Source organism: Dama dama, chromosome X (assembly GCF_033118175.1).
Source record: "Dama dama isolate Ldn47 chromosome X, ASM3311817v1, whole genome shotgun sequence".
NCBI classification, from domain to species: Eukaryota; Metazoa; Chordata; class Mammalia; order Artiodactyla; family Cervidae; genus Dama; species Dama dama.
In genome coordinates, this window is record NC_083714.1 from 60,204,242 (window position 1) to 60,276,330 (window position 72,089).

General features: G+C 37.2%; 1 protein-coding gene across 2 annotated transcripts; it reads left to right on the forward strand.

Moving 5' to 3' along the window:
- The first annotated feature begins 19,987 nt into the window (after positions 1-19,987).
- Positions 19,988-50,821, forward strand: PWWP3B (PWWP domain containing 3B). 2 transcript variants are annotated; one of them, XM_061136407.1, is made up of 11 exons: positions 19,988-20,109; positions 23,041-23,226; positions 24,335-24,405; positions 25,876-25,913; positions 26,253-26,357; positions 27,579-27,755; positions 28,476-28,574; positions 29,960-30,152; positions 43,134-43,265; positions 45,970-46,048; positions 47,066-50,821. In XM_061136407.1, exon 11 carries the CDS (start codon positions 47,291-47,293, stop codon positions 49,373-49,375), a length of 2,085 nt encoding a protein of 694 aa, XP_060992390.1. In that variant the 5' UTR covers positions 19,988-20,109; positions 23,041-23,226; positions 24,335-24,405; positions 25,876-25,913; positions 26,253-26,357; positions 27,579-27,755; positions 28,476-28,574; positions 29,960-30,152; positions 43,134-43,265; positions 45,970-46,048; positions 47,066-47,290; the 3' UTR covers positions 49,376-50,821. The 2 variants fall into 2 exon arrangements, with proteins under 2 accessions (XP_060992390.1, XP_060992391.1); XM_061136408.1 differs by lacking the exon at positions 26,253-26,357 and having other exon boundaries at positions 19,995-20,049; positions 23,046-23,226; positions 27,650-27,755.
- The last annotated feature ends 21,268 nt before the right edge of the window (positions 50,822-72,089 follow it).

The window sequence follows — 72,089 nt, forward strand, 5'->3', positions numbered from 1 at the left end:
ATTTTCAGTCTTGTGAAGGAGAGAAATATAAACAGAATGAGGAGAGAAACAAAATTAACCCTGAAATATTAGTGATAATAGGAATGATAGACAAGCATATTAAAATAATTTTTATAACTGCACTCTACATATGCCAAAAACTGGAAGAATAATTGAATGCATTATGTAGAGCTGTGAATGATATGAAAAAAAGGCCAAAATCCATACTCCATAGATTAAAAACTACAGCTTCTGAGATGGAAAATACACTGGATGAGATTAACACCAGGTTAGATACTATAGGAGAAAGACTGGTGACATTGAAGACAGAGCAGTAGAACAATGAAAGAAATCTAGGGAAAAGGAGGGTTCATGAGACATGAAATAATTTTCAGTGGCCTAATTAATACAGGTTTAATTGTAGTCCTTTAAAAATAAGGCAGGGATGAAAATATTTGAAGTTGTAGTTGAAATAGTTGGCTCAAAATTTTCCAAATCTGATGAAAATAGTAAATCCACAAGTATACTAAATCCCAAGGATATGAACCATAAAAAAAATACATCAAGTCATATCATAACCAAATTGCTTAAAATGAATAATAGAGAACATTTTAAAGTTTGAAAGGAAAAAGGAATATTATATGCAGACTAGTAAGAAAGTAATGATGCCAAATTTCTCATTGGAGACAATATAAATTAGATGACAATAGAGCTACATGTTTAAATTAATAAAGGGAAAAATTTAGCTAGACATATAATTCAGTGAAGATATCTTTTAAAAGCAAATGTGAAATAAATATGCTTTCAGATATACAAAGCTGAAGGTGGTCACTACAAGCAGAATTCTGCTCCAAGATACATTACAGGAAGTCCTTCAGATGGTTCTGAATAGAAATCTGGATATAAACAAAGTAATAAAGTGTACCAGCAATAGTATCTACATTAGTAAATAACTTTCCTATTATTTAAGTATCCTTGAATTGTTTCAAAAATAAGATATTTTGAGTTTTACATAAAATATAGAAGTAAAATGTGTGATAAAAATAGCACAAGGACTGAGATTGGAGAAATAAAATCATACCATGTTAAGATTCTTAATCCATATATGAAGTTGAATAATATAACTTGGAAATACACTATGTGGGTGCTGTGTGCTTAGCCGTGACCAACTCTTTGCTACCCTATGGAATGTAACCCACCAGGCTCCTCTGTCCATGGGATTCTCCAGGCAAGAATACTGGAGTATGTTACCATTTTCTACTCCAGGGGATCTTCCCAACCCAGGGATGGAACCCACATCTCTTGCACTGGCAGGCAGATTCTTTACCACTAGTGCCACCTGGGCAAGTTAAACATGTCTATTTAAAACCCTAAGCAATCAATAAATACTATAACAAAGGGTAACAGATAATAGAGTTACAAAGAATATAAAATGGAGAGAGAGAACAAAATGGTGGAGGAGTAGGTGGACATGGAGTACATCCCTCTCCACGGATACATCAGGAATACACCTTGAGACACAGAAGTACATGCAGAACACCAGCTGATAGTGGACAGGAGTACCTGGCCAGCGGAAAAAAATATATAGAACCACACAAATCTTGGTAAGACAAAGGAACTAGAGGGGGAAACAGAAGTGTTACTAGGACTGGACCTGCCTTCGGCGGGTTGGGGAACTGAAGCAGGGGTTGATCCCCACATCAGGGCAATTGTATGAGTCAGAGGAGAAACATTTAAGCCTGAGAGTGAAACAGCTCATCTGTGGCAGCCTAAATGGAATGAGAATCAGACAGTCCTTTCCACAGCCATATGTACCCTGGACAAGGATGCAGGTCCCCTAGAAGTGGCAGGGAGCTGGAGCTTAGGGATTGTGGAGCGATCCCGGGGCAAGGGCTACTGATGACTGTGGAGAGACAGACCAAGGGGATGTGAGGAAGGAGACTGTGGTGGGAAATGCCTGTGGAGGAGAGCCAGGCAGCCATGAAAGCAAGGCACTACTGCTGGGTCACATGTAGGGGGTGGAGCCATCACCATAGCCTCTCTCTCCACACATGCCAGCAGCTGAACAATAGAGAGGCTGGCCCATCAAGTGCTTGACGCACCGAAGCCTTTAAGTGACTGATGGCCGAACTACAGTGTAGGACCCACACACAGGGTGCCCCTTTAAGTGCCCGATGCACTGATCTACTGAGTAAGGCCACAGCGAGGGTAGGCCCTCTATGTGCCTGACATGCCAAACAAAAGAGAAGGACCCCAGGCAAGGGAGCCCTCTAAATGCATGAACAAGTAGAGATACAAAGACCAGCCTAAGAGGCCTTCTGATCGCCAGCTACCAGAGGCTAAAAAAAGGCTCTGATAGGCCATAGCTCCCGAGGTGTGGCTGTCTGTGTCCCTGCCCAGTTGGCACTACCAGGGCCACTGCAACCCAAGCAGCTGTGCCACCTTTACAGTCAGCCCTCACTGAGGCAGAGCTACCACAGGCAAAAAAGAAGTCTTGTGCCTATGCCCACTGGGTTGCTTTGATCATGTCTGACTCTTGGTGACCCTGTGGCCTGTCAGTCTTCTCTTTCAGGGGGTTCTCTAGGCAAGAATACTGGAGTGTATTGATCAATAGTGGTTGCTATACCCTTCTGAAGAAGTGAAGTGAAGTTGCTCAGTCGTGTTCAACTCTTTGCGACCCCATGGACTGTAGCCTACCAGGCTCCTCTGCCCATGGGATTTTCCAGGCAAGAATACTGGAGTGTGTTGCCATTTCCTTCTCCAGGAGATCTTCCCGACCATGGGATTGAACCCGGGTCACCCGCATTGTAGGCAGACGCTTTACCATCTGAGCCACCAGGGAAGTCTCTAATACATACTGGATTGGGTAGCCATTCCTTTCTCCAGGGGATCTTCATGACCCAGGGGTCGAACCCGGGTCCCTTGCATTGCAGGCAGATTCTTTATCATCTGTGCTACTTGGGAAACCAAAAAGTTAAAGTCACTCAGTCGTCCAACTCTTTGCGACCCCATGGAATTCTCCAGGCCAGAATACTGGAGTGGATAGCTGTTCCCTTCCCTGGGGGATTTTCCCAACCCAGGGATCGAACCCAGGTCTCCCACACTTCAAGCATATTCTTTACCAGCTGAGCCACAAGGGAAGCCCAAGAGCACTGGAGTGGGTAGCCCATCCTGTCTCCAGAGGATCTTTCTGACCCAGGAATCGAACCAGGGTTTCCTGCATTGCAGGCGGATTCTTTACTGACTGAGCTATCAGAGAGCCTAGAGCACTGTATTTCCTGCTGCTCTAGCTGCCAACTCCCCTGAGTACCTGGTGCTGCCAGAACCTCTGTGACCCTGGCAGCTGCACCACCTCTGCACCTGCCCCTCACTGGGGCAGACCCAAGTCCTCCAGGGAAGCCTCAGGAGCAAACCCCAGTGGATGACCCACATGCAGAGGTGGAAATAAAACCACAGTTGAAACCCAGGGGCAGTGTGGCTAAGGAAGAAGACCCAAAACCTTCCCACCAGCTGTACAAGCTGCAGGTTAAATGCACATGATCAATTAGGCAGACTCTGTGCCTACAGAATATATAAAAGGACATTGAATGCTCCCACAAAAGAAAATGCACTAGTTCTGATAGCTGTGAACATTCGGGGCAAGAAAACACAGGAGTAGGACCATATTAGAGCTGCCCCCACAAAAGATCCAGAGACCAGCCCAGTGTTGGAAGGCATCCTAGGGAGGTGAGGTGGACTGTGACTCCCAGCAAGGGAAAGAACTCTGACAGCAGTAACTCAAGAAAAAAAAACATTTATTATTCTTATGTTTTGACTTGTTCTATAGTTTCTTTTGGATTTTTTTTTCTTTTTCTTCCCCCCACTCCATTATTGTAGATGTCAACATTATTGTCACTATGAAATCTAAGAAAGCTTTTGAATTCTTTTTTTCAATCGCACTTTTTATTGTTGTTATAAACCTCTCCCTATGTTGGGTTTTTGAAGTTCTGTGGACCTTTCTGTTTGTTTTTCTTTCATCTTCTTTTTGTTTTCCAGTTTTTTAATTTTAATTTTTTAAACCAGGGAGGCCTGACATGCTGCGGTTCATGGGGTCGCAAAGAGTTGGACACAACTGAGCGACTAAACAGAAAACCCATTATTATCCTTTCTACATTTATTGCTTTGTTTTCTTTTCCTGCTGTTCTTTTCCCCTTCCAGTTAATCTTTCATGTGTGTAAATCTTCTTTACCTACCTCTATTTAACTTTGCATATCTATTCTTCCTTTCTTTTCTTTCATTCCTTTCCTCTCAACATATTTGTTAGTTTTGTTTTCATTGCTTTATTCCCCATTTGGCACCTTGCTTTAGTTCTGTTTTCCAGTTTTGTGCTTCAGTTAGTTTTGTTCTTAACTGGTAGATATAATTTTTGGTTTACTTTGTTCACTAGGTCAGTCTATTGCACTTAATTTTTGTTGGACTGCTTTGATTTTGCTTATGGGTATATATGTATATGTGTATACTCAATTATTTTAATTATTATTTGTCTGATTTAGTAACTGCCATTTGTTTGGGGTTTATCTTTGGTTTCTCATTTTGGGGCATTTGCTTTAATCTCACTTAGCACCATAACAAACCATTGTGGAATCATCTTTCCTCACCAGAGATCAAGTCGTGAGCCTTAGGAGTGGTAGCAGTGACTCCAAGACCCTAGACTACGAGAGAACTAACCCTAGGGAGTATCAAATAGTGAGAACTACCACCAAGGAAACCACTTGAATACAAGATCCAGCATCAACTAATCACCAGTAGCACCCTGTGCAGGACGCCTCACCCAAACAACAAACAAAACAAAAACACAAACACAATCATCAGCAGGCAGGATTGCCTCCTCATTTAGCCTTGCCCATACGAAGATAAACAAAAAAAGCTCAGCACAAATATCACCCTATATGAAGCTTACACAAACTACTGCTCCAACCTTAGGAGGGCAGAAACCAAAAGAAAGAAAGAAATCAACCTTGAAGCCTGAGAAAAAGAGACCTCAAACACAGTAAGTTTTAAAAAAAATAATGAAAAGGCAGACAAATATTGCACAAATGAAGGAAGAAACTATCAACACAGAAGTCCAAAGAAATGAGAGGAAATAGGTAAACTACCTGAAAAAGAATTCAGAATAATGATAGTAAAGATGATTTTAAAAAAAAACCTTGAAAACAGAATGGAGAAAATGCAAAAATCAATTAACAAAGACCTAGAAGAATTAAAGAATAACAATACAAACAACACAATTATTGAAATTAAAAATACTCAAGAAAGAATCAATAGCAGAATATCTGAAGCAAAAGAACGAATCAGTGAGCTGGAAGATAAAATGGTGGAAATAACTTCTGAAGAGCAGAATAAAGTAAAAAGAATGAAAAGAACTGAGGATAGTCTTAGAGACCTCTGGGACCATATCAAATGCACCAGCATTTGAATTATAGGGGTCCCAGAAGAAAAAAAAGAGAGAGAAAGAGAAAAAGAAAAAAGAAAAAAAAAAGAGAGAAAGAAAGGGTATGAGAACATTTTTGAAGAGATTATAGTTGAAAATTTCCCCAACATGGAAAAGGAAGCAGTCAATCAACTTCAAGAGGCACAAAAAGTCCACACAGGATAAACCCAAGGAGAAACACACCAAGACACATACTAATCAAACTAACAAAGATTAAATACAAAGAAAGAATATTAAAAGCAGCAAAGAAAAAGCAACAAATAACTTACAAGGGAAACCCCATATGTTTAACAGCTGATCTTTCAGCAGAAACTCTGCAGGCCAGAAGGGAATGGCAGGATATATTTAAAGTACTGAAACGGAAAAATCTACAACCAGGATTACTGTACCTGGCAAGATTCTCATTCAAAATTGATGGAGAAATCAAAAGCTTTTCAGACAAGCAAAAGTTAAGAGAATTCAGTACCACCAAACCAGCTTTACAACAAACGTTAAAGGCACTTATAGAGTTAAGAAATAGTCAAGACACTATATAGTCAAGAGAAGAAAAAGATCTACATAATGAACCCCAAACAATTAAGAAAATGGCAATAGAAACATATATATCAATAATTACTTTAAGTGGAAATGGATTAAATGCACCAATCAGTAGAAACATACTGGCTGAATGAATACAAAAACAAGACCCATATATATACTGTCTACAAAAAACACACCACAGGCCTAAAGACACATATAGACTGAAAGTGAGAGGATGGGAAAATGTATTCCATGCAAATGGGAAACAAAAGAAAACGGAGTAGCAATCCTCATATCAGACAAAATAGACCTTAAAATAAAAAAGATTACAAGAGATAAGGTAGGACACTACATAATGATCAAGGGATCAATCCAAGAGGAAGACATAACAATTGTAAATATCTATGCACCCAACATAGGAGCACCTCAAAATATAAGACAAACACTAACAGACATAAAAGGAGAAATTGACAGTAACACAATAATAGTAGGAGACTTTAGCACTCCACTCACACCAATGGACAGATCATCAAAACAGAACATTAATAAGGAAACATAAGTCTTAATGATACATTAGATGAGGTGGCTCTCATTGATATCTTCAGGACATTCCATTCAAATGCAGAAGAATTCACATTCTTCTCAAGTGCACATGGAACATTCTCCAGGATAGAGCACATCTTGGGTCACAGATCAAACCTCAGTAAATTTAAGAAAATTGAAATCATATCAAGCATCTTCTCCGACCACAGTGCAATGAGACTAGATATCAATTACAAGACAAAAGACTGTAAAAAAAACAAACACGTGGAGAATAAACAATGCTCTTCTAAATAACCAACAGGTTACTGAAGAAATAAAAATATTTCTAGAAACAAATGACAATAAAAACATGACAGCTCAAAACCTATGGGATGAAGCAAAAGCAGTTCTAAGAGGGAAGTTTATAGCAATACAATCCTACCTCAAGAAACAAGAAAAACATTGAATAGACAACCTAACTTTACACCTAAAACAACTGGAAAATGAAGAACAACAGAACCCCAAAATTAGAAGAAGGAAAGCAATCATAAAGATCCAAGCAGAACTAATTGAAAAAGAAATGAGAGAAACAATAGTAAAGATTAATAAAACTAAAATCGGGTTCTTTGAGAAGATAAACAAATGACAAACATTTAGCCAGAGTCATTAAGAAAAAAAGGAGAAAAGTCAAATCAACAAAATTAGAAATGAATAAGGAGAGGTTAGAAGAGACAATGCAGAAATACAAAGGATTGTAAGAGACTATTATGAACAACTAAATGGCAACAAAATGGATAACCTGGAAGAAATGAACAGATTCTTAGAAAAGTTCAATCTTCCAAGACTGAACCAGGAAGAAATAGAAATTATGAACAACCCAATTACAAGCACTGAAATTGAAAAAAATCTCTCCCAAAACAAAAGCCCAGAACCAGATAGCTTCACAGGAGAATTCTATCAAACATTTAGAGATGAACTAATGCCTATCCTTCTAAAACTCAAAAAATTGCAGAGTAAGGAACACTTCCAAACTCCTTCTACAAGGCCACCATCACCCTGATATCAAAACCAGACAAAGACAATACAAAAAAGGAAAAATACAGGCCAATATCACCGATGCAAAAGTCCTCAACAAAATTTTAGCAAACAGAATTCAACAACACATCAAAAAGCTCATACACCATGATCAAGCTGGGTTTATTCCAAGGATGCAAGTTTTCTTCAATGTGATACACCATATTACCACATTGAAAGATAAAAACCGTATGATAATCTCAATAGATGCAGAAAAAGCTTTTGACAAAATTCAGCACCCATTTGTGATTAAAACTCTTCAAAATATGGGCATAGAAGGAACCTATTTCTACATAGTAAAAGCCATATATGATAAGCTTACAGGAAACATTATTCTCAATGGTGAGAAACTGAAAGCATTCCCCGTAAGATCAGGAACAAGAGAAGGGTGCCCACTTTCACCACTATTATTCAACATAGTTCTACAAGTCCTAGCTACAGCAATCAGAGAAGAAAAATAAATAAAAGGAGTCCAGATTGGAAAGAAGTAAAGCTCTCACTGTTTGCAGATGACATGATACTGCACATAGAAAACCCTAAAGATACTATCAGAAAATTCCTACAGCTAATCAGTGAGTTTAGCAATGACATAGGACACAAAATCAACACACAGAAATCACTTGCATTTCTATATATTAACAATGAAAAATCAAAAAGAGAAATTAAGGAATCAATATCATTCACCACTGCAACAAAAAGAATTAAATATCTAGGAATAAACTTACCTAAGGAGACAAAAGAACTGTACACAGAAAATTATAAGACACTGATGAAAGAAATCAAAGATGACATAAACAGATGGAGAGATATTCCATGTTCCTGGGTAGCAAGAATAAAGATTGTGAAAATGACTATACTACCAAACACAATCTACAGATTCAATGTGATCCCTCTCATATTACCAATGGCATTTTTCACAGAACAAGAACAAAAAATTTCACAGTTTGTATGGAAACACAAAAGACCCTGATAGCCAAGGCAGTCTTGAGAAAGAAGAATAGAGCTGGAGGAATCAACCTTCCTGACTTCAGATTATACTACAAAGCTACAGTCATCAAGACAGTATGGTACTGGCACAAAAAAACAGAAATATAGACCAATGGACCAAGATAGAAACCCCAGAAATAAACCCATGTCCTTATAGCTACCTTATTTTTTACAAAGGAGGCAAGAATATACAATGGGGCAAAGACAGCCTCTTCAATAAATGGTTCTGGGAAAACTGGACAGCTCCATGTAAAAGAATGAAATTAGAACACTTAGTTACACCAAACACAAAGATAAACTCAAAATGGATTAAAGACCTAAATGTAAGATCAGAAGCTATAAAACTCTTAGGGAAAAACGTAGGCATAACACTCGATGACATAAATCAAAGCAAGATCCTCTATGACCCACCTCCTAGAGTAATGGAAATGAAAACAAAAGTAAATAAATGGGATCTGAATAACTTAAAAGCTTTTACACAGCAAGGGAAACTACAAGCAAGGTGAAAAGACAACCCCCAGAATGGGAGAAAATAATAACAAATGAAACAACTGACAAAGGATTAATTTCCAAAATATATAAGCAGCTCGTACAACTCTATGCCAGAAAAATAAACAACCCAATCAAAAAGACCTAGACATACATTTATCTAAAGAAGATGTACAGATGGCTAACAAACACATGAAAAGATTCCCAACATTGTTCATTATTAGAGAAATGCAAATCAAAAGTACAATGTGGTATCACCTCACACCAGTCAGAATGGCCATCATCAAAAAGTCTACAAACAATAAATGCTAGAGAGGTTGTGGAGAAAAGGGAATGCTCTTGCACTGTTGGTGGAAATGTAAATTGATACAGCCACTATGGAAGACAGTATGGGGATTCCTTAGAAAACTAGGAATAAAAGCACCATATGACTCAGCAATTCCACTCCTAGGCATATACCCTTAGGAAACCAAAATTGAAAAAGACACATGTATCCCATTGTTCATTGCAGCACTATTTACAATAGCTAGAACATGGAAACAACCTAGATGTCCATCGGCAGATGAGTGGATAAAGAAGTTGTGGTACATATACACAATGAAACATTACTCAGTCATTAAAAGGAACACATTTGAGTCAGTTCTAATGAGGTGGATGAACCTAGAGCCTATTACACAGAGTGAAGTCAGTCAGAAAGAGAAAGATAAATATTGTATACTAATGCAAATATAAAGAATCTAGAAAAATGGTATTGAGGAATTTATCTGCAGGGCAGCAATGGAGAAACAGACATAGAGAATAGACTTATGGACATGGGGAGAGTGAAGGAGATGGTGAGATATATGGAGAGAGTAACATGGAAACTTACATTACCATATGTAAAATAGATAGCCAACAGGAATTTTCTATATGGCTCAGGAAACTCATACAGGAGCTCTGTATCAACCTAGAGGGGTGGGATGGGGTGGGGAGGTGGGAGGGAGTTTCAAAAGGGAAGGGATATATGTATACCTATGGCTGATTCCTGTTGAGGTTTGACAGAAAACAAAATTCTGTAAAGCAACTATCCTTCAATTAAAAAATAGTAAATTTTAAAAAATAACATAAAATGGAATCACAAAACATATCTGATTAATTCAAAAGAAGGCAGAAGAATAAAAGAGTAATAAAGAGCTGCTGCTGCTGCTGCTGCCAAGTCGCTTCAGTCGTGTCTGACTCTGTGCGACCCCATAGACTGCAGCCCACCAGGCTCCGCTGTCCCTGGGATTCTCCAGGCAAGAACACTGGAGTGGGTTGCCATTGCCTTCTCCAAGGCATGAAAGTGAAAAGTGAAAGTGAAGTCGCTCAGTCGTGTTCGACTTTTCGCGACCCCATGGACTGCAGCCTACCAGGTTCCTCTGTCCATAGGATTTTCCAGGCAAGAGTACTGGAGTGGGTTGCCATTGCCTTCTCCAAATAAAGAGCAGGAGGGTTAAATATTAATAGCAAGATGGTAGATTTAAACCAAATCACATTAATAACCACATCAAATATAAATGGTCTAAACACTCCTTAGCTAGAGACTGAAAGATTAAATAAAAAAGCAAGACTCAACCATATACTGTCTATAAGAAACCCACTGTAAAAATAAAGGTACACCAAAAAAGTGAAAGGAAAGAAACAATATGCCATGCTAACATTAATCAAGAGAAAGATGGAATGGCTGTATTGATATCAGACAGTACAGATTTGAAGTAGATAACTGGTGTCCATCAATTAGGACACTCAATATTGTTAAGGTCTCAATTCTCCCCAAATTGATTAACTACAATCCAAGTAAGCATCTTAACAGTCTTTTTTGTAGAAATTAAGGAGTACATTCTAAAATTTACAGGGGTATGGAGAGAAATTTGAATAGCCAAAACAATTTTGATAAATACAAAGTTGGAAGACGTACTTCTAAACTTGTTATAAAGATGTGTTAAACAAGATAGTGGTGTGTTACCGTAAAGATAAACAGAACAATGGAATAGAAGAGAGAATCCAGGAGCAGGTTACACTTACTTGGACAATTGATACTTTACAAAGGCGATTCTTTAGAGAAAGGTTACTCTTATGAACAAATGTTGCTGGAGCAATTGAATATCCATGTTAAAAAATTAAACTGGAATCTAGGACACACTATGTACAAAAATTGACTTAAGATAGATCATACAACTACATTTAAAACCTAAAACTACACAAAATTTAAAAGAAAACATAGAAGAAAACTTTTCTTACCTTCAGTTAGATGAAAATCACTTAGATATGACACCAAAGCAAACTCCATATGTTGTCAGACATATCAGAAAAACAGAGAAGAACCAGATATCAGTGGATGTTATTTTTTAGGTGAAGAATTTTGGAGCAAACCAGCCTTGATAAAATTTCCCACAGACTACTAAAAATCAGAAAATCTCAAATCCATGAGGAATAAATCCATTGTTTCTCCTTCATCCAAATCTTTCTATGCCTTTGAACTTTAGGAAGAAATAAAAGAACAATTGAACACAATTAAAATACGCCAGTGACTTTCTAAACCTAGTAATAGTCAATCCTAATATATTTGTTGTCTCAACAAGAGAAAAAACAACTTTCTTCTTGTAAACCAGACTCTTGGGTATCAGGCTGTTTGTCCATCATTTGATGCCTTTAATCATCTGATCTCACCAATCTCATCTTTCCCTTGCCAAACACCAAAAATGCTTGTAATTTTTTTTTTAGTGGGTCAGGGGAGGGGAGGAGGACACCATTCAAGAATATAAACATGTCTTTCCACTTTAAAAGATTGTGCTGTTTCTGTAAAACATAATCTCTTAATCTCCCAGGACCTCAGTGTTCATTTATGTAAAAGGGGAAAGGAAAAATGGCCTTGTTTTTAAAGTAAAATATATGTGTGTAGATAATATGTAAAAAACCTGGAAAATATCTAACAATAATTAACAGAGTACCTCAGGGTAGACAGTTAGGAGGTAGGAATCCATGAGACACAGGATCATATCAACCTCTATATTATACAATTCTGTACTGTCCACATTTTCTTTAAAAACATGCATTATATTGCTCTCAGAAAAAAATGAGATAGCATTTTAGAAACATAGGGACTATCTTGTTAAGACTATCTTTTAAATGATGAAAGAATATTTTAATGTGTGCGTGCTCAATCGTGTCAAGCTCTTTGTGACTCCATGGACTGTAGCCCATGAGGCTTTTCTGTCCATGGAATTTCCCAGGCAAGAATACTGGAGAGGGTTGCCATTTCCTCCTCCAGGGGATCTTCCTAACCCAGGGATTGAACACTCATCTCCTGCATTGCAGGCAGATTCTTTACCACTGAGCCACCTGGGAAGCCCAAATATTTTGATATGAATATTCAAGTAAATTGTTAGATAAAATAATTCCCATTTCAATTAGCATTCATATGTGTGAAAATTTAGGAAAGATAAAACTACAGCCAGTAACAGTGAGTATCTCTGGTGTGTTGTAGCAGGCAATATATACATATATGCATATATATATATATCTTCTTGTATTTCTACATTTTCTATAACATGTGTAATTATTCTACAGAAAAATATTGGCAATAAAGACAGTATACTCTTACTGTACCTGTTGTACCTTTCTCATCTTTCTGTATTATAGGTGATAAAAACCCATAGACTACTTTTCCCAGATGCCATTTCCAGCTTTGTGTCTATTAGGTTATATCAATGGGAGGTACTATCAGGAAACTAGAAAGTGAGAGAAAGAAAGAAGCCATTTTTCTGTTTTGTTTTTTCTTTTCTTTTCCTCTTTCTTTTCTTCTCTCTCTTTTCTTTCCCTCCTTTCTCATTCCTTCCCTTCCCTTTTCTTTTCTTGATTCCTGGTTAGGCAAAAAGGGCCTAGTTGTGCAGTTAAGTCATGGATGCTCTGGCAGCCTAGGCAGCAGTGTGCTCCAGACTCTAGCTCTAATTGTAGCCATGAGAATTCCAGAAGCTGACACAGCACTTGTCTGCTCTGATCCCCATAGTTTCAGGGCACTCATGTCCTTTGGCTCCAATTACAAAAATAGCAGGTGACTTCAAGCATGCGGATTTCTACAACATCAGTGTTGCTTTCTCTCACACACATGAATACAGGCAGACATACTTACATTGCAAAATAAATTAACAATATGTTGGTCTTGAGGTATTATGATACTACTCGTATAGTTCTTTTCTTTCAAGTAGAGGCCCCCTCTACTTTTCATGCATGAGGCCCCCTCTCTGATCCCCACCCTTTTCATTCTTATATCTCTATTGCATTCTCATTGACAAGATTCATTTTTTGACATAAGACATTCCTTTGCTGATTATTCTTCTCTGTCTTGTCCTTAATCCAGTATGTTCAAATATTGCCCATTCAAAATAAGTTTTCAAGCCCCCTTGGAGTTTGAGGAGGAAAAGACAAGGGCCTCAAAGGTGAGAATAACTAGTAATCCTAAAACAAAAGAGTCTGATTAAAAGAGAACCAGGAATTAAATGCACACCGATACCCCAAGGACTTTTCTGGAGCATAGAAAATCTACGCTAAATTTCTTGTCCATATTCACATGCATTAATGGGCCATGTGTATCTTCAAATACTCTATGGTTCATTTTGGGCTTCTTTTTTCCTTTCTCCTCTTCTTGCTATGCCTTCTTTATATGGTAGTGTTAGTTCCATACTTGCAGTTCTTCTCCATAAGTTTCCTGAAAATTCCCAGATATTTTCTTTTCAATTGAACTACAGTATTGTTTTGATTACTTCTATTGACTCCAGAGATAGATATTAAGATTACTCTAATTTTATACTTATATACTCAAAAAACTGAGGCATACAGAAGTTAAAAAACTTACATGAGATCACACGACTAATAAATGGCAATCTGGGGAATAAATTCATATTTATCAGATTGTGTGTCTTATTGAGAATATCAAATACATAACAATCCTGCACGCACTTCCCTGACAACTTCTACAGACTAAATAGCAAGCCTTGTGAACAACTATCCATCTTTCTACCTATCTATCATCTCTAGATGATATCTATCATCTCGTTTTCTAGATTTTCTCATCTAGAAAATGAAGATAACCTCTATTCAAAGTACATACAGGAATAATTCTGGTCCAGCTTGGTCTTTCTTTTATGGGTCCCCTAGAGAGTAAGATAATTCCTTCTTACTTTAGAGTCCTCAGGAAAGACCAGAAAGGGACCAGCTTTGGGATGTTAATTCTAAGAAGAGTTGTATCACACTGCAGCTCTCACCTGTGATCTCAGAGTGTGGTAAGAATTGGTTGTTTTTCAAATTACCTATGTACTGTGATTGGGGCTTCCCTGGTGGCTCAGACAGTAAAGAATCTGCCAGCAATGTGGAAGACTCAGTTTCAATCCCTGGGTTGGGAAGATTCCCTGGAGAAGGGAATGGTAACCCACTCCAGTATTCTAGCCTGGAGAATTCCATGAATAGAGCAGCCAGGTGGGCTACAGTCCATCAGGTCATAAACAGTTGGTCACGACTGAGTGACTAACACACACACACACACACACACACACACACACACACACACAGTGATAATGTAATTGTCAAGTCTTCATCACCTTTACTTAAATTTTTTTAAAAAAATTTACTGTAGCATCACCCTAAGTGGTCTAACTCACAGGATCATTAGCCATTGGCAGTATGTAAGTTTTAGTATTGACTAAGCAAAACAAAATCTCCAAATAGGACAACTCAAAGTTGTATTCTTGGAGGTCATAGGTCAGAGGGTTCTCTGTAGGAGTTCATTTCTCTGCACTAGAAGCACTTTTTCCTTCACTGCCATGTTCCCCCACATTTGACCAGGGATTTCTCAGCCCGCTTTGGCCCTGGCAGTGACACTGACTAGCTTGCATTTCTCTGTAAGTGAAGACTCAACTCCAGTAAATTCTTTTATCCTGCTCTTGCACTTAAGATGTGCCAACATTTAGGCAGTATACTTGCCTATGATCATGCTGTTTGTTCATAGCCAGTCTTGGATATTGGTCAAGGTCAATGACTTAGGGACTGTTATATATTTTGTATATAGTCTGATAAAGATTCTTTAGATAAAGTTATCTCTAATATGTGTCAAAATTTATTAAATTGCTAGTGAGGGAAAGAGCAAGATAACAAAAGCATTTAGAAGAGAATGTGCTTCTTCCAAAAGGACATTGAAATGGAATGTTACAAAGTTGGAGACTATGAATACTTACATAAATATGAGTCACTTTTTTATACTAATTCAAGTTTCCTTTTACGAAGTCTTAAACACATAATGTCCTTGCCAGTTATTAGTAAACAAGCTTGTAGCAATTGGGTACACGCTGACCATCAGTCATAAGATTTTAAAAAAGCAGTGCATTTATGCAGCAAATGTTCTGAATATATCTACCTGAGATTGGGATTAACTTTACATCCTCCAGCAATAGTAAATAAGAGGACCATCTATCAGGAAAGCATGAAACAGTCAATAGAGATTGGAAACAGAATACCAAATAATAATTTAGTATCAGCAATTTTTTTTCAAACTGAAATGAAGATGGAAAATATAAAGTTTGTCCATTTCTTAGTTTGGGGATTTTGTTTTCTTTAGATATTACTCCTCTTGGTTTCCCCCTCCAAAAAACAATTCATTCCCATTTTGACTTACTGTTTGATTAATTAGCTTTTTACAATTTTGAATTTAGCAAAAATTGAACATAGGTGTATTTTATACACTGTTATTACAATCATGATAATCAGTAAAGTTTGTACTTATATTGATATTATTCCTTTAATTCAACCTCCAACATCTAGGAAGAATTTCCAAATAAAATTCCAAAGTAAATCCATCTTAATGGTAACAAATTGATTTTATCTATGAATCTGGGCTTTTAAACTATGTTCTTTTTCTATATACCTTGATATATTTACATAAATGCATCAAGAGTGTTACCAAAACTGAATTCCCCCTAAAGTTAAGTTTGTGATTAACCTCTCTATTCACAACTTTATTCCCTTTCTTCTCCTGTGCCTGTTCCCTTCAAGACTGAAGAGTATGGGGGCTTCTCTGGTGGCTCAGTGGTCTTCTTCAATCTGCCTACCAATGCAGGGGACATGGATTCGATTCCTGATCTGGGGGGATCTCACATGATGAGGATCAACTAAGCCCAGGTGCCACAACTATTAAACCTGTGCTCTAGAGCCTGGGAGTGCAACTATTGAGTCCATATGCCCTAGAGTCCATGTTCTGCAATGGAAAAAGCCACCACAATGAGAAGCCCATGCACTGCAACAAGAGAGTAGCTCCTGCTTGCCACAACTAGAGAAAAGCCTGAGCAGCAATGAAGACACAGCAATCAATAAATAAAAGTTATTTTTTAAAAAAGATTGAGGAGTATCAAAGTAAAGCAGGTATTGAAACCATATACAAAACCCAGAGTCCCTGTCTTCTGAAACAAAAGATTGGCTTTAGTCTCCCAGGCCTCCCTTGAGTCTTGAAAGGCCAGCTCAAAAGTTAATGATTAGAAAATGTGAAGATGTAGAAACAAAGAGTAGCTCTTGATCACAGAAACTGGTAACAATTTAGACTGTAAATCTACCACAAAGCAGAATCACCAAACTCCCTGTTCCCTGAAAGATATAGATAAAGGTCTGACACACATTCCTAAGTTGTTTTTACAGGAAGCAGACGCCCACCAGATGAAAATGCTTGATATTCTCTATTCTTTCTTGAGAGTCCCTTGGACAGTGAGGAGATCAAACCAGTCAATCCTAAAGGAAATCAACCCTGAATATTCATTGGAAGGACTGATGCTGAAGCTGAAACTCCAACTCTTTTGGCCACCTGATGTGAAGAGCTGACTCACTGGAAAAGACCCTGATGCTGGGAAAGATTGAGGGCAGAAGGAGAAGGGAATGACAGAGCATGAGATGGCTGGATGGCATTGCCAACTCAATGGACATGAATTTGAGCAAACTCTGGGAGATAGTGAAGGACAGGAAAGACTGGTGTGCTGCAGTCCATGGAGTGGCAAAGAGTAGGACACAACTTAGTGACTGAACAACAACAACAAATGAAAGGAGTATGGGCATCTCATGTTCAAAAGACCTGAACTCCTCAATGGCTTTCAGGAAAGGAGTTTTAAAGGCAGTGGAGATGAGTTTGAGTAAACTCCAGGAGTTGGTGATGGACAGGGAGGCCTGGCGTGCTGTGATTCATAGGGTCGCAAAGAGTCAGACATGACTGAGTGACTGAACTGAACTGAACTGAATGAACAGTCGCTTTTCTGAGAAGTGAAATCAGTATATAGGCGATCTAGGAAGTTCAGGGTAGTCTTTTTACGAGATTATAATCCAAAAATATGCAAATCAGAGAGAAGACAAAGGGGAACATTACTTGGGCTATGAGACTATAAAGCAGAGATGCCCACATAATTTTTTTTGTCATCACAACTGTAAAAGATTTGTTGATACCTCTCATAGTTCAATATTTTATAAAGTATGTGATTCTTCAATACAAATAATTTTAAGAATATTTTAAAATACTTATAAATAAAGTTCTTGAAACAAAAATAAAAATAAATTAATTTCGATTATATACTTCATATAACCACTGGATAGTCTTCTATGTGCTCTGGAATATGCATAGCTTTCTGTGGGGATCATTTCTCTACTACCAGTTTAGACATGCAACTCTGCTGTTTGAAAGCCTGAAATGTTCTCTGTTAACCTCTACAACATACAACTTTAGGAGATAGTTATCAAACACTTCCCAAAATATTGGTTCCGATTTACATTCCAGTAGTGTATGCAGCTTCAAGTTGTTCTTCATCCCTTACCAACAACTGACATATTTGATATTTTATATTTTGATATATCTTTTTTCTATATCCCACTAATTTCTTTTAAAACCATTTTAATACCAAAGAAAATTAAAATAACAGCAATAAAAGAGCAACCCTCAGAATAAAATCTTTTCATTCTAAATATCAAAGTTTCTCAAGGTCTTACAATTTTAAAGAACAACGTTTGTCCATTCTCTGTTCTCAATACTGTTATGTTACAATGAACAATGTTTCTTAGTATTATGTCCTTGATAAAGAGCAGAAATGATTCCACAATTTTGCAGAAATTCTCATGAAAAGAAAGCTGCTTTGATAGAGTGGCAGTATCGAGAAGCCTTGGTTTTTGAAACTGTATCAGAGCGCTTGAGAGAATGTGCTGTTAGAAATCATATTTGACACCGAGAGCCCAAATACATAGACTTTAATCTGGGAGAGATTAAAATGCTTTGTATGCCATAAGAGCCTCAAGAAGAGCTGGCCACGCTTAATCTCACTTCTGTTAAACCTAAACAAAAATTTCTTACTTGCGCAGTCATGTATTTCTATACATTTCTGCAGTATTACACATTCCGAGGTTATTTAGTGGGTACACAAAAGTCTACAAAATTGTCATATCTTGAAAATGATGAACAGATAAAAATAAAACAAATGGAATAGCAAATGAAAACAAAATGTCAGCTTTATTAAGAGGGGAAAATAAATTGCACGATATTGCTTATTATGGGGTTTTCCCAAGTGGCTGCTAGTGGTAAAGAAGCTGCTAGTGGTAAAGAACCCATCTGCCAATGTAGGAGACGTAAGAGACACAGATTTGATCCCTGGGTTGGGAAGATCCCCTGAAAGAGGGCATGGCAACCATTCCAGTATTCTTGCCTGGAGAATCCCATGGACAAAGGAGCCTGGCAAGCTACAGTCCCATGGGGTCACAAAGAATCAGACATAACTGAAGCTACTTAGCATGCATGCACTCTCATTATGAGAATAAATGAGTAATAGAAACACAAATTTAAGCAACTTATTCATCACCTAGAGGCCTTTCTAGTCTAGAAGAAGCAGAGAGAACCTAGGAGTTTCACTGCTTGAACTTCTTAATAGGGAAGTAATAGGACATTCCCAGGTGGCACAGTGGTAAAGAAACCACCTGTCAAAGCTGGAGACGTAGGTTTGATCCCTGGGTCAGGAAGATCCCCTGGAGTAGGAAATGGTAACCCATTCCAGTACTCTTGCCTGGAAAAGTCCATAGACAGAGGTGTCTGGCAGGCTACAGTCCATGGGGTCGAAAAGAGTCAGACAAGACTGGGCACACAAATATCAGAAGTAGGAAAGAACATCGTGCATTGTCTGCTAGTGTCCTTTGCCTGATTCTACTATGTTGATCATTTCTTTCTTATTGAAATATAACAGCTAGTTTAAGGATATTTTTGTTTATCCAGTCACATACATTAAAAGCATCTCTGTTTGTGGTTGATATTTGACTGTGGCTTATTGTGATTTTACCATTGATTTCTTTTTTTTTTTTTTCAATTTCAGTATAGTCAGATTTTGTTTGGGGATTTTTCTTCAGAAACGGCCGAAGTAAGGACGTATTAGTAGACGTGAATGAAAGAAGAGACATACTGTAATGTGGTCCAGGTTCAGATTCAAAATTGTAAAGAATTAATTCTATCTAATTAATCCACTACAGTCCCAGTCAAGACACTTAGCATGATTTTAGTGAAGCTTGATTAGCAGGTCTTAAATTTAGCTGAGACAAAGTACAAGAGAAAGCCTGAAAAAATATGTAAGGAATATATTAACTGTATCTTTATTATATGAAAAAGATATTTGCTATCTCTTTTTCTTTCTTCTTTTTTCAGGAAAACACAGACCCTAGGGGTTTGAAAGAAAATTGAACAGGCATATGTTTCCAATACACTTTAAAGTTCTTTAAAATGGACACTTCTTTCCTTTAATTGTATTTCGGTTCAACTTGGAGATTCTCCTCCCTCTAAATGAGGGAAGGACCTCCTGCTTTCCCCAGCACAGGGAGGGGGCGGAGCATCGTCTAGAAGCTTGGAAGAGTGAGCCGGCCCTGGCCAGTCTTGGGGGAGGAGCGGCATTACTTACAGACTTCGGAGGCCTCGCAGAAGAGAGGAGAGAAGCTTGGAGGTAATGGCTGTCGTGAAAAGATAGTTATTTTCGGAGATTTCTGGAGACTTGGCGGTAAAGGTGAGAAGAAGGGACTGCTGCTTTGGAGTCGTGGGAAAGGAGCGTTGTTTTGTGAGAGTCGTAGTTCCTTTGAGGGAATTCTGTCTAAATTTTGTATTCCTTCCAGATATTTTAAAACTCCACACTTTAAGAGTGGGGGAGGTGATCAGATTACACCTGCGGAAAAAATACTTCAGGAGTTTGCAAAAGCTGACTTTCGAGTAGGGCATTTTATGTTTCAGTCAAAAAGCAGTAGTAACGGAGATAAATGATGAAACAAAACTTGAAAAATTAATCTTCCTTAGTTTGAAAAAAAGAGAGATTATGTTGTGATAACGCCCAATGAGAAACGAAGTTATTAGTTGGAAGTGTTGGGTTTTTATATTACTTTGGTTGTTGATTGTATTTCCAACAAATCTTGCTGTTTTGGTGGAGTTTGTGTAGTAATAATCTGAAATAGTGTATAACTGCGAATTTAAGTACTGAAGACATTAATAAGTTTAGTTTATTGTCAGGGAATACTCAGTGTCTTAAAAGGATCACTTTTTTTTTATGGATGTGTAAAGGACGATCATTGTCTTATGTCTCTACCTAGCTATCAGAAGAATGATATATTCCAATTTATACTGTAATGTGAAAAATATCTGTAAGTTCATGAGCTGAAGAATAATAGGCTTATACTGATATAATAAAACACAACAATATATATAGTAATAAATGATGTCTAAGGAAAAAAAAGGAAATTTCCACTACTTTGCCCAGAGTATGCTATGAGAGAGCATGAGTAGCTATGTCAGCATAAAAATATTGAGATGAGAATTTAAAAACATGGGGGGGAAAGCTACCTGCCAGAAAAAAATGAGTAAATAAGGAAACATGGAAAGGTGTTCAAATGTGTTAGTGGAGAAATATAATTTAAAGTAGTGTATTCTAATATGTAGAATGAGGAAAGGACATATATATATATATAAATATAAATATACACACACATATGAATACATTATTTAAATTACATATGTACACAGACAAACACATATGATGAGGGAAAAATCAATGGGATTTTGCTCAAATATAAGCAGTAAACCAATTCAGGGGTTAGAGTAAGAATGATGTGTATTTTCTTCTTTAGACTTTTATGTACCTTTAGTTTTGTTTTGTTTTGTTTTGTTTTTGGAAGCACATAATGGAGCTGAAAGAGAAAAATCCATTTTGTTACAGACATTTAAATACTCAAACACACTCCATTGTCTTTAGCTAAAGGTGGATTTTTCTCTGGGTCTGAGAAGGCTGGTTATCTGGTTGCTTGTGCTTTGCTTGCAGTTCAAATATTTAGACTATTGTCCAGACTTTGGTTCAAGCAGAAGATATGTATTTGTATTTTTATGTACTTTTGAGAAAGATTTCAAAAAAAGTTCAAAGCATATTATGGAATAGTCATGTAGGATAGTTCACCATAATTTTGAATACTATGCAGCTGTAAAAAAAAAATAAGCTAATGTAGTGAGCTAAGTGCAAAAATAAGAAAAGATATAGAAGGTATATTCTAAAAATAAGCACGTTGCAGAATGACCTGTAATAATATTGGTACATTATATGCAAGAAAATTTTGGAAATAATGCATGTACTTTATTAATTGGAGATATATGAGTATAATTGGAAACAGAACATTTTGACTCTTTATATATTACATTTCTCCATTTAAAAAATCTTATTCTGAAACTAGCAAGCTTGAATCAGATTCATTATGAGAAAATGAGATAAAATTTGAGAAATGTAGGATTATCATGTGAAAGTTATTCACAAAAAGATGAAGTGATGGTGGTAGTGATTTAGTCACTAAGTCATGTCCGACTCTTGCAACCCCATGGACTGTAGGCCACCAGGCTCCTCTGTCCATGAGATTCTCCAGGCAAGAATACTGGAGTGGGTTGCCATTTCCTTCTCCAGGGGATCTTCCTGACCCAGGAATCGAACCCAGGTCTCCTGCATTGCAGACATATTCTTTCCCAACTGAGCTATAAGGGAAGCCCAAAAGATGATGTAGAAAATATTTATTGATGTGAGAAGATGTTAAAATATGTTATTAGGAACGATAAAGTCTGGTTTACAAAAATATGCGCATTAATATGTTTAAGAAAAATATATAGAGCAAGCCATTATATTTTGACCATTATTGTGAGAATTTGCTTTCTTTCTTGAAAAATCAAAAGATGAAGGAAGATATGCAATATGCATGAAGTATATAATAACAAACATTAAAATGAGGGAATATAATCCCACTTTTATATGGCACCTACACAACTCTGAAGTTGAGAATGAACAAGTCTAGAAGCAAGAAACAAAACAAAAAACCCATCTAGAAGCCTGAGAAGGCTACAGTCTGGTTAATATAGTTCCCACCCTTCCTGACCAAAGACCTGAGTATCTGCAGTAGTTCTGGTTCTAGTCACAAGATGACACTTGCCAGATGTCCTAAATTTTCTTTCAGGCAACCATATTTATGAACTGGACAGATAAAGCAATGAGATATATTTTCTGTTATGAGACAATATGTAGAATGTGATTGCAGTTTGTTGAAAAATTGTACATGTATAAAATAAAAACACACCAAGACTGATATGAGAATTCAAACAGAAAGCATTAAAAAAAATAGTTACACAGATTGGGCCTATACAGATGCACAAGGCAATTGTTATTTCCCTTTTTTCCTGTCCCCAAAGCATACTTTTCATGAGGGAGATGATTTTAGTATCAACCTAATAATATAACTATGTCACAGAGAACATTTCAAATATCAAGAACAAGAAGGAAAATAAATAAGGCCTCTGCATCACAGTTGAGATTTTTATCTCATTCCTGTGTTTCAGAAGAGCATGCCTGCTAAAGTTTTGGTAGGGAAACTTTATACCTTTTCCCTTTAATTGGTTTGCTTCCCTGTCTCCTTCTGGACAGCTTAGGTTAATGTCTGAGATGCACATCACCTGGGGAATCTGTGTGTGACACCAGTTGAGCCTCAGAAGGGCAGCACAACCACAGAACGGCCAAACAGGGAGAAGGCTCTGCTGGACAAGCAGCTGGAGTGAGAGTAAAAACAACCAGATCACAGGAGCACACCCTGAATGATCCATGTGACATTGGGTAAGGTTCTTCCCATCTCATGAAATATCTCACATTAAAAACATGTTGAGAACTTGGGGTATAAGAGGTATAGTTTATTTTGTTTCCTGCTTTGTAGCCATAACATTTTTAATTAAAAGACACATTTCATACTAAAATTATGTTAGGTTGGTAATTTGAGATACAATTCTTTTGCCCCTGTTCTGCAGCCCTAATGTTTTGTAAGTAAAAGCCATCGCTTCTAGTTTTGGGGAAAATATCTCATGTGTTTAACCACTATGAAGAAATAATTGAAGAGGCTATTCAGGTGTCTACCAGAGGTTGCAGCCAGGGACCTGACTACAATCCTTGACAGCTTTGCTCAGTTGTTGTCACCACATACTAGACAGCATGTTGTTGTTGTTTAGTTACTACGTTGTGTCTGACTCTTTATGACCCTGTAGACTGTAACCCACTAGGCTCCTCTGTCCATGGGATTTTCCAGGTAAGAATACTGGAGTGGGTTGCCATTTTTTTCTCCAAGGGCTTTTCCTGACCCAGGGATTGAACCCACGTCTCCTGCACTGGCAGACAGATTCTTTTCCACTGAGCCACCAGGGAAGTACTAGATAGCATAGTTACAAGTATTTCTTAAGACCTGCTTAAGGTCTCACAGCCTTCCTCAAATAGCCTTCTGTACACTCTCTTGAATAAGGCTATTGATGCCAAACCTCATTATCTGTGTCCATGAGATCTTTGCTTTGGACAGGCAAGGCAGCACTAGCAGCTTTGGAAACATTAAAGCCCAGAATTCTGTTGTGATAACCCTGTGGGTTTTAAAAGGCCTGAATTACCCAGGAACACAAATAATGTCCTGCCACTTCCAAAGTCCCTCCCACATGCATTCTTTTCTCACAGTACAACAGAAATAATAAAGAAGTGATATTGGGTTTGTGTTATCATAATTCTTCTTGTTTTTCTTCCCCTTCCCTCCAAAAGATGTCCATGTCTCTGATCTCCTTTCTCTGATATTATCCTTCTGATTTTTATCTTGTCTCCATCATCATTGTCCATGTTCTTTCTGCTTAGCAGGGTAAACTTCTTATCTGATCCTTTTTTTTTTTTTTTGCCATATTTTAATCTAATCCAGTTGGTGCCCATTGAAAACACTTTATTCCGGCTACTTTGTGGGTGTCAGAGGATAAGAAGAGGCTACAGCAGGTGAGAGCCATTTATTAGCCCTACTGCAGTAGAGTTAAGGGCCCTTCAAAAACTGCTTTTCTAGAAAACTAGGCAGCTAGAACTGGATCGGTGTCCTGAGGAATTTTCCAGGACACTGCATATCTATTGGTTGAGTTCCTATCTATATCCTGGTGCACTGAGTATATTGCAAATTCAGTTTCTCTGTGGTTAAATTAGGATTTCTTTTACCCGTTTCCATATCCTTCCTGTCTCATCTAGCTCTCACTACACACTTAGCTACTAAATTCTTTTTTTTTTTTAGTTATTGTACCATTAAATGTGGTTTCATATTTAGACAACCTAGGTTATTGTCAGAGACGCTTTTGAGGTATGCATGTTTCTTAACTGTGGGATCTAGTATGGAGACATGACAAGTCAGCATAGTTATCAAGGATTTGAAAATTTTCTCTCCATTCAGCTAGTAAAGGTCTCAAACCCACAACTGTCTGCCTGCTTCCCTGTCACAATGCCTCTGTGACAAACTTAAAGGCTAAACATTGGGTTCTGCTGAGAGAAATCTGTATCTCCTCACTAAAGAACCCTTGATGTCCTTTACTCAGATTGCTTAGTGGAATAATTTTGATCTAGCCTGACCCTCCTGTTATATGTCTGTGAAAGAAAGATGGCTTCTCTCTTTAGAGCCCCTGATGCACAGTTTTCTTTCTCTCTGTTTGTTAATCACAGGAAGAGCTGTGTCATACTGCAGCTCTGTTTCTCTAACCTGAATTAGTCAGAGGTGCTAAGAAACGGGGGTCGTGTTTACTTGTTCATTGTGATGATGGATGGGGTTGTGAGGGCTTCACCAACTTTACCTACACTTTATACACACACACACACACACACACACACATATATTGTTTTTGAATTAGCAAAACATTATCTTAAGAGAACTAACCCTCAGAATGATCCATTTAGCAGCATGTAGGTTTTGTCACTTCCTGGGAAATGACACCCCTAGGTTAAAGGCAATAAAAATCTAAATTTAACTCTTAATTTCTTGAATATTTTGTGAACAAAAATGCTCAATAAAGAGGATATCGAATTGCAAACAACTAAAGCACAAGAACAAGGAGTTGCCAATTGTAAATGAGGATTGGATGAAATGAGCATTTCTCTCCATAACCAATGATTATCAGTTGTTGTACTGCCAGGTCCCTGTGACACAGAAGAGATATGTTGTAACTAGTCTATGGTTGGGTGAAATTATAATGCAGATATGGTCAGTGTAAGAGCATAGTGCAGAAATATATTTTTTAATTTGTGTGAGAATGTGGATGTATGTGAAAGATAGGGAGTTCATAGGTAAGTGTGATAATTATTGAAAATTGTTGTGGTTCACCAGCATGTTCACCAAGAAGGACATATGTTAAGTAACACTTACTGGGGGTTTCAGTCATTAATTTCCCTACAATCAGAAAGTGAATGACATAATCCTTTGTTCTACTCTAGAATCCTCAAAAGAGACAGGATTCTAAGTGCAGAAAGCGGTGAGTACTGATCAAGAGAACATATCTTTCTGTGTGGAACTCAGGTAAAACTGGGTTTTGGGTGTCTTGTTTTGTTTTTTAAATTTACCATCTTAACCATCCTTTTAAAAGTCTCTATTGAATTTGTGACAGTACTCCTTCTGTTTTATGTTTTTGTTTCTTGGCCATGAGAGATGTGGTATTTTAGCTACCCAACCGGGGCTCAAACCTGTGCCTGTGCTTAGTCACTCAGTCGTGTCCAACTCTCTGTGACCCCATGGACTGTAGCCTGCCAGATTCCTCTGTCCATGGGATTTCCCAGGCGAAAATACTGGAGTGGGTTGCCATTTCCTTTTCCAGGGTATCTTCCCAACCCAGGGATCGACCCAGGTCTCCTGCGCTGTGGATTCTTTACCGTCTGAGCCACGAGGGAAGCCCTCAAACCTGTATCCCCTGAATTGAAAGGTGACGTCTTAATCACTGACCACCAGGGAAGTCTCTAAGACTTTTGCCTTAATTTTGTTTTGCCCTCTTCCCAGCCTTGTGACCTTGCACATGAGCAAGAGTACCCATTTTCTCACTCTTGTCAACTCTCCATTGAATCATTTTTCCCCACTTCATTATAAGTAAAATTGAAATCTCATTGCTGTTTACGTTTGCACTTCTTTATTAGGAAAGGTGAATATCTTTACGGATTGTTTAATTTTAATTTTTACTTTGGATATTTGAGTTTTGAGGAGCCCCATTGAACAGCATATCCCTTTCTCCACTGAACAAATTGAACAAACTGATATAAAACAAATGAAGTTGCAGATGGAAGCCTAAACATCAGGTTTTGTACAAGGTGAAAGTAAACTAAAGGGCATTGATTATTGAGTCAACTGGACTTTAAAACAGCAAATTTAAACAATTTTACCAAACAGCCTGGAGGTTTGCAACTATATGGGAAGGACAGAGGTCCCTGTAGTTGAACTGTGTGAGCTTGCTCACAGGGAAGTTAATATTGGGAGTGGGTAAGAATTTTTCCCTCAGAACATTGTGAATTGTCTATTTATGTCTCTTGCTCATTTTTTTTAACCTCACTCTCTTCCTTATTAATATGTAAGAGCTACTTTAGGGCTATTTTTAAAATAAGAACCAGTTTGTCAAATTTATTCTTGTGTTTTCAACTTGCTTTATAGTGTTTTTAAACCATAAATAGTTTTTTTTCAGTTTTAATATATCAGAGATATATTTCTCATATCTCTCTTCATTAAGGATTTTGGTACATGTTTGTGTTTAAAAAATTACTTGACTTGAAAAAAGCTGAAACTTTCTGAAGGATAAATGAGAGAAACTGAGTAACAGAAACATATCATGTCCCAGGGCCAGAAGAATTAACACTGTACAGTTTTAATTCTCCACAAAACAGTGTATCCATTCACTGTAATCACAAGCAAGGACTTAGCGGGTCTTTTTAGTGGACCATGGCCAGTTGAGTCTTAAAATCTTTTGTAAAAATGTTAACAGAAAGGGCAAGAAAATATGTAAGAGATATTTTCAACTGGGTCTTTACTATATGATAAAAGGATTTGCTGTTTCTCTTCAGGAAGTTACCTACCCTTGTGGTATGAATGGAAATGAAAGAGACACAAGTTGCCATTTCTCTTTCAAGTCCTTTAGAAATGAACGTTTTTCTCCTTTAAGTGAATTTCAGTTAACTTGGCAATTCTCCTCCCTCTAATTGAGGGAAAGGCCCCCTCCTTTCCCCATCACAGGGAGGGGGCGGAGCATCCTCTGAGAAGCTTGGATGTGAGCTGTGCCTGGCCACTCTTGGGGGAGGGGCTGCATTTCACGAGGCTGCAGCTGACAAGAAGCTTCAAGGTAATGGCTGTCTTAAAGCTAGTTTTTTTCTGGGGATTTCTTTGGGCTTCAGTGTTACGGTGGAAAAAAAATAGAGGCTGTTGCCTGGGAGAGGTGGGAATAGAATATATTTTGGGGGAAATTCCCGTTACTGTGACAGAATCAATCCCCTGAAAATTCAGTTTCTCCGGTATTTTTTAAAGTCCACAGTGTGGGAATGAGTGATCAGATTACCGCATCTAAATTAAGACTTCAGTGAGGCATGCTGTTCATGTTAATTTTTTACATGGCATTCCATGTTTCTATCTTTGGTACAGATTTTATTGAAGCATTTATTATTCTACAAAAAATAACTGATAGGAAAAATGTAGCCATAAAAAGTGCTTGACATGTAAAATATAAATGTACAAGGAACATGGAACGGATTCAGATATGCTGTTGATTGATCAACAATTTGTTTTTAAAAAACGTGTATTGGTAACTAGATTTCCATGTTAATAGCATATCGAGTATTCAGCTTACTGGGGATTTCAAAATATATTTTTAACCAGTTTCAGCATTTTTAGAACTGCTTTATTCCATGATCATTTTTATCATTGATAAATGATTTTTAAAAAAAGTAGAGCAAAATGATACTGAAACAAATCTGTACCTTTTGGTTTTAGACACATGATCATTCATAAACACACAGACATGCAGCCATAACTAACCACCCCCCCCCCCCCCGTCTTTTGCCGATAGTTGAAATTTTCCTGGACCTGATCAAGTGCGTAGCCTGGTTGCTGTGTTGACTACAGCCCTGTCTGTGTCCTCCTTGCAACTCATTCTTTCAGACAACAGGTATGACCATGGTCAGCAATAACCGTTTTTCTGTATCTCTAAAGTTTAATAGTGAAACAGGAAGAGGATTTGGATTGTTTCTACTAGCCATTTTAAAAATATGTGACATGGTACATCCATACAATTACAATTGAACGTTATATAGCTGACAAACAGAAGTATGAGCATGTAGTGATTTGAAAAGATGTCTAAGAAGTAGTATTAGGTGAAAATGAAAATTGCAGAATGGCAAACACCATATTATGTCATTTAAAGATAGAGGACTGTGTTAATACAATATGTGTAACATCAGGAAAAATAGAAGGGTACCTTCACTACATGGGATTATTTGTATAGTTTGAGAGACAGTACAGTCCTTACTCTCTCTATTAAAAAACATTTTTTAAACAATATCAGAGAAAGAGTTTCAGGTAAAATGTCATAAATTAGGGAGAAATTACATTTGAAGTGATTCAAACAAAATCACATTGAAAATATTTATAAGGAAAATTTTTCAAACTGTGTGCTTGAGCACAGTAAAAAGCTAATTTTAAAGTAATATGTATTTATATATATATATAAAGATATTGAAAGATAATTAAGAAAACAATAATATTGATTGTTTTTACAGAATTATGCTTTCTTTTAAAAATCATATCTTTTCAGTTTTCAGTAAGCATGCATTTTTTTGTCAGACCATTGCAACTAAAGGCATTAGCATTCCATTTTTTGTGATGCATAACGAAACTCTAAATTTTAGTATGGTATATCCTAGAAGCCTGAGAAAACTGCTGGCTTGCCAGCATGTAAGTTCCCACCCTTTTGCTCTAAGGATCTAGTAGTAACAGGATGCAACTCTGGTACTGCCCACAAGATGGCGCTTCTAGGATTTTCCAGATTTTCTCCAGGCAACTATTTTTTTGAAGTGAGCAAACAAAGCTGTGAAACGTATTTTATATTAGCAGACTACAAGACAGCTTGTAGAATGTGGTTTTAGTTCCACTGAAAAAATTGTACGTGTCTAGAAGACAAAGCTCCACATGAGGACTGATGTGAGAACTCAAACAAAGCAAAAAAAAAAAAAAAAAAAAAACGAAAGAGATAGCTACACAGATTTGGCTTATAGAAAGGAATAATACAATTGTTACTTTCCTTCTTTCCTGCCCCCAAAGCATACTTTTCATGAGGGAGATGATTTTAGTATTAACCTAATAACATAACTATGTCACAGAGAACATTTGAAATACCAAGAACAAGAAGGAAAATAAATAAGGGCTCTACATCACAGTTGAGATTTTATATCATCCTTGTGTTTCAGAAGAGCATGCCTGCTAAAGTTTTGGTAAGGAAACTTCTTTATGCCTTTTCCATTTAATTGGTTTGCTTCCCTGTCTCCTTTTGGACAGCTTAGGTTAATGTCTGAGATGCACATGACCTGGGGAATCTTCAGGAATCTGTGACACCAATTGAGCCCCAGAGGGGCAGCACAACCACAGAAGTGCTGAACAGGGAGAAGGCCCTGCTGCGGACAAGCAACTGGAGTGAGAATAAAAACAACGGGATCATAGGGGCAACTCTGCACGATCCATGTGACATTGGGTAAGGCTCTGCCCATCTCTTGTTAAAACATGGTTAAATTGAGAATATGGAGTGCAATTTGTTTTGATTCTGTTCAGTGACCATGTTTTAAATGAAAAACCACAAATTATATTCAGTAAAGAATTAGATGTATTAAACTCCTGTAAAGAAATTATACAAATGACACAGCCCCAGTCCAGGTCATACCACCCTTGTATCCCCCAAGGCCTGTGATGGCCATCTGAGGAGAGCTGCTGGCCTAGATTGATACCAGGTAGGATATTTCTGTGCTTTGAAGTTAAAGTAGATATCTTCTTTTTTTAAAAAAAAAAAAAGAAGTTATGCAAATGAGTATGATGATGTCTACTTATGGAAGACTTGCAGGTTTCATCCAGCTGTCTGACTCTCAATAAATCCTTGAAAACCACCTTATCCAGTAAATAGCCATGACAGTCATTCCAAATATCTGATTCCTAAGCTCATCCTCTTAATGAGATCATTGTGCTGTTGTCTGAATGCCAGAGACACAAACCTCAGGATCTGTGTCTGACTGCCTTGGGTAGATAGGGCAGTACGATATCTTTAAAAAATTAGAAGATTACCTTAGAATAAACCTCAAGAGGTCCCAAAATTTCAAAACACCCCATAAAAGCAATGGTGTCTCTGATGCATTTCATTGTTCAACACTCCCCTTCCTGAAGCTCCTGTCATCACACACTCATTCATTCTTTATATTTAATAGCTATAATATGCCTAAATACAGGGGTCATTATAGAGCTAGTTCTCTTTTCTTATATTGTTAAATATTTTCCAAACCACAGTATGTTTCTTTGGTGCCCGGTATTTATTCATCTTTTTGTCTGCTCTATTTTTATTTTCCACCTTCCTTCTCCTTTGACAGGGGAAACCCCTTTGCTTATTCTCTTCCCTTTTTCTTTAAGTGAATATCGCTCATTCAGAAGTGTTTGTTTAAGCTTCCTTGCAAGTTTTCAGGAGAATATGTATAAGCACAGAAGGAGGAAACTAGTTAGTAGCCCTAAGGCAATGTGTGTGCCTGTGTGTGCTCAGGCACTCAGTTGTGTCCGACTCTTTGTGACATATGGACTGTACCCCACCAGGCTCCTCTGTCCATGGAATTTTCCAGGCAAGAATAGTGGAGCAGGTTGCCTTTTTCTTCTCCAGGGGATCTTCCCCACCCAGGGATCTAACCCCTATATTCTGCATCTCCTGCATTGGCTGGTGAGTTCTTTAGCACTGAGCCACCTGGGAAGCCCCAGACCTAAGCAATAGATACCTCTAAAATTACTGTTTTTGTGGTTAACCAGGCACACAGACCAATGACCTAAAGATTTTTCTAGATGATTCAGAGTTCACTGGTTGATTTCCAGTTTATATCTAGATGTACCAATCAATCACATGCACATTCAGATCATTAGTGGCTCATTTTGAACAGCTTGTCCCCTTCCTCCTTATGTTCATATCTACTTCTTGCTATGCACTTAGACTGTTAACTGATCTTTTACAAATTATTTTAAACTTGTAATCTATTTTGATATATGTTAGTACCAGTGGTTTCTTTAGTGAGCTATTAAAGTTAGAACTCAGTCCCAAACCCATGCCTGAATATCTGTTTGAGAACTTCTAACACATAACAACCTTGCCGTAACACTTGTCTGAGAAACTTAAGTTTAGAGAGTGTATTTTTAACAGTCTCTCATATCTCCTCACTAGAGAACTGATAAGTAACTTTATTCAGAGTGCTGACAGGAATAAATTTGGTCCAGCCTGGATCTTTGTTTTACTATGGGTGCTCAGAGGATGATGGGGGTGGGGATCACAGTAAGAAGGGAATTCCCTTTATCTTTAAATCCACCAAGGCAGATCCAATGAAGGTCTTTCTCTTTGCTTGATAATCCTGTAAAGAGCACTGCAGCCTAGTTTATCTGCTTAAATACTGAGAGAGTAATAAAGTTTATCTGCTTTGTGCTGTGATTATTACATTGTGGGGTCCTTATCTACCTTTCTTTCATTTTATTTGTTTTAATGTTTTCCATCCCATCATCCTAATTTTTGAATTCCTACCAGCATCATCCATGGGCACTGTGTTAAGTTTTTGCATTACTCAGGAAATGCAAGATTCTCCGAACATGGCAAGTTTATATTCTTGTGATCTCTAGGTCACTGGTTGGTCTTTTTTTTCTTTTTTCCCTAACATGTTTACATACATTTGACCAGAAATTATCATGTCCCTTTGGCCCTGGCAGTGATTTTCTGTCTGGCTTGCCTTTTTCTTACCTGGAATGCTCACCCTTAGTGAGTTTTCTTCTGATGTCCTTCCCCTTTAGGTGGACTGGCATTTGACCAGTGAACATTAATAATAATAACTTAACTTTGTTTACAAACAGTTTCAACTCTTTGTGCCTGTGCCTTAGCAGTCATCCAATATTTTGAATATCTATTTAGAATCTAAAATTTCTTGCTTTACCTATGCTCATGGCCCCCCCCCCCGCCATGGTATTTGGTAGTATTCCAAATGTACCATTTCTACTCTTTTACATGGACCTTATAAGCTAAAAAATATTGATATTTGTTTATTCTATAACCATTCTGTCTCTCATATGTTATTTGGCTTCCACTTTCTCACTGGGGATGTATTCTTAACCAGACCTCTGTCTCCAAATTATAGCACTTTGGCTTCTGCTCCTTCCTTTCCTTCTACTCATATGGTTGAATGGCATGCCAGAATGTCAGTGGAGTTAAAGACTCTGCCAATAAGGATAAATTTCACAAGCTGTAGAGTGCTGATGTCCTCCAGATTCTTGACATTTGTCTTGTGTTAACTAACTTCAATGAAAGAGATACTTAGTGGAGATTTGAATTTGTGCAAAGAGTTACAGAACTGCATCAAAAGTCAGGTACCTGCCAACATTTTTAAAGCAAATTCAAAAATAGAAGTTAATAAAAAATTAGGATGTCCATTGACAGAGGGATGACTAAAGAAGATGCAGTCCCTATATACAATGGATTATTGTATATTTCAGCCATTGAAAAGAATGCAATAATGCCATTTGCAGCAACATGGATGAACCTAGAGACTATCGTACTAAATGAAGTAATTCAGACAAATATCATATAATATCACTTATATGTAAAATCTTTTAAAATGATACAAGTGAACATATCTACAAATCAGAAACAGACTCACAGACTTTGAATACAAACATATGGTAAACAAAGGGCAAGGGGGGGAGGGGTACCTTAGGAGTTTGGAATTTACATATACACACTACAGTATATATAAATAAAATAGATAATCAACAAAGGACCTGCTGTATAGAACAGGGATCTCTACTCATTATTCTGCAATAACCTATATGGGAAGAGAATCTGAAAAAGAATGCATATATGTATATGTATAGCTGAATCACTTTGCTGTACCCCTGAAACTAACACAACATTGTAAATCAACTATGTGTGCTCAGTCGTGTCCGAGTCTTTGTGACCCCATGAACTGTAACCCTCCAGGCTCCTTTTTCTGTGGGATTTTCCAAGCAAGAATACTGGAGTAGGTCACCATTTCCTCCTCCAGGGGGTAAATCAGCTATACTTCAGTATAAAAATTAAAAAGATAAAGATGCTAGGCTAAGCATAACAAAAAAATTACTTAAAGAGGTTAAACAAATAGAATATTTAATATGTTCTTTATACACTACAGAGGATATTTTTACACATACCTGTGGTACTCACAACCTCTTTAGGTAATCATTGACCAAAGTACAAACAAAATTCCTATATATATTCCCATTATGCTCACTGTAAAACATCAATTTGTTATATAGGTTATATTCTGATTGGATGCCTTTTTAAGACTCAGATTTATTAAGGTATAGTTTACATAGAGTTAAATTCAGTCTTTTTGGTATGTAATTCGATGAGTTTTGACAAACATATACAGTCATGTAATAACCAGTACAGTCAGGCTATAGAATAGTTCCATAACTTCAAAATGTTCCTTACTGCCTCACTGTAGTGAATACTCTCTCTCTACCCCAGTTCCTAGCAACTACTTGTCTGATTTCTGTCCCTATAGTTTTCATTTTCCAGAATATCATATAAATGGAATTATACAATATCTACCCTTTTGCATTATTTCTTTCACTTACCATAATGTTTCTGATAATTTACTCATGTTGGTACATGTATCAGAGGTTTATTTCTTAAATTAGCTTACAGGTATTCTGTTATTTTACAACTTATATATTCACTCACCAGTAGATTTATAGTTTTTGCTGATTATGATTAAAGTTGTATACATTCCAGAGGCCTTCCCCAGTGGCTCAGCAAGAAGGAATCCGTCTGCGATGCAGGAGACATGGGTTTGATCCTTGGGTCAGGAAGATCCCCTGGAGGAGGGTATGGCAACCCACTCCAGTATTCTTGCCTGGAAAATTCCACTGACCGAGAAGCCTGGTGGGCTACAGTCCATGGGGTCCCAAAAGAATCAAACACAACTTAGCTACTAAACAACAGCAACATACATTCCAGAACAGATCTTTGTACATAAGTTTCATTTCTCTAAGTTGGTTTTGGTAAATGTATGTCTAAATATATTAGAAACTGCCAAACTGTTTTCTGAAGTAGCTGTGATATTTTGTATTTCCACCAGCATTGTATAGGTTCCAGTAGCTCTGCATCATTGCCAGCAATTGATACTTTTAGATATTTTTTTTTAATATTAGCTATTTTTATAAAGGTGTTAGTGGTATCTCATTGTAGATTTATGTGCATATCCTTAATTGCTAATAGTGTTGAGCATCTTTTAATGTGTTCATTTGGTATTTATATATCTTCTTTGATGAGGATCTATTTAAATTGGGCCATTAATCTTATTGAAAAGAATTTTTTATATATTCTATATACAAGTTTTTTTTTTTAATCTGATACTTGATCTGCAAGTATATTCTCCCACTCTGGATTTTCATTTTATTTTTTGAAGAGCAGAGAACTTTTCAAGTCAAATTTATCAAAATTTTATGGTCCATGTTTTTTGTGGTCTGATAAATCTTTTGTCTAAATGAAGGTCTCAAAGATTTCATGCTTTGTTTTCTTCCATGAGTTTCTTAGTTTTTGCTTTTACATTAAAGTCAATCTGTCATTTTGAGCTAATTTTTGTGTATGGTCCTATCTAAGGGTTCAGGGTGAACATACTTGCATATAATGTCCAATTTTTCCAGCATTATTTGTTGAAAAGACCATCACTTCTCCATTTAATTACCATTGTCATAAACCATATTTGCTGGTCTGTTTCTGTTTTCTTTATCTATATGTCTATCCTGTGCCAATAATATTCAATACACTGTTTTGCTTACTGTAGTCTTTAAATCAGGTAGTATGAGTCTTCCAACTTTGTGTTTTCTTCTGAAAATTACTCTGGTTTTTCTCCTAGTTCCTTTGCTTTTCCATATACATTTTAGCGATACCTTCTCAATTTTTACATAAAGGCTGCTGGGATTTTGATTGAGATTGCAATGATTCCATAGATATGTTTGGAGAGAAGTTACAGCCTAGGAATAGTTCATCTTTTAGTCAATGAACTTGATATAGTTCTCCATTTATTCAGCTCTTCCTTAATTTCTCTCACCATTTTTAAAGTTTTCAGTGTGCAAATCATGCACATATTTGTTAGATTTATTCTAACTTAGTATTTCCTTGGGTTTGATATTACAAATGGTACTTTGTCAAACTTTAACTTCTAATTTTTATTCTATAGAAATAAATTATGTTGGCCTTATAGCTGATGATATTGATAAACAGGTATTAGGTTTAGTAGCTTTTGTTTTCTTTTGTTAAATTCATTGGAATTTTCTGCATAGATCATCATGTTGTCTGCAATTAATAACAGCTTTATGTCTTCCTTTTCATTCTGCATGCCTTTATTTTTCAATTGCTATTTATTGGTTAAGATCTCTAATATAATGTAGAATAGAAGTGTTGAAAGCAGACATTCTTGTTCCTAATTTTAGGGGAACAACATTCCATATTTCACTATTAAGTAGGATTTTAACTTTAGGCTTTTTTATAGATGCCCTTGATCAAGTTGAGTGAGATCCCTTTAATTACTGGTATGCCAAACATATTTTTTATCATGAATGTCTGTGGAATTATGTCAAATGCTTTTCTGCATCAGTTGAGAGGACCTCTATTTTTCTTCTTTATTTAGTCTGTTCATATGGTGAGTTACATTGATTTATTGGCAAATGTATAACCATCCTTATGCTTCCAAGATAAACACCATTTAGTCATAATATTTTATCCTTTTTCTATAATCATTTTCTATGTAATTCTATATCATTTCTGTATCTGTATCATTGGATTTGTGTCTTTGTTTCTGAGGCACAATTGATCTGTAATTTTCTTTCCTTTTATGCTTTTTCTTTTAGTATGAAGTTAATACTGGTATCATAAAATAAGCTGGAGATTGTGTCCTTCTTTTCTCATTTCATTATCATCTGACTTGCATAACAAACTTTTTGCTTAGAGTGCAGCCTGAGTGCTGGAGGTTTTTTCTCAGTGGTCTTTTTCAATTCTAAATTTTCAATAGTTCCTTTACATCTGCGCCACGTGTTGGGGAGGGTGGTGTCTCTCTTCATGCCCTTGCCTGTTTCCCAGCAGTGAGCTGCTGTTATTGTTAGATGCTAGGTTCCTGGTGAGGCAGGGAGTGTTCTTTGTTTTTTTCATCCAGCCTCAGCTTTAGGGAGGCCCTATGTAGCTAGATCTTATGGTTGCACTTTCTCAGCATTCTTTCCTCTCCAAATGGCAGCTAACCTCTGATTTATATCTAGAGTTAGTCGCTCAGTCGTGTCCGACTCTTTGTGACCCCATGGGCTATAATCCACCAGGCTTCTCTGTCCATGGAATTCTCCAGACAAGAAGACTGGAGTTGGGTTGCCATTCCCTTCTCCAGGGGATCTTCCTGACACAGAGATTGAACCTGGGTCTCCTGCATTGCAGGCAGATTCTTTACCATCTGCGCAACCAGGGATCTAAGGTTGATATATTCTTGCCCCATCCTCAGCAGTAGCTGACCACTGCTTTTTATTCATAGAGAAACTTGAACTCAAAGGTTTCCTGCTCCTCCTCAAGGGCAGAGTTTTTTGCTTTGACTGCTCCCCAGCAGCTATGGATTTCTGCCTTTGTCTTGGGGATAGGAGGGTTTCCTATCTTCCCTTCCCTGGGAAGGTGGCTTTTGCTTTTCCCCTGGTGGCTTAAGACTTTTGCTTCCCATCATAGAAGGGTTTGTATAAGTGTGTGGGGCTTCATGTCTGTCTGCCAGCAACAGTTGATTGCCTCCTGCATACCTGAACCACTGACATGGGCTCTTTTGGTCTTCTGCATTGTCCACAGTCATGTTTGTGTGCTTCTGGTTAAGGACTGAAAAATAACTTGGCAGTGAGTGTATATTCCAAACTACTGGGACACTAGCCCATTAAGAGTTTAAGATTTTAAAAATTCATTAAGCCTTCAGCTGATTTTTTTTAACTTGCTTGCATGACAGCTACTTCTGTCTCCATGCTTTGCCAAAGAGGCTGGTTACCCTTCGGAATTCATTTTGCCTCAGTTCTGTGATGAGCTCAAGGGATATTATGGTTTTGTGGATTACTTACATTTTTTATCATTAAATTATGGGTGACATTCTCCTATGGCTTATTGTATCTTAAGTCAAAATGGAACTGATGCTTTCTAATAATATGTGTATGGGTGTTATTTTTGTTTTGTTATTAAATATGCTTCAGGAAGAAACATACTTCTAAAGCATTTTTATAAATAGTTGATTTTTATACAGTAATTATTAAATTTTTCCATTTAAATTTTTATTTTTTATTATATACATCAAAATCATACTTAAAGCATCGTACACAATACATGATTTTTTGTATACACTTCTTTGGATTTTACACATGTGTAAATTCATAAACTCACTGTCACAGCCAGGATGTGGAAGATTCTATCACCCTGACAACTTTCTGTGCCAACCATGTGTAGTCATACCCTCCATCAACCTGTAATCCCTGACAGCCACTGATCATGTCACTGTATTTTCCGCTTTCTGAAAATGTCACATGAGTGGAATCATACAGTATTGTGGTGGGCACACCCTAAGGACCCACCCCCTTATATAATTCCTTCCCTTTAAGTATGGCCAGCACCTATGACTTGCTTCCAATCAGTAGAATTTGGCAAAAGTGATAGGATGTCACTCATTCTTACAATTATGTTATAAAAGACTAATTTATGTTAAATTAGATACAGGATTCTCTTTTAAGTTTCCATGATTTCTAGGACGTAGCTATTTCAAATTCACTAATTAATTCACCATTCATCCAGTCCACATTTATAGAGCATTTTTCATGTGGATGAGGTAGGTTCAGTGTGTTTTAATGATTAAAAGCATGGACTCTGAGAGTCAAGAGTACCTGGATTCAAATCCCATGTGCCCAATAGTCTCTAGGTATCCTTGTAAAGTTAATTAACCTCTCTAATGCCTCATCTATAAGGTGGTAATACTCAGCATGCCCATCTAACAAGATTTTGTGAGAATAGAGGGAGATGTTGTAAACAGAGCACTTGGCAGAGTGCCTGGCACATGGTAAGAAAACACTTTTGGTTTCTGTCATTCTTTGTCATTATCATTAGTAATATTACTACTCTTGTTATGCAGAATGACTCGGGCATGGGACTCTCCTACCTGAAATAGCCATCTAATAATTAAGTAAAATAATATGTTTCCTGGCACATGGAAAACTCTGTAGATGTTAAGATATTATTACATCTGTAATTATTCTATATCTTCATTAATAGTAGTAGTAGTAGTATTAGCATTAATTATTATTGGTTATCCTTCTTCTCCCACTCCTTCTATAGAACAATGAAATAAAAAATATTGTCCAAGGAATTAACCTTTTCCTTTGTATTTTGTTTGGAAAATGGTGAGGTGTTGTAGTATTTTCTGATTTAACCCAAGTCTCTCAGTGGTAAAGAATCTGCCCCTGCCATTGCAGGTGACACAGGAAATGTGAGTTCGATCTCTGGGTTAAAAAGATCCACTGGAGAAGATATGGCAACCCAGTATAGGATTCTTGCCTGGAAAATTCCATGGACAGAGGAGCCTGGTGGGATACAGTCCATAGGGTTGCCAAGAGTCAGACATGACTTAGTGACTAAGCATGCAGTATAGAAAATAGACAAAATAAACACAGAAAAGTTTAATTTTAATGTAATGACCATATTTTGTGTGCACTTGACTTTTCTAAAACATGTGACATGAGAAGATGGAATGAGAAATATTACTTGTAAAATATATAATTGAATATATCTCTTCATTTAAATAAATTCATATTTATACTAACCTGATAATCCTCTTTAAATTATGTAATAATAATTTGAAAGCTTTGAAAAGATTGATTCTATAATAATAATATTATTTTTGTTGGTAATCATATATAAGATCAACTTTTTTTTCCTATTACTAGAGAGACTAGAAAACACAGTGACCTAGGTAAGATAGAAGCTTATTGTTCCACTGGGTTAAAGTGATTGGAATGGTGTGGATCCATTATTCAGGGGTTCAGGATCTTTCATCCCTAATGAGTTGCACCCTTTTTCTAAATCACTTCTTGGTCCAGAATGGCTGTCTGAATCCTGTTGTGGTCAAATTCTAAGGGGGAGTAAGAGAAGGAGGGAAAGGGAGGAAAAAAGAAAAAGCCCAAGAAGACAGTTTTCCTCTTTGGAGGTACCCTCTCTAGAATCTTTACAACTATTTCTGTTTACATTATTTGGCAAGAAATTCCATCTTGTGGCCAGGGCTTATTTGGAGGATTGTGGGAAAAAAATATTTTAAGAGTTTACACTGCCACATTGAATGCAACTGGAGTTCTGTTAATGACGAAGAACACACAAAGTGAATGTAGGGTGGGCAAATAGAAATGTCTGCCCTGGTCTTTATAGATATGATACACAGCCGAAAAAGAAAAGAAAAAAAAAAAAACATTAAACAAACAACAAAAGTCCATAAAAGATGGAAAGGGAAAACTTCCTTTGGCAGAGAGAATGCTACGTGTTCACCAAATTGTGTTTCATTTTCCTCCTGGGTCATAAGGAGACTACTTTCCCCAGCCTGTTTAACAGTTTTATCTAGTTGACTGTGACCAATAGTGACATTTGCCAGTCCTGGCCTCTGAAACCCCTCCTGGGATTCTCCAATGACCATCTTCATAAGATCCTTTGTAGTTGTTGTTTAGTCACTTAAGTCATGTCTGAATCTTTTGTGATCCTCGTTAGTCAGGTGCAAAGACTATGGAGGACTTCAAGGCCAAAGAAGATGGTAGAGTCATAGAATGGAGGAAGTTTGAGTCTTTTAATGACTGCTTAGAACGGAGACTCCTCTCCCTCTCTGGCCACTTGATGACCTCCGTTGAACTTTGACATCAGCATTAGAAACTCTTTTGGGGCTGAGCCTCTGAGATTTAGGGGTGGTTTATAGTACAAAAGATTACATAGTGTAATTATTAGAGCCGTCAATAAAATACTAGCCTGGGGATTATCCTCCTCATTATTATATATTTTCTAATATTAATGCTTACATAGAGGTGGTTTTACATACAAACATTTATATATCAAATAAAGTATATAAAATAAAATTTATATATAAATATATATATTTATATACATTACATATTATATAATACAGAGGCCAAATAAAACACTGCATCCCCCAAATTATCACAATGAGATACCGCCTCACACCTATCAGAATCGCTATTATCAAAGAAGAACACAACAAATTTTGGTGAGGATGTGGAGAAAAGAAAACCCTTATATACTGTTGGTGGGAATGTAAACTGGTGCAGTCGCTGTGGAAAACAGTATGGCAGTTTCTCAAAATAACTAAAAATAGAAGTACCATATGACCCAGCAGTTCCACTCCTGTGTATATATCCAAAAACCAAAACAAAACCACTAATTTGAAAAGATACATTCACTTCAATGTTTGTAGCAGCAGCATTATTTACTATTGCCAAGATATGAGTGCAACCTAACTGTACATAACAGATAAATGGATAAAGAAGATGTGGTATATATACAATGAAATACCACTCAGCCATAAAAAAGAGTAAAATTTTCCCATTTGCAGTAACATGGATGGACTTGGACGGTATTATGCTAAATGAAAGACAAATACTGCATGATATCACTTACATGCAGAATCTAAAAAATACCACAAACTAGTAAATATAACAAAAATGAAGCAGACTCACAAGATACAGAGAACAAATTAATCATTACTAGTGGAAATAGAGAAGTGGGAAGGGACAATATAGGAGTAGGGGATTATGAGGCATAAACTACTATGTATAAAATAAGCTACAAGGACTATTGTACAACAAAAGGAATATAGCCAGTATTTTATAATAATTGTAGATGGAATATAATCTTTAAAATTGTGAGCCACTATGTGTGAAAGTTGCTCGGTCATGTCCAACTCTTTGAGACCCCGTGGACTATACAGTCCATGGAATTCTCCAGGCCAGAATACTGGAGTGGGTAGCCTTTCCCTTCTACAGGGGATCTTCCCAACCCAGGGACTGAACCCATGTCTTCCACATTGCAGGCCGATTCTTTACCAGCTGAGCCACCAGAGAAGCCCGTGAACCACTTAATATTGTACACTTAACAACAAAAAATGATTATGTATTTTGAGTGCTAATATAGAGTTGTTTCCATAGATACCTAGTCAAGACTAATAAAAGTGTTTGCTAGACCTCTGTAAAAAATGAATAAAGTAGAACTTACTGTGGATACTCACCAACCACAGAAAACTAAGGCCTTGGATGCTTTGTCAGAGGGATACCTAACATCATCCAGTTTGGGAGAACCCTAGAACTGAGATCTTCACAACCCATCATATCTTGTGTCCCTTTACATCTCACATTCTGGATTTGAAAGTGGCTTACACATTGAATGCTGTCAGACATTTGTTAAGTATGTGTATTTCTAGATGTTTAATTGGGTTCTAAATTAATCAGGAGCATGTAGTCATTCTCTTTGGCCAATGTGTTAGTTTACCTTTTCTACTGTAATAAAAGATTACATATATGTGTTTATTTAGTTTATATAAATTTTATATAAAATAAAATATATAACAATAAATTTATAAATATGTATTAGATAATACAGAGGTCAAATAAAACACTTCATTCCCAAATATTTTCACTTCTAAAATTATCCCTAGCAATACTTTAAATTAGCTTTCTAAGTTAAATCAGCTGAATTTTAATCTAACACAGGAGAATTTTAATGAACAAAGTGTGCAAGATATGTTTCAGACATACAGAAAAACAAATACATGTACATTTTTAAAAATTAATTTTCCCCACATTGATTTGTGTGAGTGAAAATTACTAATAAAATATAAGAAGGAGGATTTGCCAGTTATTGATGAGGGTATATGAAATGGGCATTTGCCTGCAAACCAGTGATTTCCAGCCTCTGGTCAGAAATATCCATGTTCCTTGAAGATATATCTGGAAATTTCTGAAGCATTTAAGAAAAGAACTCAATAAAAGGAGAGACATACCATGTCCTGAAAACAGATTTAAAGATTATAAGTCATGTTCCCTAAAACAGTGTACAGTTTTAGTGCGATCCCAATCAACATCCTTAGTGAACTATTTTAATGGAGCATGACCAGCTGGGTTTTAAATTTATCTACCAAGGTAAGATGCAGAGAAGGCAAGGAAAAAAAAATGGTGAAATAGTTTAAATCAGACTTTTTTTTTTTAAAAGTAAAGTGATTTACAACCTTTTTTTTTCAAGAAATTGCCACCCTAAGGGAAATTAACAGACACTTGTTGCTAATTCACTTTCAAGTTATTTAAAAAGGAACATTTCTACCCTTTTATACTTCAGCAATTTAATCTGGCAATTCTCCCTCCCCTAATTCAGAGAAGGACCGTCTGTCTTCATCACAGGGAGGGGGCACAGCGTTCTCTGAGAAGCTTCGGAGTGAGCTGTGCCTGGCCAGTCTTGGGGGAGGAGCAGCATTTCACTGAGCTGCAGCTGACAAGAAGCTTCAAGGTAATGGCTGTCTTAAATCTAGTTATTTTATAGGGATTTCTCAGGACCCTAGGATGAAGATGAGAGAAACAGGAACAGTGGTCTTAAAGTGGTGGGAAAGGTGTGTGGGTTTGAGATAATTGTTGGCATTTTGAAAGAATTAATCCTTTGGAATTTGTGTATCTCCCAATCCTTTAAAAGTCTACAAGTGGAAGAAGGAGTGATCAGATTACAGCCTCTATATTAAGACTGCAGTGCAGCATGGGCATTCATGCTAATTTATTGACTTGGCATTCCATGTTTATATTGCTAGACATTCTGTTACTGTTTGAATGTTTAAGCATTTATTAATTTACACAGAAAATAATGGATAAAAATGTATGGCAGCATGAGGGGAAATACTTCTCTAATTTGATTGGCACATAGACTATGTGTGTGTCACCTGTACATGAGCATGGAAAGGGGAACAAGTATGTATTTGAGTGAAGACACTTATACATATATATGCATGTGTATCTGCATAATTTAAAAAATCCAGGAGAAAATAAGTTCCCATGTTATTTGGCAGTTCTGGATAGTCAAGTTACTATTTTAATATTAATTCTTAGCCAATATCAGCATCTGCCCATGATTACTTTTATAATCATGAAAGAAAAATGAAGCTGACAGCATATCCAGTTTGCTCCAAACACGTAAGCATTCATAGACACATACAGACATGCAGATATGCAACCCCCCCATCTTTTGCCAATAGTGGAAATTTTCCTGGACCTAATCAAGCCTAGTTGCTGTGTTGGCTACAGCCCTGTCTGTATCTTCTTTGCAACTCATTCTTTCAGATCACAGGTATAACTGTGGTCAGCAATAACCATTTTCTGTATCTTTAAAGTTTTTTAAGAGTGAGACAGAGGGTTTGGTTTATTTCTATTAGCAGTTTTTAGAAATATTATAGGGTATGGTGCATCTGTACAGTGGAATACTATGTGTCTGGAAAATAAAAATGTAAATCTCTACATGTACAGATTTGAAATGTCTGAGAAATAAAGTGAAAAAAGTAAATTGTAGCATACAATTGTCACATTATCTCACAAAATTAAATATGTGTGTTAACAGAACATATAATATACTACTATATAATTCATGTAGCCAATTCTGGGAAAACATACCTGCCATACTATTAACATGACTGTTTATTTGTGTAGTTGGAGAGACAGGACTAGCTTTACTGCTGCCTAATTTTAGAGTATTAATATATTCTTACTCATTTACTTGTTTACATCATCAGGAAAAATACTGAGATAAAATGTTACAAATGTGAGAAAAAACTCATTTAAAGTAATTAATAAATCATGTGAAAAACACTTAGGTAGAATAATGTTCAGACTGCTCTTATTGAGATCTGATGTTGTTTTGAAATGATATGCATTTATCTATAAATGTAAAAAAGTCTGGAAAATTGAAAATATTCAGACTATTTATATAGAGGCTTGTACTTAGTTTTACCTACATCTTTTTGCATCTTTTCGATTTTTAATAAGCTTATGCATGTTTTATACGGAGAAGGTAATGGCACCCCACTCCAGTACTCTTGCCTGGAAAATCCCATGGACGTAGGAGCCTAGTAGGCTGCAGTCCATGGGGTCGAGAAGAGTCGGACACGACTGAGCGACTTCATTTTCACTTTTCACTTTCATGCATTGGAGAAGGAAATGGCAACCCACTCCAGTGTTCTTGCCTGGAGAATCCCAGGGACGGGGGAGCCTTGGTGGGCTGCCGTCTATGGGGTCGCACAGAGTCGGACACGACTGAAGCGACTTAGCAGCAGCAGCAGCAGCATATTTTATAACCAGAAACATTATAGTTGAAGACATTATGATCCTCTTATCCTACACAGCAAACCCCTTGAACTTAGAAAGTTCTATAAGTCTGGAAAGGCTCCTGGCTGGCTAAATGTAGTTCCGATCCTTCTCTCATGAGAAAAATCTGAGCAACTGAAGCTCTGCATATAGCGCTTGCAAAATCTGCAGTTCTGCTTCTGGTCACAAGATGGCGGTGGCCAAATTTCCTAAATTTTCTCCAGGCAACCATTTTTATGAAGTGGACAATAAAGCAATGAAACCTATTTTGTGAGTGAACTGTGAGACAGCATGTAGAGTGTGAATAAAATTCTGTTGAAAAAATTATATGTGTAAAAGAGGAAAAATTCTCATAGTGGTTGATTTGATGATTCAAACAAAACCTGTAGTCTTGTTCATAGTAGTGTGTATGTGTTTAGTCGCTCAGTCATGTCTGAGTCTTTGCGACCATGTTCCTCTGTCCATAGGATTTTTCAGGAAAGACTAGTAGAATGGGTTGCCATTTCCTTCTCCAGGGTATTTTCCCCTGGGATCGAATCCTTGTGTCCCGTGTCACCATTGCAGGCAGATTCTTTATTCTCTGAGCCATCAGGGAAGGGCACAGTAGACACAAGGCAATTGTTACTTCCCTTTCTTGTCTTTGCCTCACAGTTTTCCTGAGAAATATGATTTAAACATGAACCAGATATCATAACTGTATCACTCAGATAGAAGTTAAAATAATATAAACAAGGAGGACAATAAACATCTACATCATAGATAAGATTTCATTTCATTCCTGTGTTTCCGAATGACATGTGTACTAAAGTTTTGGTAGAAAAGTTTCTTTATGCCTTGGCCACTTAGTTTAATTCCCTGTCTCCTTTTAGACAGCCTGTCTCTTTTTGCAGTAAGAATCAAGACAACCAGATCACAGAGCCAGACCCTTCCTGATCCATGTGACTTTGGGTAAGGCTCTTTTCATTTTGCAAAATACTTCACATTAAAAACATGTTGGGAACTCAGGGTATAATTTATTTTGCTTCTTTCTCTAAAGCTTTAGCAATTATAAAAACTACATTTTATGTTAAAATCATGTTAGGTTGAGAATTTAAGGTGTAATTCATTTTGCTCCCTGTTCTGTAGCCATAATGTTTTGTAATTAAAAGTAATAACTTCTACTTTGGGGGAGGAATCTCATGTGTCAAACTGCTATGAAGAATTCATGCTGGAGACTAATCAGATTTCTACCTGAAGTCCTAGCCAGCCACCTGACTCTCAAAAAATCCTTGATAATTACCCCATCCAATATGTGAACCTGGCAGCCATTCTGAATCTCTGCCTTCTAAGCTCATGCTATTAACAAGGTCATTGTGTCGTGGTCTAGGTTCAAGAGATACAGACCTTATTATGTTTGTCTGCCTGCTTTCAGTAGATAGGGAAACATTTACAGCTTAAAAATTATAAAGCTGTGTGTTTAGCTAGAACAGTGCTTCCAAAGAGTTCTTAGACAAGTAGCGTCAGCATCACTTGATAACTTATTAGAAGTACAGAACTTTGGATCCTATCCAGAGCATCTGAATACAATTCTCAGGATAAGGCCTAGAAATCTAGTTTTAAGAATTCTCCAGATGAGTTTGATGCACACCAAGTTCAGAGTCCTGCTTCTCTAGGTATAATATTAGGGGCACCAGTCCCAAAATGTCTAATACATAGAGTTCCTGACACACCACTTCTGTCATCATGCACAAAGAGTCACACTTTAATAATCATGTGCAATAATGAAAGTAAGTTATTTGAGATGTTATAAAAACACTTTTCCAGTTCTTATCCTCCACCTTATATTATTCTGCATTTTCCTTCTCCATCTGATGCCCCACTGAGCATTGTCCTTTCGTCTGTCTCTTCTCTATTTGCAATTGCTCACCTACTTTGGCAAAATAATTTTATTCGCTGATACTCTTCTTTTCCTTTTTGCTATTTCAGTATCTTCCATATTGTCGATTCAAACAACGTGTTCAAGCATCCTTGGGAAGTTCAGCTGGAGGAGAACAGGCCACACAAGCTATAAACACTTTGTAACTCTTTGTAGTCTTAAAAGGGGCATTGGTCAAAGTATTGTTTGTGGTAGGGACTTCCTTCACAGTGACAAGAATAGCCAGACACATAAGTCTCTGATATTAACCTCTTGGCACATAAATCTAAGTCATAATGGATGCTGAGTATGTCTTATGCAATTGGCAAGACCAGTTGTGGCCAGCAAAAGTTTTGTCCAGATCTGAGGCTTCATCAAATAGTAAGAGAAAAAAGGTATTTTCCCTGGAAGTTCAAATACTCTCACTGGATGAAAAAATTCAAATGGAAAGCACAGAAACAAAGATCCTAACTAAATCTCAAGTTGAAGCTATTGCCTCCTCACTAGCCGCACAGTCAGAGGTCAGTGACCCACCTGGAGAGGAAACAGCCTATGCCAGGTCATTAAAAATGGCACTGGATATTCTGAATGAGAGAACAAATTTGATTCAAGCAAGCAGTTCAGATGACGAAGAGACCACTATACTGTCTCAAAACATACCACAAAAGCCATCTGATTCACCCCCTCGTAAAAAGTATCGGAAGCACGAAGGAGAAGGAGACTTACCAAAGTGTCTGGAGGAAAATGAAAATTCAACAACCCTGTTAGTATCATCAGAGAGTGATGACTCTCTGTATGATGATAAATCACAGGTGCATGCAATGATTGCTAGTATTCCAAATGAAATGGAAACAAAATCATCACAAAACCTCAGCTGGTGCCAGACTTTCCCTTCACTTTCAGAAGATGAGGATGAAAAAGAGAGCAAGAAAAAGATTGAGCTCTCAATTTTGCCTTTACTTTCCACAATTAAAGAGGAAGATGTATATGTTAAAGAGGAAAAATTCAGTCCAACTTTACCATCAGATGGCTTCATTGTGCCCAAAGCTTTAAAAGAGGAGCCAGAAGACATCTACCCAGAGGCCCTGGCCGCATCCTCTGAATGCTCTGCCTTCTCAGAGAATATTGAAGATCCTGGAGAGGGTCCGTCTGATCCATGTTCAGTTACCAGCCAGAATCAACCTACTGTGGAATCAGAGACGGATGCTGAGGCGTTCCCTCAGCCTTCTTCATGGGAACATCAGATTTCATTTAGTGCCTCTAGCCATTCCGGGGATTATTCACTCCTCGGGAGTAATGAAAGAAATCTTCAGAGACTGGATTTTGAGGAATTTGAGGAAGAATTTCAAGCTTCTGACAAGTCAGCACGTGTAAGTTCGATTGCTGCATCCATATTAGATGATGATGAAGAAGATGAAGAACTTCCACGTTTCCTTTTTCATTATGAGCAACGTTCATTTGAAACAGGGATGATTGTCTGGTTTAAGTATCAAAAATATCCATTTTGGCCGTCAGTGATAAAAAGCATCAGGCGAAAAGAGAGAAAAGCAAGTGTGATTTTTGTTGAGGCAAATATGAATCCTGAAAAGAGAGGCGTCAGAGTGCCTTTTAGAAGATTAAAGAAATTTGACTGTAAAGAGAAGCAGGCACTAGTGGAGAAAGCCAGGGAGGAATACAGTGAAAGTATTGACTGGTGCATCTCACTTATTTGTGACTACAGAGTTAGATTAGGTTGTGGTTCTTTTGCAGGCTCATTTTTTGAGTATTACGCTGCTGACATTAGTTATCCAGTTAGGAAAATAATCAAACAGGATACCTTCAGGAATTTATTTCCAAAGCTGCAAAATGAAAATACTGGAGGATCAATGTCTGTGACTTCCCAGACCAAGAAAATGTCCTTCCAGAAAATTCTTCCAGACCGAATGAAGTCTGCTCGGGACCGAGCCAACAAGAACCTAGTGGACTTCATCGTGAATGCAAAGGGAACAGAGAGCCATCTCTTAGCCATTTTAAATGGCACAAAGGGGTCCAGGTGGCTAAAATCATTCTTGAATGCAAATAGATTCACACCCTGTATTGAAACATACTTTGAAGATGAAGATCAGTTGGATGAGGTGGTGAAATATTTACAAGAAGTCTACAAACAAATAGATGAAAAAATGCTGACTCGGATAAGAGATGATAAAATTAAATTTATCCTGGAAGTTCTTCTGCCAGAAGCAATCATCTGTTCAATTTCTGCTGTTGATGGATTAGATTACAAGGCAGCAGAAGCAAAGTATCTGAAGGGGCCATCTCTAGGATACAGGGAAAGAGAATTATTTGATTCAAAAATCTTGTTTGAAAAGAGGCGGAAACCGTTAACAAAGGAAGATCATTAAATCTTCTGAGGGTCCAGTGATAGGGAGCTGCCATAGATTCTAGTTTAAAAGAAAAATCTCTGAATGATTTTAACGTTTTTTTTCCAGAAATGGGAGACTTTGGGTGATATGTTCACTTCTTTTTGCAATATCTAGGATCTATGACCTGTTGCTGCATCTTCATTTCCTTTTCTTTCACTTCTTCAACACCAAATTATTTACATATTTCAGCAGTTCTACTTTCCTGTGCATTTTTAGAAAGCATAATTCCAATATGATTAATAAAGGAAAGTACTATTTTGTTTTTTTGACATTTTTGTGTCTATGCTGTATAGTTAAATATAGTGTGCACAATTGTTTTAATATTAAAGTTGCACTGGTATGACATATTAAGCAAGATAATTAGAAAAAAAGCTTCAATTATATATTTTTGCTTAATTTTTATAAAATATTAGACTTTCTCTTAAGATAGCTGAATTATTTTTCCTGCCATGCTTATTTATTTTTGGAAAAATATCTCTGAGATACAGAACCAAAGATAGAGATGCTTTGCTATATATTACAACTGAACACAATTGCTTTTGCAAGAAAACAATCTGGACTTCAAAAATAGAGTAAATGGATTATCTGCATGCAGTCAATGTGTGTGTGAATAACATCTCAGCATGCAGAAAATAATTTTGGCAGCCTTGAACAGGATTATTCATTCTACAGTTCCATGAAATTCCATGTGTGGGAGTGTCTATTGTTCAATAGCCAGAACAGTTTCTTAAAACAGACAGGCTTTCTGCTGCCTTCATAACTAACATTGACTATATCTTAATATAGCCTTCTGCCCACTTATAGAAGGCAGCTAGAATCATTGTATTCATGGTCTGGCTACTCTAGATGTATGAGTCCAGACTGACTGCTTAAGAGCCCACCTAGTTGATATAAATATTGGTAGAAAATGCAAGCACTTTGTTCTGAATCTTGTATCTGCAAATACAGAGTTGCTTGCTTCAAATCAAGCATTTTTTATCATCTGGCTTATTTGTACAGTAGTTCCAGTTGCTTTCAATAATATAAATTCCAGCTGGTAAATCATTCCACATTACTAAAAAGAATAGATGGACCAGAATCTGTGAATTTGGAAATGGGTCACAGAAAAAGTCTCTGTTTGGACAAATATGACAATTATCCCAACATATTTACAAATACACTATTGAAAGTTAAAGTCTGAAGTCAACAAACTGTTTATTCTAACTTGAAACAAGACTTTTAGTGAGAATAAATATTGAGAGCTATTTTATTTTAAAAACTTGATGTAAAACTAAATCCTAAAGGCTTAATGTGAACCTGTCTGCATTTTTCAAAGTGAGACAAATGTCATTCCTGGGGTTTTGTTATGTGTTCAGTTGGCCTTGTGTTTATGTAAAAATTGCAGAAATTTGATGTTTTGCTTTTCAATAAAACTATTATACCTTTCACCTTGGATGTTCACTTCACCATACTTTAGATTGTGCAGCTACATAAGTGGTGTTTCTGCATACACACACACACACACACACACACACACACACACATACATACATGATTTGTTTGGAATTTTTGCTTATTGCAGTTGTCATAATTGTAATGCTTGTTATACATTATCTTATCATTCTAAATAAATACTCACTGTTGTGATAGATTTTGTGTTATTTTAAAAGAAAACCTTCAAAAGTATATCAGCTTCAGATTCCACAGAACGTTCTCTAGACCCTGTTTCCTGCCTGACAATGACCAAGACTCCTCGGCCGTACAACCTGAACCAATCCACATACTTTCCTCATGATCCTGAAGATCATTTGACAACAGACCAACACCACAGTATATGTGGGCCTTATACCCTGGGAAAACACATTGTGTTTACTCTATAATATTGTGTTCCTTTGAGTATAATATATTGAGTGAGTGATTGAGTGAAGTCGCTCAGTTGTGTCCGACTCTTTGTGACCCCGTGGACTATAGCCCACCAGGCTCCTCCGTCCATGGGATTCTCCAGGCAAGAATACTGGAGTGGGTTGCCATTTCCTTCTCCAGGGGATCTTCCCAACCCAGGGATCGAACCCAGGTCTCCCGCATTGCAGGCAGACGCTTTAACCTATGAGCCACCAGGGAAGCCCTACAGTATCCACCTTCTATTTTCTCAGTGGAGCTAACTCTATATCCTTGGTTCTCATATTTTCTTTACTACCTAGTTCATTTATTCATTCAATTAGTCATACGATTGTGAGTCAAGAAAAAAAGTGATGTGTGGTTTAAAGCTCTGCTCTGAAGATTTATGATGCCAGATTTAAAGTGAACCAGATGACTTTAGTCATCTTAGATGACTTCTTCATCATAATAGCGATACACTTCATCATAATAGTGGGAAATATTTCTTAACGTCATAGACTGTCTGTATTTGAAAAACAGAGCCCCAGGATTCCCTATATTTGTGAGTTCCTGGGTGTCTAATTTGGGGTAAAGGAAGGGCACCTAAATTGCACCTAGGATGTTTTTCATATTGTGGCATACATTGAAATAAGGGAGATGTGCCTCAAATGTACATTTATTTTCCTCTTAAAGGCTACCCACTCCAGTATTCTGCACTGGAAAATTTCATGGACTGTATAGACCCTGGGGTCACGAAGAGTCAGACACGACTGAGCGACTTTCACTTTCACTTTTGAGTGAGTTGGCATTTGGGATGTAGAAATAGATGAGTTTGGCTTCCAACTCAGCATGAATTCAGAAATCCATTTCAGCCTCAAGTGGTTTTTAGGGCAGGCTCTAAGAGTGCCCTAAACTGGATCTGTAATCTAGGTTTGTGTGTCTAATGGGAATATACAGCCTGTCATTCACCCTAATGCATTGGATTAAGAAGACCCTCATCGCCAGTCATAAAACAGAATGCTGAACAGCAGACCCTGATTCTAATTGCAAGGTTGCAGACCTGCATGGAAATTGCATTCATAACACTTCACTTTAGTTCAGTTGCTCAGTCGTTTCTGACTCTTTGCGACCCCATGGGCTGCAGCACACCAAGCCTCCCTGTCCATCACCAACTCCCAGAGTTTACCCAAACTCATGTCCATTGATTAGGTGATGCCATCCAACCATCTCATCCTCTGTCGTCCCCTTCTTCTGCCTTCAATTTTTCCTAGCATCATGGTCTTTTCAAATGAGTCAGCTCTTCGCATCAGGTGGCCAAAGTATTGGAGTTTCATCGTCAACATCAGTCCTTCCAATGAACACTCAGGACTGATCTCCTTTAGGATGGACTGGTTGGATCTCCTTGCAGTCCAAGGGACTCTCAAGAGTCTTCTCCAACACCACAGTTCAAAAGCATCAATTCTTTGGCGCTCAGCTTTCTTTATAGTCCAACTCACATCCATACATGACTACTGGAAAAACCATAGCCTTGACCAGACAGACCTTTATTGGCAAAGTAATGCTTTTTAATATGCTGTCTAGGTTGGTCATAACTTTGCTTCCAAGGAGCAAGCACCTTTTAATTTCATGGCTGCAGTCACCACCTGCAGTGATTTTGGAGCCCCCAAAAATAAAGTCAGCCACTGTTTCCGCTGTTTCCCCATCTATTTGCCATGAAATGATGGGGCCAGATACCATGATCTTAGTTTTCTGAATGTTGAGTTTTAAACCAACTTTGTCACTCTCTTTCACTTTCATCAAGAGGCTCTTTAGTTCTTCTTCACTTTCTGCCATAAGGGTGGTGACATCTGCATGTCTGAGGTTATTGATATTTCTCCCAGCAATCTTGATTCCAGCTTGTGCTTCCTCCAGCCCATCGTTTCTCATGATGTACTCTGCATATAAGTTATATAAGCTGGGTGACAATATACAGCCTTGACGTACTCCTTTCCCGATTTGGAGCCAGTCTGTTGTTCCATGTCCAGTTCTAACTGTTGCTTCTTGACCTGCATACAGATTTCTCAAGAGGCAGGTCAGGTGGTCTGGTGTTCCCATCTCTTTCAGAATTTTCCACATAACACTTAGATCTCTATATCAATATATGTATCCTAATGAGGAAAGAGTAGACCTCTGAGACCTGGAATGGTAATGAGTGCAAAAATCTTGAATCCCTATCATCCCCTGTACACTCAGTCTGGCAAAAGTAGCCCCCTAACCCTTACTATTGGAAAGCAACCTCCCTGTCCCTGGAAAACAGGGCAATAGCCTCATCTAAGGCAGCTGCCTTGAAAAGACTGCTTGTCTTACTCAACAGCCAACACTGATGTTTTTAATTGCTTCCAACTCATGGCAAGGGTAAGGTGTTATCACAGCACAAGACCAAAATACAGTCTCTGTTCAGGTGGAATATCCAGAACACGCTCTAGGAACTGGCTAATAGGTACTTGTGTGAACTGGGATAATACATGTTAGAATGGATTTTGAGGACTCACTGACATGGGAGTACATTTTTATGACTCAGAGGTCGATGACCTAGAGCTGCCTTCCCATATGCTGTTTGGGTGACATCTTGAAGCTTGGGCAACAGGCTGTGTATGGTAAATGAGATAGAAGATATTAGAACTTGCTTGCCAGAGTACTGAGGAATTGGTGAGAAGGTCAAAAGGAATGAAGGTATTAGAAATAATTACCTTCATAACATGAATGATATGAGACAGGAGGACCTATCTCTAAAGTATATTTCCCTCAGAGGGCAGAGAAGACACTACTATGATAAAGTAGTGAGGAGGAACACTTGACATTGGTGAGGGGGAACACTTGACATTGGTGAAGGGGAACATTTGACGTTTTTATAAAAGTCAATGTATGCTCTCCTCTGCAAGTCATCATTAGAAGTAAACTATGTTCTAATGGAGATAATAAGATTTCGGAGCCCAGGTTGCTACACAAAATCAGGGACAAGTATAATTACCATAATGGGAAGCACAGTCAGAGTGGAATCAAACTAGTTTGACTGACAGAAGTCTGTGGTAATGCTTTATTGATAATATTCCAGGGCTAGATATATGAACAGTTCTTTTGTATGGAAAGAAAACCATGAGACTTGACAAGTCAAAAAGCCTGATGTTAACAAACTTGGTCCCCTACCACGTTTTCAGATCTGCAGTGCAAGTTCTTCTGTTACTTAGGTCATATGCCTCAGTATATCTTATAATGCTTACAGTATCTATGATGGATAAGGAAGCATTATCTAAGTCATTCTAAGCCATAATATGGGAGTTGCAACACAGAATCCTGAGGTTCTGAGCAAAATTCACATCTCCTGTGTCAGTAAACTACTTGCCAATTAAAACATAGTTCCTTACATGCTATTGAGTTCAGTAGAATTATATATGGAGTGCCTTACCAAGAGATAGCAAGTAAGGTGCTATATGGCAGGAGCTGCCCACCACAAGCTGTACGTTATGATATTCACCAATTGATAAGCTCTGGCAAGCTCAATAACAGTCCATGGTACCATGGACATGCTCCAGGATCCAGCCTGAGAAAGCACAAATAAATTGGCTGACTGCACAAGCCCTCATGCCTTTGACTGCTGTCACAATGATGCCCCTCATGAGGCAGGGGGTGGTCTATGAACAACTACTAGAAGAGGAAATTATTAATCTCAAACTTAGTACACAGATATGTGAGCATTAAATATCGATGATAGCTGTGAATGGACTGCCACCACACTTCAGTTTCAGTTAGGGTAGAATAATGTTGAAGCAGGAAACTTCCTGTTGCCAGAACTGTGAGCATTACATCAGGTTCTTCACTCTGTAATTAATGGTCTTCCGAGGAACTGACTGTAGAGAAGGCATTTAAAAACCAAGTGTATCTGATGACTCATGTGGATATCAAACAGCTTCTCTCCTCAGTCATCGTGGTTCTGGCAAAATGAGCCCATAAACTATCCTGGTGGTAGGGTTGGAACCTAAGCTTGAGTTTAACAACACTAGCTCTCTCCATGGGTGATTAAGCTACTCCCACTTCTAAATGTATAACTCCCCAAGAGCAACATCTGATGCCGGGCACTCAATTCCATCCCTTCCTTCAAGGATATCATCCAGTTACCTCGTTCTACATCGAATACACTGCACCCACTCTATCTTAGAGGTGGTAGTTATTCATCATCACAAAAATGGATGCCAACTTTAGACCCATAGGGTCAAGCACCACTTGCCTGTGGTGATGTGCAATTTCATAACATACCATTGTTTGACTTTTCCTCCTTCCTTGCTTAACTATGTTGTTGTTCAGTCACTCAGTCATGTCTGACTCTTTGTGACCCCATGGACTGCAGCACACCAGGTTTCCCTGTCCTTCACCATCTCTTGGAGTTTGCTCAAACTCATGTCCATTGAGTCGGTAATGCCATCGAACCATCTCATCCTCTATTGTCCCTTCCTCCTCCTGCCTTCTATCTTCTATCATGAGGGTCTTTTCCAATGAGTCAGCTCTTCACATCAGGTGGCCAAAGTATTGGAGATTCAGCTTCAGCATCAGTACTTCCAATGAATATTCAGGGTTGATTTCCTTTAGGATTGATTGGTTTGATTTCCTTGCTGTCCAAGGGACTTTCAAGAGTCTTTTCCAACACCACAGTTAAAAGACATCAATTCTTTGGCACTCAGTCTTTTTTATTGTCCAGCTCTCACATATGTTTTCCTTGCTCTGACTTACTAGAACCACTTTCCAAATGAGCTACTCAAATGGAAACTTTTGTGTCACACTCTCTTTTGTGGACACTCAGGCTAAAATAACCTGCAATAATTAAATATTTTATAAAATATAAGTAGGCAACTTTGGATCAAAATGTTTATTAAAGATTTAAAACTTATTCATATATGAAAACTATTAAAAATTAGTAATTTTCCAGTTCTGGCAACAATGGAGTCCAACATTTCCCCCACCCCCCTTACCAGAATCAATAACTCAAGTTTTCACATTAGAAAACCAGAAAAAGAAGAGCACATTATATCCAAAACAAGTAGAAGAAATCAAATAAATATTAGAGCAGAAATCAACAAAATTGAAAACAAGGAAACAATAGAGTAAATTGATGAAACCTAAATCTGCTTCTTTGAAAAGGTTTTGATAAGATTTTAGCTTGGATAACCAAGAAAAACAGAGAAGACACAAATGACCAGTATCAGGAATGAAAGAGGGGACATCACTATTGATTCCTTGGATGTTAAAAGAATGATAAAATTCTATCAATAACACTATAAGCACAAATTTTAAAACCTAGATGAAATGACTCAATTCCTCAAATTTAAAGGAAAATATGTATTTCATTTATGTATACTTAATGTTTTAAAATAAAATTCACATTCTCTTTTTTAACATAAAGACTCATTGGTGTCAGATACTAAGTAACAGTAATTGTTTAAATTTAATGTATATTTTCCCATAACTATTCTTTTTTTTTTTTTTTTTTTTTTTTGCTTAACTGATATCAGTTCAGTTCAGTCACTCAGTCGTGTCCGACTATTTGCAACTGCATAGACTGCAGCACGCCAGGCTTCCCTGTCCATCACCAACTCCTGGAGCTTGCTCAAACTCATATCCATCAAAACGGTGATGCCATCTAACCATCTAGTCAACTGCTGTCCCTTCTCCTCCTGCCTTCAGTCTTTCCCAGCTTCCAGGTCTTTTCCAATGAGTCAGTTCTTCGCATCAGGTGGCCAAAGTATTGGAGCTTCAGCTTCAGCATCAGTCCTGCCAATGAATATTCAAGACATTTATTTTAGGATTGACTGGTTGATCTCCTTGCAGTCCAAAGAACTCTCAAGAATCTTCTCCAACACCACAGTTCAAAAACATCAATTCTTTGGGGCTCAATTTTCTTTATGGTCCAACTGTCACATCCATACATGACTACTGGAAAAACCACAGCTTTGACTAGACAGACCTTTGTTGACAAAGTAATGTCTCGGCTTTTCAATACATTGTCTAGGTTTGTCATAGCTTTTCTTTCAAGGAGCAAGCGTCTTTTACTTTCATGGCTGAAGTCACCATCTGCAGTGATTTTGGAGCCCAAGAAAATTGTCTGTCTCTGTTTCTATTGTTTCCCCATCTATTTGCCATGAACTGACAGGACCACGTGCCATGATCTTCGTTTTTTGAATGTTGAGTTCTGAGCTAGGTTTTTCACTCTCCTCTTTCACTTTCATCAGGAGGCTCTTTAGTTGCTCTTTGCTTTCTACAGTAAGGATACTGTCATCTGCATATCTGAGGCTAGTTATTGATATATCTTTCAACAATCTTGATTCCAGCTTGTGCTTCATCCAGCCTGGCATTTCACATGATGTAGTCTGCATGTAAGTTAAATAAGCGGGTGTCAATATACAACCTTCAAGTACTCCTTTCCCAATGTGGGACTAGTCCATTGTTCCATGTCTGGTTCTAGCAGTTGCTTCTTGACCTGCGTACAGGTTTCTCAGGAGGCAGATAGGGTAGCCTGGTATTCCCATCTCTTTAAGAATTTTCCACAGTTTGTTGTGATCCATACAGCCAAAGGCTTTGGCATAGTCAATAAAGCAGAAGTAGATGTGTTTCTGGAACTCTGTTACTGTTTCTATGATCCAATGGATGTTGGCAATTTGATCTCTGGTTCCACTGCCTTTTCTAAATCCAGCTTGAACATCTGAAAGTTCTCAGTTCACATACTGCTGAAGCCTAGATTGGAGAATTTTGAGCATTACTTTACTAGTGTGTGAGATGAGTGCAATTGTGCAGTAGTTTGAGCATTCTTTGTCATTACCTTTCTTTGGGAGAAAACTGACCTTTTCCAGTCCTGTAGCCACTGCTGAGTTTTGCAAATTTGCTGACATATGGAGTGCAACATTTTCACAGCATCATCTTTTAGGATTTGAAATAGCTCAACTGGAATTCCATCACCTCCACTAGTTTTGTTCATAGCAATGCTTCCTAAGGCCCACTTGACTTCACACTCCAGGATGTCTGGCTTTAGGTGAGTGATCACACCATCATGGTTATCTGGGCCGTGAAGATCTTTTTTTGTACAGTTTTTCTGTTTATTTTTGCCACCTCTTCTTAATATCTTCTGCTACTGTTAGGTCCATACCATTTCTGTCCTTTAATTTGCCCATCTTTGCATGAAATGCTCCCTTGGTATCTCTAATTTTCTTGAAGAGATCTCTAGTCTTTCCCATTCTATTGTTTTCCTCTATTCCTTTGCACTGATCACTTAGGAAGGCTTTCTTATCTCTCCTTACTCTTCTTTGGAACTCTGCATTCAGATGGGTATATCTTTCCTTTTCTCCTTTGCCTTTCACTTCTCTTCTTTCCTCAGCTATTTGTAAGGACTCCTCAGACAACTCATTTGCATTTTTGCAATTCTTTTTCTCAGGGATGGTGTCGATCTCATCCTCCTGTGCAATCTTATGAAACTCCGTCCATAGATCTTCAGGCACTCAGTCTATCAGATCTAATCCCTTGAATCTATTTGTCACTTCCACTGTATAATTGTAAGGGATTTGATTTAGGTCATATTTGAATGGTCTAGTGGTTTTCCCTACTTTTTTCAATTTCAGTCTGAATTTGGCAATAAAAAGTTCACGATCTTTATTGTGCCACAGTCAGTTCCTTGTCTTGTTTTTGCTGACTGTATAGATCTTCTCCGTCTTTGGTTGCAAAGAATACAATCAATCTGATTTCGGTATTGATCATCTGGTAATAGTCATGTGTAGCGTCTTCTCTTCTGTTGTTGGAAGAGGGTGTTTGCTATGATCAGTGCTGTCTCTTGGCAAAACTCTGTTAGCCTTTACCCTGCTTCATTTTGTACTCCAAGGCCAAACTTGCCTGTTACTCCATGTATGTCTTGACTTCCTACTTTTTCATTCCAGTCACCTATGATGAAAAGAACATCTTTTTCGTTGTTTTTAGTTCTAGAAAGTCTTGTAGGTCTTCATAGACCTGTTTGCCTTCAGCTTCTTCAGCATTAGTGGTTGGAGTATAGACTTGAATTACTGTGATATTGAATGGTTTGCCTTGGAAACAAACAGAGATCATTCTGTAGTTTTTGAGATTACATCCAAGTACTGCATTTGGACTCTTGTTGACTAAGAGGGATACTCCATTTCTTCTAAGGGATTCTTGCCCACAGTAGTAGGCATAATTGATATAAACTATTGGATTTCTTTTTAACATAATTCCTAAATTTCCCGTTATGACTATTTATTTTTGAAAAACTACCTTTTAGATATCAAACCAATGACAGAGATAATGTATATTATCACTAACTTCAGTTGGTTTTGCAAGAAAACAACTTGTGTTTAAAAAATGTTAATGCAGTCTATGTGAATGTATGAAATCTCAGCATGCAATAAATCATTTTGGCAGCCTTGAGAAAGATTGTTCACTCTATACTTCTCTGAAATTTCATTTATAGGATTATCACTTCTTCAGTGACTGGATGACTTCTTAAAACAGACAGATTTTTGTCTGTCTTCCTAAATGAAAGTGACTGGGTTTCTTAATTCTGACAACATGTAAAAAGCAGCTAGAATCATTATATTCACGATTAGGCTACTCTATGAGTAGGAGGCCAGGCTGACTGCTTAAGAGCCCATCTAGTTTGACATAATCTGTAGGAAATTTAAGCACTTTGTTCTGACTTCTGTATCTCCAAAAACATAGTTATAAGCCAGGCAAGCTTTGTCATCTGGTCTATTCATAGAGTAGCTCCAATAAGTTTCAGTAATATAAATGCTGACTGGTAAGTCATTCCAAGTTCCTAGAAGGAGTAAATGAACCAGGATTTAAGAATTTAGAAATGTGTTACATAAAAAAGACTCCACTTAGGTAAATATGACAGTTACCCAAATATGGTTAAATACAGGCATATCTCAGAGGTCCACTCAGTGCCAGACCACCTCAATAAAATAAATATTACACTAAAGCTAGTCACACAAATTTTTCTGTTCCCTAGGGCATATTAAAGACATATTTACACTATAATGTAGTATTAAGTGTGCAATAGTCTTCTGTCTAAAAAATGTACATGCCTTAATTTTAAAATATTTTACTGCTAAAAAATGCAAACCATCATCTGAGCCTTCAACAAGCCATAATCTTCTTGCTAATGGAGGGTCTTGCCTCAATGTTGATGACTGCTGATTGATCAGGGTGGTGGTTGCTGAAGGTTGTGGTGATTGTTGCAATTCCTTAGACTAAGAACAACGAAATTTGCCACATTGATTGACTTTCTTTCAAGAACAGTTTCTCATTGCACATCTCCATCAGAGATCTTGGATGACCAGGTGCATTGTCAATAGCCATAATATTTTGAAGGGAATCTTTTTTTTTTTCTGAGCAGTAGGTCTCAACAGAGGGCTTAAAATATTCACTAAACCATGCAAACAGTTGTGCTGTCTTCCAGACTTTGTTGTTCCATTTATAGAGCACAGGCAGGTTAGATTTAGCATAATTCTTAAGGGCCCTAGGATTTTCATAATAGTAAGTGAGCACTAGTTTCAACTTAAAGTCACCAGTTGTGTAAGCCCATAATAAGAGAGTTAGCCTGTCCTTTGAAACTTTGAAGCCAGGTATTGACTTTTCTCTAGCTATGAAAATCCTAGATGGCATCTTCTTTCAACATAAGACTGTTTCCTCTACATTGAAAATCTGTTGTTTCATGTACCTGCCTTCATTAATTTTCTTAGCTAGATGGTCTGGATAACGTGCTGCAACTTCTACATCAGGACTTGCTGCTTCACCTTGCACTTTGATGTTACTAAGATGATTTCTTTCCTTAAACTTCATGAACCAACTTCTAGTTTTAAACTCTTCTTCTACAGTTTCCTCACCTCTCTCAGCCTTCACAAAATTCAAGATAAGACCTTGTTCTGAATTAGGCTTTAGCTTAAGGAAATGTGACTGGTTTGATCTTCCATCCAGACCACTGAAACTTTTTCCATATCAGTAATAAGGCTGTTTCACTTGCTTATCATTCATGTGTTCACTGGAGCAGTACTCTTAATTTCCTTCAAAAATGTTTCCTTTGCACTCACAACTTGGCTGATGTTTGGCACAAGAGGCCTAGCTTTCAGCCTATCTCAACTTTCAAAACACACCTTCCTTACTAAGTTTAATCATTTCTAGCTTTTGATTTAAAGTGAGAAAAAAAATCACACCTTTCTCAATAAGCTTAATTACTTCTACCTTTTGATTTAAAGTGAGGGACAAGTGACTTTTCTTTTCACTTGAACAGTTAGACACCATTGTAGAATTATTGATTAACCTAATTTTAAATGTTGTGTTTCAGAGAAAAGGGAGGCCTAAGAAAAGGAATAGAGACAGAGGAATGACCAGTTGGTCAAGCAATGAGAATACACACATTTATTAAGATTGCCATCTTAATGAGTTCATGGAATCCCAAAACAATTACATTAGTAATATCAGAGATCACTGATCACAGATCACCATAGCAAATATAATAATAATTAAAATGTTTGAAATACTGTGAGAATTAACCAGAATGTGACAGAGACACAAAGTGAGCAAATGCTGCTGGAAAAATAGTACTGATAGATTTGCTTGACTCAGGGTTGCCACAAACCTTCAATTTGTAAAAGATACAATATAATATTTCATTTTCTTACATATTCAAGTATGTAAGAAAATATATATCCAAGCATGTTTATAAGGAAAATGGGGCTTCCCAGGTGGCACTAGTGGTAAAGAACCTGTCTGCCAATGTAGGAGACCTAAGAGACATGGGTTCGATCCCTGAGTTGGGAAGATTCTCTGGAAAGGGGCATGGCAACCCACTCCAGTATTCTTACCTGGAGAATCTGGTGGACAGAGGAGCCTGGTGTGTTACAGTCCTTTGGGTCACAAAGAGTTGGATGACTGAAGCGACTTAGCACAGTATTTCATTTACAGCAACATGAATGGACCTAGAGAATATTATACTTAATAAAATAAGCCAGTCAAAGACAAATATTATATGGTATCACTTACATGTGGAAGCTAAAAAATAATGCAAATGAATGTGTATGTAAGAAACCTGTGAGTCTGTTTTTGTCACAGAACACAAACTAGTGGTTACCAAAGGGGAGAGGGAAGGGCAAATGAGGAATTCGGGATTAGAAAATACAAACTACTACACATAAAATAAATAAGCAAAAAGGATTTACTGTGTAGCACAGATATGGAATTATATTCCATATCTTGTAATAACTTTTTTTCATATCTTGTAATAACTTATAATGGTATATAACCTGCAGAAATATCCAAATCACTATGTGTGCACCTGAAACTAAAAATATTTTAAATCAACTACGCTTCAATTAAAAACACAATATCTGTGAAGCACAATAAAGTGAAATACAATAAAATGACATATGCCTGCATACACAATTAAAAGTTTAAATCTTAAGCCAATTAACTGTTTATCTTAGCTTGAAACAAGATTTTAAAAAAGAAGTTAGAAGAACTATTAAAAAAAAACTTGATGTGAAAATAAATACTAAGATCTTAACCTAGGCCTAACTGAATTTTTAAGCTTTATGGTACATGAACTGCCCTCACATATGATGTCATTTACACATTTTTTTCCACCGTAATGACTAAAGTTGGATCTCCTTGCAGTCCAAGTTACTCTCAAGCATCTTCTCCACTTCCACTATGTATTTAAAATAATCAAATTCATAGAAATATAAGTCGAATGGGAGTTACCAGTAGCTACAGGACAAGGCAAAGGGGAATCGTTTTGTAAGAGATAGAAAGTTTCAGTTTGGCAAGATAATAAAGATCTGGAAATCTGTTTCTCAAGAATATGAATATTTGTAGCCCTGCTGAACTGCTCAATTACTGATAATTCTGATGGTAAACTTTATGTTATGTGGCTTTTTTAACCACAATTTTAAAAACATGACACCTGGAGAGTCCTTAAAGAAGAAAGAAGTTGTTAATTGCTGGTAAGAGCGTGTTGAAACATTTTTATTTACCTGATTATCATCTGCCATTTGTCAGCTTGGAGATGTCCATAAGGATGATAGTCCACATGCCTGATATGGCTTGCTAGTGCCAGAGGAGCAACATGAATCTTGTGTTCAGAGAAATGTGGCTGTGTATTGTGAACCTGTCTGGCAGCTCCCTGAGAGCTGTTCTGAGGCTTCCCAAAACTTTGTTTTGCATCCCTCAGAACCTCCTCAAGGTTTTAAGTAGCCTCTCTGGTGGTATATGTCGAAAACATGCAAAGGGACAAAAGCTTCTCTGGTAGCTCAGACAGTAAAGAATCCGCCTACAATGTGGGAAACCGGGGTTCAATCCCTGGTTTGGGAAGATCCCCTGGAGAAGGGAATGGCAACCCTGCTCCAGTACTCTTGCCTAGAAAATTCCATGGACAGAGGAGCCTGGTGGGCTACAGTCCATGGGGTCACAAAGAGTTGGACATGACTGAGCGACCAAGCACACATGTAAAGGTATACAAGTCACGATCTGGAGCAAGGAACAACAGACATGGCAAGAAGCAGACAAACTGAAAAGTCTTGCAAGGAAGAAGCTGGGGAAGGAGATATATCGAGGAATAAGGGTTTTGAAATGCTTTTGTTTATACTGAGAACTCTCGAAGGACACATGCATACCCAAGAATAGATGCATAGTTACAAAAGACCTAAGAAGGCCGGAGCTTTAACCTCTGCTCAGTCTTAAGCCTCAGTATAAGCAGGAAGTAAAACCTAAGGCTGACTTCTTAATGGCCTGGCTAAGCACTGAAAGCATGCCCCAACTCAGAGTCAGCGCACAAAGAACAGGAGAGGTTTTCTTGCTTATTTGTTTGTGCTTTGCTCCTTTCCTCCTCCTCTACCTCTTCCTTCTCATCCTCCTCCTTCTCATCTCCTTCTTCCTCTTCTTCTTCCTTCCTCCTCCCCCCCGTCCTCCTCCTCTTTCTTCTACTTGTACTTTCTCTTTTTCTATTGACTCCAGGCTTTTAAGGAAATCTCTGTCAAAATACTAGCTGGCCACTAGGCTAATTGAACAGAGACTTCAGTGACCACACACAGCAAACAATACACTCTTTGCAAAGACAGAAAGATTAGAAAAGTCACTAAGCAGAAAGCTACAATATACAACAGCAGAAAAAAATAAAATAAACCTGAGTAGAATAACCAAAAGAGAGTTAGTTGTTCATATTAATATTAGATTTTAAAAATTAAGATACAAAGAAGGACATTATATTTATAAAGGAGTCAGGTAAGAAAGAATATTTGACAGTTAAAAACATATACACAGGTAAAAATAAAACCCCAAAATATATGAAACAAAAATTATAGAATTTAAGGGGAAAATCGATTCTACAATAATATAGTCTTCTATGTCCTACTTACAATAATGGATAGAATTACAGAAATGATCAGTAAAGAAATAGAAGATTTGAACAACACTATAAACCCAGGTGGCTAAGATGGTAAAGTGCCTGCCTGCAGTGCGGGAGACCAGGGTTCAATCCCTGGGTTGGGAATATCCCCTGGAGAAGGAAATGGCAACCCACTCCAGTACTCTTGCATGGAAAATTCCATGGACAGAGGAGCCTGATAGGCTACAGTCCATGGGGTTACAAAGAGTCGGACACAACTGAGCGACTTCACTCACTATAAACCAACAAAACATAATATATATATATATATATATATGTATATATATATATATATATAAAACACTTTATCATACAACAGTGGAGCACATATTCATCTCAAGTGCACATGAATCCAGGATAAATCATATATTAGACAACACAACAAGCCTCAATAAATGTAAAAAGATCGAAATCATACAAAGTATATTTTCTGAACATGAAAGAATATAACTAGAAATCAGTAACAGAAATAAAACTTGAAAATTCACAAAGGTGTGAAAATTATGAAACAGACACTTAAACAACCACTGGCTCAAAAAGAAAACACAAGAGAAATTTAAAAGTTAAGTTGAGATGAATGAAAAAGTGAAAAAGCACAATACATAAAAATTATGAGGTGCAAAACATGCAAGGCTCAAAGAGAAGATTATTACCATAATTGTCAATAATAAAAAGGTATCAAATCAATAATTTAACTTCATATATTAAAGAACTATAAATAGAAGAGCAAACTAAATGCAAGACTAACAAAAGAAAGGAAATAATAAAACTTACAGCAGAGATATAAAAATAAAGAATAGAAAAACAATGGAAAGAATCAACAAAGCCAAAATTGGTTCTTTGAAAAGATCAACAGAATTGAGAAACTTTTATGTAGACTGACTAATCAAAAAAGAAGATGAAAATTGCTAAAACCAGAAGTAAAAGGGTGTACATTACTACTGAACTTATAGAAATCAGAAGGGTAATAAGAATACTATGAATAACTGGATGTCAACAAGTTGTATGTTACCTGCAATGGACAAATTCTTAGAAATAAACTACCAAAAGTGATTCAGTCTGTATAATAGGTGCTAAGTTCATCCACCTCACTAGAGCTTGCTCAAATGCATTACTTTTGATAGCTGAGTAATATTCTATTGTGTAGTATATTTATCACAACTTCCTTATCCATTCATCTGCCAATGGAAATCTAGGTTGCTTTCATGTACTAGAATGGAGGGGACACACATATACCTATGGCTGATTCGTATTGATATATGACAAGAAACATCACAATGTTGTAAAGTAATTATCCTCCAAATAAAATAGATATTTTTGAGTGACTCAGGAAGAAGTAGAAAATATGCATAGCTCTGTAATAAATAAGGTTATTAAAATAAGTAATAAAATTTTTCTCAAGTAAGAAAAGCCTGTGACCAGTCTTCACTGGTGAAATCGACCAAATTTTTAAAGAATAATAGATATTTATCCTTCTCAGAATCTTTGAAAAAAGAGGGAATTCTTCCTTCTTCATTTTGTGAAGCCAGCATGACCCTGTACCTAAAACCAGACAGAAACATCATATGAAAACTACAGACTAATATCCCTATGAATATAAATGCAAACATCTTCCAAAAAAGACTAGCAAACTGAATTTTTGTTCAGTCACTGAGTCATGTCTGACTCTTTGCAACCCCATAAACTGCAGCATACCAGCCTTCCCTGCCTGTCACTATCTCCCGGAGTTTGCTCAAACTCATGTCCATTGAGTCAGTGATGCCATCCAACCATCTTATCCTCTGTCGCCCCCTTCTCCTCCTGCCCTCAATCTTTCCCAGCATCAGAGGTTTTCCCAGTGAGTCCCCACTTCATTTCAGGTGGCAAAAATATTGGAGATCCAGCTTCAGCTTCAGTCCTTACAATGAATATTCAGGCAAACTAAATACAACAGCAAATTAAGGAGATTAGACACTATGACCAAATGGAATTTGTCTCAGGAATTCAAGGGCAGTTCATCATACAAAAATCAAGCACTGTAATACATCATCTTAATAGAATAAAGGGAAAAAACCCCAAATGATCATTTCTACTAATGTAGAAAAAAATATCAACAATTTTCAACACCCTATCATGATAAAAACGCTCAACAGTCTCAGAATAGTAAAGAAATTCCTCAACCTGATGAAAGTTTTTTAAGAAAAATACACACCTAATATACATCTGATGCAAGACTGAACTCTTTTCCCCTGAGATCAGAAGCCAGATGATAATGCCTGCTTTCACCAGTTCTTTGAAATAATATATTGGAAGTTATAGCCTTTCTTATTAAGTAAGTAGCAATATTGTGGATTTCACTTGCATTTTTCCAATGTTTAAATATATTGAATACCTTTTCATGTGATTGTTTTGTACCTGTATACTCTGTTTGGTAAAATGTCTATTCATATCTTTGGCCTACTTTCTAGCTTCTATTTACTGTTGAGTTTTCAGAGTTCTCTAATATAATCTAAACACTAGTTCTTCGTTGGATGTGTACTGTGCAAATACTTGTCAAGTTTGTAGCTTTTCTTTTCATCCTCTTCACATGGACTTTCAAGAGCAAAAGCTTTCAATTTAAATGACATCTAATTGATCCATTTTTTTCCTTTTTTTCACTGTGATGTTAGTGTAAGAACTAAGAACACTGCTTAGCCTTATTTCCCAAAGATTTTTCCTTATGCATTATCTTTTTCCAGAGATTTTATAGTTTTAGGTTTTACATTTAAAGCTATGCTCCATTTTGGGTAAAGCTTTTTATTTATTTTTTTTTTATTTTTATTTTTATTTTTTTTTATTTTTTTATTTTTTATTTTTTTTTTTTATTTTTTTTTTTATTATTTTTTTTTTCCAGTGGGTAAAGCTTTTTAACAAGGTATGTTTAGGTGACAGTTTACTTATTTTGCTCCATGCTACTTGTTGAAAAGTGGTTTGTTTTGCAACTTTGTAAAAAATCAATTGGGCATAGTTGTATGAGTCTATTTCTGGGTTGTCAATTCTATTCCCTTGAACTTTGTATCTATGTCCCCACCAGTACAACAGTATCTTCATTATGGTATAGATATAGACACACACACACTGGATAGAGTGGTGTTATTCTTCTTTACAAAATTGTTTTGGCTCTACTAAATCCTGTGCCTTTATGTATACAATTTTGAATAAGGTTGTCTTCGTCTACAAAAGACTAGTGAGATTTTTATAGGAATTGCAAAAAGTCTATAGATAAATTCCCATCTTTACTACATTGACTCATGCAATCCATGGATACCATATTTCTCTCATTTTATGTAGCTTGTATTTCTTTCACGAGCATTTTGTAATTATCAGCATACAGATCCTGTACATGTTTTGAAAAGTTTATATCTAAGTATTTCACTTTACTTGCAATTATAGTAAATTATATATAAATTTTCAATTTTGGTTTCTGCATGTCCATGGTCATCATCTAAAAATACAATTGATTTTTGTATGTTAGTCCTTTATCCTGTGACCTCATTGAACTAATATTTGTTCTGAGCAGATTTCATATGGCTCTACAATTCCTTTGTATAAATATATGGTAACAACTATTATCAGTTCAGTTCAGTTCAGTAACTCACTTGCATCTGACTCTTTGCAACCCCATGGACTGCAGCATGCCAGGCCTCCTTGTCCATCACGAACTCCCAGAGTTTACTCAAACTCATGTCCATTGAGTTGGTGATGCCATGCAACCATCCCATTCTCTCATCCCTTTCTCCTCCTGCCTTCAATCTTTCCCAGCACCAGGGTCTTTTCAAATGAGTCAGTTCTTCACATCACTTGGCCAAAGTATGGGAGTTTCTGCTTCAGCATCAGTCCTTCTAGTGAATATTCAGGACTGATTTCCGTTAAGATGGACTGGTTGGATCTCCTTGCAGTCCAAGGGACTCTCAAGAGTCTTCTCCAACACCACAATTCAAAAGCATCAATTCTTTGGCACTCAGCTTTCTTTATAGTCCAACTCTCACATCCATACATGACTACTGGAAAAACCATTGCTTTAACTAGACCGACCTTTGTTGGCAAAGTAATGTCTCTGCTTTTTAATATGCTGTCTAGTTTGGTCATAACTTTTCCTCTAAGGAGAAAGCGTCTTTTAATTTCATGGCTGCAGTCACCATCGGCAGTGATTTTGGAGCCCAAAAAATAAAGTTTGTCACTGTTTCCACTGTTTCCCCATCTATTTGCCATGAAGTGATGGGACCAGATGCCATGATCTTAGTTTTCTGAATGTTGAGCTTTAAGCCAACTTTTTCACTCTCTTCTTTAATTTTCATCAAGAGGCTCTTTAGTTCTTCTTCAATTTCTGCCATAAGGGTGGTATCATCTGCATATCTGAGGTTATTGATATTCCTCCAGGCAATCTTGATTCCAGCTTGTGCTTCATCTATCCCAGCGTTTCTCATGATGTACTCTGCATGTAAGTTAAATAAGCAGGGTGACAATATACAGCCTTTGTGTACTCCTTTCCTGATTTGGAACCAGTCTGTTGTTCCACGTCCAGTTCTAATTGTTGTTTCCCAACCTGCATACAGATTTCTCAAGAGACAGGTCAGGTGATCTGGTATTCCCATCTCTTTTAGAATTTTCCAAAGTTTGTTGTGATCCACACAGTCAAAGGCTTTGGCATAGTCAGTAAAGCAGAAGTAGATGTTTTTCTGGAACTTTCTTGCTTTTTCGATGATCCAGCGGATATTGGCAATTTGATCTCTGTTTCCCCTACCTTTTCTAAATCCAGCTTGACCATCTGGAAGTTCATGGTTCACGTAATGTTGAAGGCTCTCTTGGAGAATTTTGAGCATTACTTTGCTAGCATGTGAGATGAATGCAATTGTGCAGTAGTTTGAGCATTCTTTGGGATTGCCTTTCTTTGGGATTGGAATGAAAACTGATCTTTTCGAGTCCTGTGGCCACTTCTGGGTTTTCTAAATTTGCTGGCATATTGAGTGTAGCACTTTCACAGCATCGTCTTTTAATATTTGAAATAACTCAACTGGAATTCCATCACCTCCACTAGCTTTGTTCGAAGTGATGCTTCTTAAGGCCCACTTGACTTCACATTCCAGGATGTCTGGCTCTAGGTGAGTGATCACACCATCGTGGTTATCTGGGTCATGAAGATCTTTTTTGTATACTTCTTCTGTGTATTCTTGCCACCTCTTCTTAATATCTTCTGCCTCTGTTAGGTCCATACCATTTCTGTTTTTTATTGTGCCTAACTTTCCATGAAATGTTCCCTTGGTATCTCTAATTTTCTTGAAGAGATCTCTAGTCTTTCCCATTCTATTGTTTTCTTCTATTTCTTTGCACTGCTCACTGAGGAAGGCTTTCTTATCTCTCCTTGCTCTTCTTTGGAACTCAACATTCAAATGGGTGTATCTTTCCTTTTCTCCTTTGTTTTTCATTTCTCTTCTTTTCACAGCTATTTGTAAGACCTCCTCTGACAACCATTTTGCTTTTTTGCCTGTCTTTTTCTTGGGGGTGGTCTTGATCCCTGTCTCCTGTACAATGTCATGAAGCTCCATCCGTAGTTATTCAGGCACTCTTTCTATCAGATCTAATCCCTTGAATCTATTTGTCACTGCCACTGTATAATCATAAGGGATTTGATTTAGGTCATACCTGGATGGTCTAGTGGTTTTTCCCTACCTTCTTCAATTTATGTCTGAATTAGGCAATAAGGAGTTCATACTCTATTTTGGCATAGAATAAAAATGTACACTCATGAAAGAGCCTAGAAAGTACTTCACTAAACAAAACTCACATGTACTATGTATCATTATATGAGAAACATGGATCAGAAATTGAAATTAAGAAGATGTAAACATACTTAATAACCAAGTGCCCTTCATGTAAGAACTTGTCATTGAGGCTGCCAGTAATTCCAAATTTCTAATCTTAGGAGATAACAGTGTCTCAAATGACACCTCTGATAGAGGAGTCAGAATTCAGTATTCATGAGTAGATCTTTCCTAATCAACCACAGATGTTTAAATAATATGGTTCCATATTGACTTTTTTTTTTCATATTGCCTTCTTTAAAGGAGATTTCTTTCATTGAATTTACAATTCGGCTTTATCATCTGAACAGGCTACATAAATGACTGGAAGTACTGAAGCTAAGATTGTGTCCATGTCCCCTCTTTTCATCAAGTACCATTCAGTTGTTGCTATGGTCTTTGGCACCATCATGTACTGTGCTATAGGAACATAATTTTCCATGGCATAATTCCCTTAAAAATCTGGAATTTGCTTGTTTTCTACTTGTACTTACTATGAGCTGGAATGTCAGCTTCAGGACCAGCTTCAATGAAATTTTTGCTCTTTTATTTCTGCTTAATACCTAATGCTCTGAGCAGTGCCTGGCACATAAGAGGTACCCTCAATATATTTGTTAAATGAAGGAAATGGAAATCAAATCTCTTGAGATCTGCTCTTTATTTGTACTTTTTAAAAAAAGTGAAGCTCCTGAGAAATCTGTCATTCAACTCCTGTGATTTCTGAGGCTTAAAAATGCTTTATCAACAGAAAGGCATGAATCAAAGGGTACAAACAGTTATGCAAGATGAATAAGTCTTAGAGGTCTACCATAGAGCATAGTTCCTAGAGCTAACAATACATTTAATACTGAAAAATTTGCTAAGAGGCTAGATCATATGTTAAGTGTTTTTATCACAAAAATGATAGTAATAAAGAAGACAGGAAAAAACTGTTGGAGGTGATGGACATATTTATAACAGATAGTGGCCATGTTTTCATGGCTGTATACTTACCTCCAAACTCAAATTTGTATGGGTGGAAAATGTACAGCTTTTTATGTCAATCATATCTCAATAGAGTGATTTTTTTTAAAGCACTATATTCATTCCAATGAGATACATCAGAGGATGGAGCTTTTGACATAAGCTCAGCATTATCCAAGCATCAGCAACACCTTTGGCGAAAATTAAATAGAAAGTAAAATATGATGGAAGAGCTTAAGATCTTAGTGCATGCATACTAAGTCACTTCAGCTGTGTACAACTCTTTGTGATCCTATGGACTATAGCCCACCAGGCTCCTCTGTCCATGGGATTCTCCAGGAAAGAATCCTGGAGTGGGTTGCCATGCCCTCCTCCAGGAGATCTTCCTGATTCAGGGCTCGAACCTGTGTCTCTTCCATCTCCTGTGTTGGCAGGTGTGTTCTTTACCACTAGCACCATCTGGGAAGCCCCTAAGATCCTTAGATTTTAATTTAATTTGACACAGGAGCAAATTAATTTTTATTAACTTCTTTGGAGTTTATTTATTTATGGGAAATTCATAAAGAGAAAGGAGAGGTTTTTTTTG

Bases quoted from the DNA above. Each gene is read 5' to 3' on its own strand.
- PWWP3B (XM_061136407.1), top strand. From the start codon at position 47,291: ATGGATGCTGAGTATGTCTTATGCAATTGGCAAGACCAGTTGTGGCCA.